The sequence below is a fragment of the Leptosomus discolor genome, chromosome 20, assembly GCF_034619465.1.
Source record: "Leptosomus discolor isolate bLepDis1 chromosome 20, bLepDis1.hap2, whole genome shotgun sequence".
NCBI classification, from domain to species: domain Eukaryota; kingdom Metazoa; phylum Chordata; class Aves; order Leptosomiformes; family Leptosomidae; genus Leptosomus; species Leptosomus discolor.
The window spans coordinates 3604815-3675216 of NC_141410.1; the positions used below are offsets into that span (position 1 = coordinate 3604815).

The following is a 70402-nucleotide window of genomic DNA, read 5'->3' on the forward strand; positions in this document are numbered from 1 at the left end:
AACTGTAAATCGACATCCGTCATCTGGTGGTGGTGGTGGCAGGAGTTGGTCAGTGACGCTGCCATTGCCACCGTGCCTGCCAGCCCTCTAAAGGCTCCTCCCCTGCCCTGGCGTTTGGGAGCAAAAAAAAAAAAAAATCATCCAAGTCTGAGTATCAGCTTCCATTTGTCCTTTCCCCTTTGCTTTCCCTCAACCACAGCCAAAAGTCATTTCACCAGAGTCGCTGGTGCTTTTTTGCTCCAGACCTGGTTGTCCTTCCCTGTCAAACAAGCAGTGCTCCAGCACGGGATGTCCCCAAGAGCTTTTAATCTCCAAAATGCCTCCCCAGGCGAATCGTGTTAGTATTGGGGGGGTGCAGGAGCAGGGGGAGAGCTGCCCACCTGTGGTGGTTGTTATTCATTGCTCACCAACGAGGAAAAGCTGCTGGGTTTTGAGGTTACAGCCTGGCAGCAAGGAGTTAAAGGAAAGGTGAACTATTAAGCGGAAGCAAAAAGGCACTGTGAGAAGGGCAGGAACCCAAGAAAGCTCTTCTGGGGATGAAAAAAAAAAAAGCTGTCACCTGGAAGGGCTCCAGCTGCCTGCCTCCTACCCAGCCAGCGCCTCTTCTGCTCCCCAGCACCCAGACTGCCATGGCAGGGATGCTGGAGGGCATGAAGCTGGGATGCTTCTGGGGATAAGAGGCTTTTGCAGGTTGCAAAGGGGCTGGGCTGCTCCAGTGAAGCAGCCAGTACCTGGGTTTTGCTGGGGGAAAAGCAGAAATGTGTTGCAGCATGCATGAGCCCATCTTGTTGAGCTTGTTGCTCTGAGCACAGGCTATGGAGGTGGCTAAATAACAAGGAGTTAAACAATAATGATAACAAAAAGGAGGTTTTTTTTACTCTTAAGGTTTACCAGCCCAAGCATCCTAGCAAAGAGAGATGCTGGGATGCAGGAAGCTGCAGGCACTGTGCATCATCAGTGGGATGGTCCTCCTGGGGTAAGAAGAGGTGTCCCAAGCACGGGTGAAAAAGGCTGGACCATGGCAGCTTTTAGCAAAGGGAGAGGGTGCATCAGCCACCTTCTATAGGCAGAAGCAGCATGCTACTGCTAACGAGGAAACCTCAGAGGCAGGGTTAATGAACACAGCCTCCCAAGGTCTCCTAACACGGGTGGATGCCACTGACCTTCATAGGAAGCCCTTGAAGGCAGAAACGCAAGGCCTCCAGGCAGTGACTGAGAGTAGTAAATACTTTTGGGAGCACTTTGAGAGAACATTAACCTAAGCTCTCCTAAACCACCATGAGCAGCAAGGTGTAAACGGTGATACCCGGGGCTGCTCCAGCACCACCTCTTATCTCCAGGCGCTTCAAGCCCATCCATGACTTCGTGCTCATGACCTGCTGCCATCAAGGAAGCAGGTACAAGAGGGTTTTGTCCATCTGGGAGCTGTTTTTGTCTGTCTGGGGCTGACAGATGACGGATGACGAGCTGTTTCTCTAATGGATAGAGGGGAAAAAATGCAATTACCCAAAGTAGGCTTTTGGCAGGACATGGAGGCAGCGGAGTAAGGTCGGTGAAACTTGAGGAGGAGGGGATGAAAGACCAGCTGCTCACATCCAGGGGCCTGCTTTGCTTTTGGTTGCCTCCTCAGAGACATTTGTGCAGTAATTAGCAATGTAAAACACGCGTCGGCCTCTTTGTTCCCATTAGGCTTAGCTACGGCTTGAAATGATGCGCAATAGTAGCCATGGTTAATTTTACCAAATGTTCACTTTAATTTCATTTAAGACCAGCTGTCTATAAATCTATAGTGCCTATTTACATCACGTGCATATAAATATATATATATATATATATTTTAGTCTGTGCTGAGGATAAGGAAACAGTTAACAAGGCACTGGTAGGAGCAGTGCACCCTCTGGTCCCCAGCCTCCAACCCTGGGGTGATATGTGTGGTCAAGCCTGAAGGCTTAATAGTAGCTTGATGCCCGTGGAGCTGACCTTTGGGTGATACCTCCTTAGGGATCAAGCCTTGCTGCTCTGTTCCTCCACCCTAAAATCCTCCAAGTGTTATGTGTCCAGGTCACTATTAAACACCCAGTGTGTAAAGCAGCTACTCATTGGGCAGCGTGCAGCTGGGAGCCTGCAGCGAGCCCTGGTTTATTTGCATCTGAGCAAGCACACCTATGTTTAAATACCTCTAAACAAACAAGTCCACCCAGCTCCTGCTTTGCTCTTCCTTGTGTCTTCAAGGCTTGGTTTATCGTTGGTATCCAAGGGCAGTTTGGTGGTTTGTCTCCTTCCTTACTCTCGGGGTGTGGGAGGATTCCTGCTTGATGGTAGTGTGGGTAACATTGCCCTGGTAGTGTTGATCCCATGCTATGTGGTCCAGTGTGGGCTGATGGCTTCTTCTACCAACTTTCACCATCGTGTCACCTCTGAGCCACCACCGCTGTTGCATGAGATCCCAGCATGGATCCCTCAAACCTGTGTGTGCACCGTCCCTCCCTCTGGCAGCACCAGGACAGCCGGGAGGAGGCTGCCACGAGGCGATGGGAAGGGCTGCAGCTCCTTGGTCCCGAAGCGTGGTGAGATGTGGTCAGCCAAGAAGCGTATGTGGAAGTGCCGGCCGACACAGTGGACCAGGCTGCCCACCACGGCGCACTGGAAGCCAGACAGGCCGGGCATGGTGTAGGTGGCACACTCGTACCACAGCTTGGCCTTGGCGCTGCAGCGATAGACGCTGATGCTGGTGCTGCGGTGGAGGTCAAAACGGTAGATGAAGCCATTGGTGCTCACCATCTCAGCTGTCCTGTCCTTGCCGCCGCCGGCCGGGCTGACCCTCCAACTGTCCGAGCGGGCGGTGTAACGCAGCAGCACGTAGCGCAAGGTGCCCCCTGTCACGTAGATCTCCCCGTCACACACCGTAGCCGTGTGGGCCACGGCGAAGGTGTCATGGGGCAGGGGTGCTGTGAAGGTCCATCGGTCCTGCCGGGGGTTGTAGCGCTCCACTGTGTAGAGGCACTCACCTCCGATGGCGTAGAGGTGGCCATCCAGGGCCACGAGCTTGCAGTGTGGCCGTGCTTGGTTCAAGGGGCAGATCTCCCTCCAGATGTTCGTCAGGGGGTCATAGCAGAAGACACGGTTGGAGGGTCTCTGCGCACGGCCTGTGCCCTCGCAGCCGGCCACCACGAAGAGGTAGTTGAACATGCTGCACATGGCACAGCCCCGGGAGACCGCCTCTGGTGGCACGTGGCAGAGGTGATGCCAGCAGTCCCCTCCATCATCATAGTAGCAGAGGCGGCTGGTGTGGAGGCCAGGCTCTTGCACACTGATGTCTGCCACGGCCATGTACATCTTCCCCTTCATCCTCCACCGCAGGATGAGCTCCCGCTCACTGGCATTGAGGCGGCTGTAGATGGAGGGTGTCCTCAGCACTTGCAGGTAGTTGTCGCTCATCACCTTGTAGGCGGCCTCCTGGAGATGGCCGAGCTTCTGAGCCTTGGCTGTGCAGAGGACCTCGTAGCAGTTCCCCAGGTCTAGGTGAGTGGGTGGTGGCATTCGGAAGAGGTCAGCACTGGCCACCAACCCTGGCTGGGGTCTTGTATGTGGTGTGCCAGCTGGCACTGTGACCCCAAACCCCTCCATGGGCAGCTGGAGGTGAGGGCTGTCTGCAATCTGGAGGATGCTGCCTTTGCGGCCAGGAGATGATGTCTCAGGCAAGATCTCCAAGCTCCCTGCAGGTGGTCGAACTATGGAGGAGGTGGTGAGATCCTGTGCTGCTGAAGTTGGGCCCACCTCCTGGGTTGCAAAGGTCTGCAGCTCTTCACTGGCCCGCTCCGAGCTGCGGTGCCGTGATGTTCCCAGAGGGATGTAGGGGAGAGACCTCTTCTTCAATACCGACTGCGAGATGGATTGGACATAGTAGTCGTAGACTTTGCCTTTGAGGCTGGGGACTGGCTGCCCATCCCCGTCCTTCACCCACCGCTCAGCGATGTAGTTCTCCTCCACCTGGATCTTTGCAACTGAGGAGAAAGAGTAGGAGGCATCCGACTCCACGTTGCTCGTCGTCATCATTAGACCCAGGTCTGAGGTGACGCTGAGGGTCTGGATCATACCCCTGCACCCCTCAGACTGCCGGCTCATGCCTCTGATGGACAAACCCTGCTCCGTGCTTTGGGTACGTCCATCACCTGCCATAGAGGCATTAGCAATCCCAGGGGGAAGCCCAGTGCTTGGGGCAAACGTGCCCTCCTCCTTGTGGCTGCTCAGTGTTTCGGCTGAGTCCCCCAGGTCATAAGAACTCGGCTCGCTTTCTGGCGTGCTTGCCAGCTGGCTTGCCAGCTTGCTTCCCAGCTCGCTTCCCAGCTCGCTTCCCAGCTCCCTTCCCAGCTCACTTCCCAGCTTGCTTCCTGGCTCACTTGACAGTTCACTTCCCAGCTCATTTCCCAGCTCGCTTCCTGGGACGCTTGCCATCTTACTTGCCAGCTCACTTCCCAGATCACTTCCCGGCTTGCTTCCTGGCTCACTTGACAGTTCACTTCCCAGCTCGCTTCCCAGCTTGCTTGCTGGCATGCTTGCCATCTTACTTTCCAGCTCACTTCCCAGCTCACTTCCCGGCTTGCTTCCTGGCTCACTTCCCGGATCACTTTCCGGATCAATTCCTGGCTCACCTCCTGACTTACTTCCCACCTCACCTCCCAGCTTCCTTCTGGGCTCGTTTCCCCTCCTAGCCATCCCTGCTCTCCTGTGAGTCAACCCTGGTTTGGAAACCATTTCCTCTCCTTCCTCCTCTTCCTCCTCCTCACCCCTTAACATACTTTGAACCCCCTGGGGAGGCATGCGCCATGTCCCAGGGGTGCTCGCTTCACCGCTCGCTCCTCCATCCCCACCGTCCCTCCTCACCCCCTCACCACACCCCCTCCTCCGTCGCAGACCCACCACCCCATCCCCATCACCATCCCGGGCAGCGTTTTCCCTTTGCCCTCCTGCCGTGTCGGCCGGCGGGATTCTGCCCCCAGCGAGCGAGCGGGACTTATAAAACCTGTACGCCAAAGTCAGGAGGAGCAGAGCGGCGGCGGAGAGGACCAGCTTGCTGGCCAGCTGCATGTCGGACTGCCAGGGCAAGGTTACCCGCTGGGGCTTTTCCATGCTGGGAATGCTGAGAAGCCGATTAATGATTGCCGAGTGAATCCGGAGCGTGGAGCTGAAGGTTTGGGGCAAGGTGACTTTGAGCTGGCAAAGCTGGCAGGAGGTTTCCGGACAAGCTTTGCATGTTTGGGCTGGGCTGGGCTCCGGGGAAAAGGTGCAGCCCAGAGCTGGCGGCACAGAGCCGGCTTTATTAACCTGGTAAACAGAGACGCTCAGTGAAAAGCAAAAGGAAGCACAAAGGGAGGAAAAGTATCTCCTCCGAGCAGCCCAACGGTGCCGCCTCCTTGCTTCTTTTGCGATTTAAAAGGGATCATGCAACAGAAAGGGAAAATAAGTTGTTTTGTCCAGGAAAGGTCCCTCATCCCTGGGTGCAAACGTGGGGAAGGGAGGGAGAAGCAGCCTGGTGCTGGGCAGACCTTTGGTCTGACACTGAGCAGCTGCTCTGTGGTTGAGGCGGGTGACTAATTCAGTAGCCTTCGTTTGTGGCACGCTAGCTAACGAAGGGTGACGGGAAATAGCCCGAAAGCTTCTGGGGTCTCTTTGAGGCCAGCTTGGAAGTGGCAGGGAAATTAAGAGCCAGTGGAAAAGGAGCTGAGGGCTTCAGGAGGGGGAAAATCCAGCACTGAAGAGCAAATAAGGGCAGGAGTGAGACTGCAGCTGGTGGCCGCTGCCTTGAGAGACCTGCATCCATGTGCACAGGGAGAGGGATGAACTAAGCGGCATAAACAGAAGCACTGGAACCAGGAAGAAATTTGGGATGGGAAGGGATGGGAGAGATGTGAGTTGTTGTTTCGAAGTAATGTGCTGCTGAGTGTGGGATGTCCACGGGGATTAAAGTCACTGTGGGGAAACTGAGGCATGGAGGATGCCAGACACTGTCACGTTTCCTTCTTTCTCCTCCTGGGAAGATGTCGGTGATGTGTCTGGTCCTGATCTGAATTTCAAAGATTTAGGGGAATTGTCGTCCCTGCCCTCCCTCAGGCAGCCGGGTCCCCACGCCTGGACCGCAGTGGGTGGGGGGGAGAGGAGGGGGCCTGGGGAATGGCATCCCTCTGCAACTACTGCTAAGCGAACTGAATTCAAAGGGATAAAATTAATTTCCTTTTCCCTGAGGGGAACATCTCGCATGCTGAGAGATGCATAAAGAAACGAGGGCCTATGAGGCGGCAAAGAAGCAGCCAAAATGTGGGTGGGGGTGAGCGGCTGCTTTTGTTTGTCTGTGGGGACTCGTTCCCCACTAGCTTGGTCCCGATCCAGTGGGATTTGCCAGAGAAATGAATCTAGGAAATGATGCTAAAACAACTCCTTGTATGAGGGGTGAGTGTAATGGGTCCCAACTGCATCGGTCATGGGTATGTGTGGGAGGAGGAGGTCTTGCCACGGGTCTTTAATGGGTGGTAGGTGCTTGCAAGCTCATACCCAGTGTCCACGGCCTCCCAAACCACCTCCTGTGCAGCAGCTGATCTTCACCAGCTGTTGAATGAGCTCAGGCGCTGCCTTTTGCGATCGGCAGGAGCATCTGAACCTTCCCTTGGGGGCACGTTCCCCATCACCACAAGCGGCTGCAAGTGCTGAGATGTCCCCCTGCCCATGCTAAGATGCTGAATTTCACCCGATGGCTTCACACGGCGGCCGTGGTGGTGCCAAAGGGGATAGAGGTCATTGTATATCTGCCACTAGACCTGCTGGGGATGCTCGTTAGGTGGAGGACCACATGCTAAATAGTATATTTTTACATATAGAGCGAAAGGATGGAAAGCAAAGGGGTAAACTCGCCATGTTGCCTTGGCAGTAGGGGACCCCTGTGCACATCCCTGCTGTGAACGGGGAGAGCCCGCCAGTGCCTTTTAGGGGGATGCTGGGGAAGTGGTCACCTTGTATGTGTGCAGCGTGGGGAAATGCCGCAGTGAAGAGGTTGGGGGAATGAGGTTATTTAGATTAAGACCTGGACTTTGAAGCAGGGCAAGCACTGGTGTGACACATCCCTTGGACGCATCTTGAACTCATGCCGGGGGTCAAAGCAGCACCAGCCAAAACCCACCCAGCCGCTCCCCTCCATCCTATTTGGCATATGGGGACCCAAAATCTATCACTGGGGCACTTGGACTGGCCAAAACCTCAGGGAAAGGGGTATCCCTCCTGCCTGCAAACACAGAGAGTCCTGGAGCCGAGGCCGCAGCTGGGGTAACAAGGATGTGCGTCGCGGCTGGGCACGTGTTTTGGGGCTTGGCTAATTGGCAAAGGGTCCGGCCAATTAGCTGTGACCCCCGGTCCGCAGCTGTGACCCCCGGGTTTCTTCATGTCTCACTGCTGCAGTTTTTAATCTGCAGGTAGATCTGCAAAGATCCTTGTGTTCGTGAGCTGGGAAGTATGAATTATGCATGTGCTTGGCAGCCCTGTGAACCTGGCCACGGCAGTAACCGTGCCAAGGTGGGGGAGGCAGGGGAAGCACTAAGGAAAGCCCACCATTGCTCCCACCAGCAGTCCCAGCCACACTGAGCCGGACAATCCCTGGATTTGTGCCCCCCACCCTAATATCCCAAAGGACTGGGGGCTTGGGTGCGCTGCATCCTTGACCAATGCAGGGCTGGGCTGCCAAAAACGCTGACTCTGGGGGCGTGCCGGGATAAGTGCGGTTATCCTCATGATCGGTGGGTTTTTATGGACCTCAGGAGGGTGAAACATGGAGTGCAGGAGGAGGCGAGGGTGTTTTCGGCCGGCAGGGTGCTCTGGGTGCTGTTGCCGTCACAAATGGCAGGATGGGGGGGACCAGAGCCTGACTGCGGAGCTTGAGCTGCGGGGGATGATGCCAGGAAGGAGGATGCCCGTGGCAAAAACGCAGGTCCGACGTATAAAAGTATATTTATATATGCTTTGCGGTAAGGAGGAGGAGCGGCAGTGTAAGGGAGCAGGGGATGCAGCCGTGGCGTCCCTGAGCAGCAGTGACGTCTCGGCACTTGTGATTCTAATTGAATGTAATTGCTTCTTCCAAATTTTGCTAAAACCTTTTCAAAGTCCCCTGAAATTAGGGAACATCGATAACACCGCTCCTTGGGGTTTTCAGCTCACGTCATCCCTAAGAAGCACGATTAATTTTTTACAAGCTAATCATATCTCTTAGGCAGGTTGTCAGCCGTGGATCTGTCATCTCTCATCAATAATAAAAGAACCTGAGGAGCTCTTTCCCCCTCCAGCCTCCTGCATTATTCACTGCCAGGTCCTCAAACAACGGGGTGTGTGGTAGCGGGGAGCCAGGGATTTAATTGATGTCCTTTGTAATTACCTGTAGGAAGGTAGATGGGGACGGGGAGGCAGGGCTGGTAGGTGGTGGGTGAAGGATGAGAGAGGGCAGGAGGTGAAGGCAGAGTCCAGCACGGCATGGATGGTTTTCTTTGGATCACTGCTTTGGTAGGATGGCATCTCTTTGTGTTCCTCACCCTGGGGACTTGGGGGGACTTTGGGAAAGCAGGCAGCATCTCTGCCCAAAATGAGGAGAGGCTCCCGTGTCCTCTTGCTCATTGCTTTGGCTGTGCAGAGAAGGTTCCAGCCTGTAGCTTGATCCATCACCATGCCAGCATCCCTGGGTAAAGAACTCAGCACCCCGAATACACATGGAGGGATGGATTTGGGATGCAGGACCACTGAGCCCACTGGTCCTCTCCCAGCTGCTGGGTGGGGAGGTCACGTCGCTCCTGAGATGGCACCAAGCAGAGCTGGATGATGGTGGCACTGCCGCTGTAATGCTCCTCATTTCCATGGTTCCAGGCTAAAACCACCACATTTGCATTTAAATGGAGGTTTGGGTGTCTGTAAATCCTCATTTTTTGAAGCGAGAAGGCCTAATGGTTGTTTAATCACGTTGGGATGAGGCCCCTGGAGCATCGCCAATCCAGCAAGGAGGGTGAGAAGCATCTGCGCCGTGGTGTGGGGCTCTCCTGCCTGCTCCGTAGGGTGGGGGGTAAACAGATTAATGCAAATTTCCCTAAAAAATAAAGGTTCCTCTAAAAAATGAAGGTTCCTGTCTCACCCAGCTGCAATGGACTGGAGCAGTGAAAGCGGTCGGGGAGGGAGCAGGGGTTCGGGCAGCTGGTCTGAAGGGATCCAGATGCTGGGCTGCTGTTGCTTCGGGATGAAAGTGGAGCTGCTGATCCTCCTCCATCCCAGCCAGCCCCAATCTGTCCCCACGTTGCTTCCAGCCCAAATTATAAACCCATGTGCTTTTACGTGTGGGAAGAAACTCCTGAGCCGCCGCGTGTTTGTTCAGCTCCTTTGAGGCTGGAAAATCGCTCGCAGCAAGGTTGGCAATGGAGCATGGTAGGGACTGAATCTGCTTAATAATAATTAATCATAATAGTAATAATAATGCTTAGCACTCGTACAGGGCTTTGGAAAGATGAAGCGCCACACGGCTGCTGGCTAATCCTCTAGGATTAAGAGTTCCCGGAGGAATAGGCAGGGGAGCGCCCCGCCCTCAGGCTCCTCTCCACCCGCTGCATCCACTCCCAAGAGATCCTGGCCTGGAGCTGGATGTTCTTGGAGCACCACAGGGAGGGAAATCAGCCGGGCAAACCACTGGCATTCCCCAGCACTGGGCAGGATTGGGGTAAAACTATGTGGTTTTCTTGCAAAGAGCCATCCTGCAGCAGGATTAATGCCGTACTGGGATGTGCCCGGCAGCACAGGGTACCATAGGAATGGCCAGGATCTGGCCGTGCTGGACCGTTATCTGTTTCCATGGTGACAATTAGCCGAGGGGGATGGGGAGAGTGGCACAGACCAAATGCTGGTGTGGAGCTTTAAACTCGGCTGGTGCCTCTGCACCGGCTCTGCCTGACGGGACGCGTGCTGCCCGCTCATGTGTGAGCGCTGACATTTTGGGTTGGGAGCTGCCTGTCACTAGAGATTGACCGTCCAGCCTGGGACAAGTGTTGTGCACAGCACCCGTCTTGCAGCAAAGCCGATGTGCACCCACCAAGGTCTGGATAAGGCCGGTGATCCACGGCTTTCGGGCTCCCAGCGCCGCTGTCCGCGTGCGTGCGGGGTGAGTAGGGCTCGTCCCCAATGTCCTTCATGCTGGGGACACGTGCAGTCCTTACCCCAGGGAGCTGGGACCTGGAGCATCTCGGTGCAGTATAAATGGATTTTTTTCAGGGGAAATCTGGTCCTTGCATCATAGACAGCTCCCCCCTGCTCCAAGACATTGCAAAGCCTCCGGGTACACCAAGGCGGTGCTGGGTATCCCAGCACAAGGCAAAACATTAAACACAGCCTTCTACCAGGGGAGATTTTTCTTTTTCCTTTTAATTAAATTGTCTGAGGAAGCCAAGACACAGACAGAAAGAGACCGAGACTGTAAATAGTATAGAAAAAAAAAAAAAAAAGAGAGCAAGAGAACCGATCGACGGGGGTGTAAATGCTGGATGGAGCCGTATAGAGGAAGAGGAGGAGGAGGAAGAGGCAGGCGAAGCTTCACGTTAGCTCCAGGATCACTGTTAGGGTGAGCGCCAAAACTAGTCTGAAGCCGCAGTGGCCGGTAAGTGAACCTAGGCAGGAGGAGAAAAGGGATGGGGAGTTTAGGGAGCCACGTCTCACCACTTCGGTTCAAAGCAGGATGGGGTCACCACCTTTTTTTGGGGGGGATTCCCCCTCCTAAACATGCTATGGAGCTTGTGCAGGGCAGGCAGCAAGTTAGGGATGCTGTGGGGAGCACCCAGGGGGCCCCTTTTGGTGCTAGAACATCCCTGCTGCCAAGGGCAAGGGCTTGGGGCGAGGCAAGGAGAGATGGCCAAGGGCTTGGGGCGAGGCAAGGAGAGGTGGCCAAGGGCTTGGGGTGAGGCAAGGAGAGATGGCCAAGGGCTTGGGGTGAGGCAAGGAGAGGTGGCCAAGGGCTTGGGGCAAGGCAAGGAGAGGTGGCCAAGGGCTTGGGGTGAGGTAAGGAGAGGTGGTCAAGGGCTTGGGGTGAGGCAAGGAGAGGTGGTCAAGGGCTTGGAGTGAGGCAAGGAGAGGTGGCCAAGGGCTTGGGGCAAGGCAAGGGGAGGTGGCCAAGGGCTTGGGGTGAGGTAAGGAGAGGTGGCCAAGGGCTTGGGGCAAGGCAAGGAAAGGTGGCCAAGGGCTTGGGGCGAGGCAAGGAGAGATGGTTTCTTGATAGTCCTTCCCTCCCTGAGGGGTGGTTTCAGATCAAAATACCAGTGCCACCATGACTCACCGTTGGAGTCCTCTGTTCCTCTGGGAATATTTGGGTTTTCTAATGGGGAGGAAATAGCAGAGAGACAGTTTTATTGGGGGGGGAGACGAGTGAAGATTTGTGGAGGGAGGGGTGACCCCCGCAGTGCCACCGTACCGAAAACGATGAGCCGGGTGTGAGTGTCGGTGGAGCCCAGGGGGTTCTGGGCAGTGCAGCGGTACATGGAGCCGTTGAGCTCAGCCGGCACCCGCTCCAGCACCAGCTCCTTGCCATCATGCTCGGTGCTGCCGTCGAGGAGCCGGCTTCCCACCCGCGTCCAGGTGAAGAGGGGCTCAGGGAAGACTTCGTTCTGCGGGGAGATGGGGGGGTTGTGAGATGAACATAGGGGGTGAGCAAACCCTGTCTCATGCCCGGAGCAAGGACAGGGTACAACCAAAATGCCCAGGGGTACACCAATGCAGGGTCCATGATGCAACCCAAGGCCACCAAGCCAACCCCATAAAGTGCTGGCACGGCTGCAAGGCTGTCCGTTGGCACGGCATCGCCCCACGGCGATGGGGATGGATGGGGATGCTGACCTGGAAGCCCTGCACCAAGATCCGCACGGTGTCTCCGACGCGGGCTCTCGTCGGGGTCATCGTGATCTTCGGGCCCTTGGGAGCAACTGCAAGGGAAGGGAATGAGAAGGGATGTCAGCTGAGCAAGGGGTTCCTGGTGCCAGTGGGTGCCCTTGGCTGGGGTTGATGATGGTTTGATGAACCATTGTAGCGAGGGGGTGGCACAGCAAGTGCCAGCCTGGGGGAGGATATGCAGGGCTGACAGCTGGGTGACTGATGGACAGGCGGATGGATATCAGCTGTGCTGGGTGAAAAACTGGTTGGATGGGCGAGTCCACAGAGTTGTGGTCAACAGAGATAAATCCAGTTGAGGGCCAGTCATGAGCGGTGTCCCCCAGGCCTCGGTACTGGGGCCATTCCTTTTAACATCTTTATCAATGCTTTGGATGAGGGGGTGGAGTGCACCCTTAGTAAGTTTGCAGATGACACCAAGCTGGGTGGAAGCGTCCATCTGCTTGAGGGCAGAGAAGCTCTACAGAGGGATCTAGACAGGCTGGATCGCTGGGCCAAGGCCAATTCCATGAGTTTCAACAAGGTCAAGTGCTGGGTCCTGCATTTCGGCCACAACAACCCCCAGCAGCGTTACAGGCCTGGGGAGGAGCTGCTGGAGAGCTGCGCGGCAGAGAGGGACCTGGGGCTGTTGACTGACAGCCAGCTGAACATGAGCCAGCAGTGTGCCCAGGTGGCCAAGAAGGCCAATAGCATCCTGGCCTGTGCCAGCAGGTGTTGTCAGAGGGAGCAGGGAGGTTATTGTGCCCCTGTACTTGGCTTTGGTGAGGCTGCGCCTCGAGTACTGTGTCCAGTTTTGGGCCCCTCTCTACAAGAAGGACATCGGGGCGTTGGAGAGGGTACAGAGGCGGGCTGCCAAGCTAGTAGAGGATTTGGAGCATGTCTCATATGAGGAATGGCTGAGGGATCTGGGCTGTTTAGCCTAGAGAAGAGAAGGCTGAGGGGAGACCTTATCTGAAAGGAGGTTGTAGCGAGGCGGGGGTCAGTCTCTTCTCCCTAGTAACAAGCAATAGAACAAGGGGAAATGGCCTTAAGCAGCACCAGGGGAGGTTCAGGCTGGATATTAGGAGGAATTTCTTTACTGGAAGGGTTGTCAGGCATTGGAATGGCCTGCCCAGGGAGCTGGTGGAGTCACGATCCCTGGAGGTGTTTAAGAGACGGGTAGGTGTTGTACTTAGGGACATGGTTCAGTGGTGTTGGTAGAGCTAGGACAAAGGTTGGACTTAATGATCTTGAAGGTCTCTTCCAGGCGAAACTGTTCTATGATTCTATATCCAAATGACTGACAGACAGGTAGGTAAGGACCCCGCAGGCAGATGAATGGGAAGACTGCGAGATTGACAGACAACTGTAATGGGATGCACTGGTGGTGAAGGTTATATTTCCTAATCAAGCCCCTCTCTGCTCAGAAATAGGGATCAAGAGAGGTCAGGGTGGTTTGAAGCCATGGAGATGGGCACCTCAGAAAAGCACCCCCAGGACAAGGCGGCCTCGGCAGGTCTGTTAGCATGGAAGACAGCCACAAAGCCTTGCTGGCCCAAAACGCTAAGCACAGTGCTGTAAAGGGGAGCGGACCCCTTTTCCCATGCCAGACTTGGGGGTGCCCTTGCCTGTGCGGTGATGGGGGGAGAAGCAGTGATGCAGTCAGTCCTGACAGGGTGACACCATGCTGGGTTTACTCCTTGCTCCCAGCTGCATCAGGGTTGTGTGGATGTCCCTCCTGGGCCATGGGTGGCGTGGGACAGCCCAAGGAGCTGCCTGGTCTTTGCATGGAAGGGGCCTTTTGTGAGCTCGAAGGGAAAATGTGCAGGAGGGACGTTGTGCTTTGCCAAAAGCGGGTGTGTCACCCTTTGTATATTCAAGCTCAGGTGTGGATGGGACAGGATGAGCCTGGATGGCACCACACAAAGGGACAAACAGCCACCAGAGAGCACATCGGCCTGCGGTGATGGATGTTTGCCCTTGGAAAGTCCATCCAGGCCCAAGGATGTTCTGCACGGACACGCATCAGAGACCATGGTTGTGCACCTGGACTGCAATATCCGTGATGGATCTGGCCCTCCGGTATTGGAGCAGGGGTGATGGGCTGCAGATGATTACACCACGCTATGGTTTCTGTACAGAAGCAAGCAGTTTGTTTTGGTTTCAATGTGGCTTTTTTTGAGAGTGTATCTATAGCGTACATATACTATTTATATATAGGAAGGGGGTTAATGGGGGAGCTGCTGTGATGGTGCCAAAAAACTGGGTGTGGATGGTGGCGGTGGGGTGCCCAGTGAGGTGTGTAGACTGGAGGCATCTTAGGGGATGAGGAGGGCTGTGGATTTGGGGGGGCAGTGTGGGGTGAGTTTTGCCATTACAGGTATTGGGGCTACTGGGGAAGAAGTAGAAGCCATCAAGGTCTTGGCCTCATGTGGAGTCCCAGAGAGTGGACATCTAAGTCTGATGAGCTGCAGAAGGTGTGAAAACGCAGGGCTTAGGTTATTTTTTGGCTGGTTGTATGCTGGGAGAGAGCTTTAATGCTCAGTGGGGAGGAACAGATAACGGAGGGCCTTCTATTAGCAAGAGAGCTGTTGCCCTCCTTGTTGACTGCCAACCTCCCATTGACCTCCTCATTGCTGCCAACCCCGCACTAATTGAGGTGGTTGATGAGCTGAAGAGACAGAGCACCAGCACTGAGAGGCTTGTGCACACTGAAGCTCGCGCCAAAGACGGGTGGAAAGCCAACGAGGCCAAGCTCTCCAGGAGATGGTGCATCATTGCTGCTGCAGCGAGCCAAGTGCCCTACTTGGCCAGGACCAAAGCCCACTCTTCTCCACCCGGCTCGAGGGGAGGAAGGATTCAGAAGTCTGCCCAGGAGGGTGCCCTGAAGCTGGGGCAGCCCCAGTGGAGAGCTCAGCCTCTTCTGATGGGGAGCCACGAGAAGGTAGGGGAGACCCAGCCTTACCTGAGGACAAGTTGCCCAGTCAGGGTGGGAGATTGGGTGGGGCAAAAGTGAGCGGCCCCCACTAACCTGTTCACCGGCTCCCATGGTCACTTAGGGAGCTTCTGCTCTTCTAGGGTCCCAGGCATGCTGGGAGCCAACGGAGACCCTGGCTTCAATCCCACCACCCTATCACAGCTGGGGCCTCACCAGCCCCACAGGTTGCCCTGTGCAGGGGCCAGCCTGGTCCCTCCCCAGAAATCCCCACTGGGATGAGGTGGGTGGTGATGGCCAACAAGGGTCCTGGCATGCCCTTGGGTCTTCTGGGACTGGTTATGGATGGATGGAGGTGAGATCGCTATGGGGTGAAGGTGTGCCCCCTCCCAACACGACCCCAGTTCAGAGGAGCTCCTCCATCCCACCCCTTCCCAAAGTTACACCCCACAGGAGGTAACATTAAGGGGCTACAAACTTCCCCACCTGCTCTACAGGCAATGATCCACCAAACACCACGGCCCCTAACAGAGCTCTCATCCCCAGCTTTAAGACCCCCCTCCCTGCTCATCTCTACACCCAGCACAGCCCTGGATCCCCCACAAACCAGCCCCTCATTGTCCCCCACTGCCCTTGTCCTGTGCCTCCCCCCTATATGCAAACACCCATCCCCTTCTCACCAAGGCAGCTTCTCCCATCACATCCCCCCTCCCAAAATGTAGGTCTGTGCCCACATTACCCCACACCACTGACATCACTGCCTTGCTCGATACCCCAGGAACCTCAGTTTCCCCCTACCAGCCTCACACATCACCCCAAACCCCCATTGTCTGAGTCTACAGCCCCCTCCCAACCCCAGCTCTAGATCAACCCAGCAAGCCCCACCCTATAGCATCCCCTGTGGTTGGGGGGCCCCCTGCACCCCCTTCTGCAGGGCCAGGGCTTGCTCCCCTTTATGGGGCACCCTGAGGCTGTGATGTCTGGGGGGGCAGCAGCCCTACAGCCTCTTTACTTATGTATCCCATGCACAAGGGTTTCTGCACCCCATGGACCCCATGGCACCCCCCTAACAAGCACCCCTATTGCTAGCACCTGGCCCAGGCTCCCCTCCCCAAATTGCACATGTCCTCGTCCTCCCTGCACCCCCTCCCATCCCGCTCCTCACCACCCTCCTCCACAGCTCCCCCCCATGCTCTGCCTCCCCTACAACACACAGCAAACCCCTTTTCTTCCCTGATGGACCCCCCCACCTCAAAACCTACTGCCCTCACCCCTACTTTTGGGGAGCCCTGACATTGCCTCCTCCTGTCATCATGCAGCCCTACGCGGCACCCTGCTTTGACGCAAGTGCCTGAAAACCCCCAAAAGAAAAGCAAAAGTGCAAAAAAAGTATTAAAAAATGAAAAAAAAAAAAAGGCAAAAAATTTGCAAATTGCCAAGAAACGTAAAAAAAAAATTAGGGAAAAAAAAAGGCAAGAAGTGAAAAAAAGAGCCAAGAACCCCCCCCAAACCCAGCCATGGAGGCTGCGCTTACCGAGCGTCACCTCGGACTGCATGGGCATGGAGAGCGCCGGGTGCTTCACCTCGCAGCTGAAGAGCGCCTCGTTGTCGATTTGGGGGTTCAGGGTCCAGGTGAGGGTGGCCCGCGCCTCCACCGTCCCATCGCTGACGGGCGCGTGCGTGTGGCGGAAATAGTAGATGGGCTCCGCCACGTGCACCCATCGTGGGAATTCGCGGCTCACCACCGTTTCGGGGATGGTTTCGGTGACAGGACCTCGCTCGGCCGCCAGCCCCCGCGGGGGGTCCAGCGTGGCCGAGGGTTGCCCACCTCCCACCTCTCCTTCGGCTGCCAGCGATTTCGGCACCTTGGTGTCATCCAGGTCGCGGTGAAGGAGGTTACGGGGTGCCCAGCTCCCGGCGCCGGCCGGCGGCTCCGGCAGCGGGGTGGCCTCGATGGGCTCCCCGTCCCGCTTGAAGTACACCTGCATGGGGACAAAAGAGGTTAGTGACCCTGGGGACAGCCAGCACCCCAGACATCCCCAGAATCCCTTGGGTAGCTTTGGATGGAGCTCTTTCCCAAGGTCCCCATGGAAAGATGCTGAGGGGCTAGATTTGAGTAGCAGGGAGTTATTTGCCTTATTTTGCCTCCAAAAGCGGCACGTACATATTACATATATATATTTATGTTTGCCTGATATATATGAAAGATAAAACCCCCTGGGGGCTCACCAGCGGGGCAGGCTTGCCACCGGAGACCACGCACACCAGGGTGAAGTTCTGCGCCTGGTAGCGGCTGAAGGGCGCAGGTGTATCGGCAGCGAGCACAGAGATGGATGTGGGAGGAGCTGCCAGGGAGCAGAGCCAGGGCATTAGCATGGTGTCCTCGATACCCACCCATCTCCATCACCATCCTCATCCCCATCTCCATCACCATCCTCGTCCCCATCCCTGGCTCTATTCCCGTTCTTATCTTCATCCCCATCCCCATCTCCATCCCTGTCCCCATCCCCATCCCCATCCTCAGCCCCGTCCCCATCCCCATCCTCAGCCCCATCCTCATTCCCATCCTCATGCCCATCCCTAGCTCCATCCTCGCCCCTATCTCCATCCACATCCCCAGGGATGGGCAAATGAGCCAAATCCCTGCTGTTCCCCCACCCAGAGACCCCACAGTCCCACCCAGCCGGGGGCTACACTCACCCATCACATTGAGGAATATGTTCCCGGAGGCCAGGACCACTTTTTCCCGCGTGGCTCGGTCGTAAATCCCCACGTGACACTCGTAGGGACCGTTGTCTGAAATGCGAACCTCGGGGAGGCTGGGGAGGAGAGACAGGGCTCACCACTTGCTCCCCGCCTCCATCCCGACCCCATTTTCCCAGGGGATGCAGTGGTCGGCATCCGGACATCAAGGCGTCGGAAGGGGTTGCTTTTTGCCAGCGACGAGGATCAATAAACTATTAATAACTGCAAAGGCTGCAAGAGAGAGCTGTGTAATGCGGTTTAGCAGCTGGAGTTTACTGGCACTGACAGCTCCTCGGGAGGGTAAGTAACTGCATTATTGAAAGGAGACACGTATGGGAGGTAAAGGCACTGCCGAGAGCAAAATCCCGCGAAGCGTGGACATTAAACGCCTGCGAAACGCCGATGTTAAAGGCTCGGCACCGGACGTTACAGACCGCGTGGGCCATGCAAAGGCTGTAGCAAGGCGTGGTGGTGGATAAAAAGCATTTTATCCAAGCAAACCCAGAGCACGCTTCGATCGATGCCTTATCTAGGTTCTTTATATAGGCGTAAAAAAACCAGGAGAGGAAGAGACACGCAAAAGGATCGGTGCTGCTGGAGGTGCAACCGCTCCTGCCAGCTTCGAAGGAGCCCCTTCGCTGACCAGCGGCATCATCTCCCCTTGCCAGTTGGCAGCATCCCGCCTTGCCGGTCTGCAGCATCATCCCACTTCACCGACAGCATCATCCCGCCTCGTTGGCCAGCAGCATCCCACCACGGCAAGAAGGATGGGGGCAATTCCCGCACGGAGCACCCAGTAAGCTGCCCCCAGCTTAAACCCAGGTGTGCACCTCACACAGCTTCCCCAGACTGGGGGTGAGGGTGGAAATCCAGCGCTGGTTTGCCAGATCCTTTCCGAAAGCCCCTGACTGCCTTCCCACACCTCCTCCTTGCCGCACGAGCCCCCTGCCAGCACAAACAAGCCCCCGTCAAAGCGAACTATCACTTGGCAGCTCCTTTTAATGGCCCCAACGCTTTCAACTAAGCCTCCTCCATCTGTTCCAGCCTCTAACTACCCACGCATGGAGCGGGAAATCATCCACACCCTTCGTTAGCAGCACACAGGAACGGTTTCGGTCCCTGCCAAGCTGGGGACCCTCTCCATCCTCGCCGCGAAGGACAAGGCCTTTGGGTTTGCACGCAGGCTTGGGTGTAAAATAGTCCTAATTGGGTCGGTTTGATATTGCTGCAATTGATAGGCACCAGAGAGAGGGGACACCCAGCCCTGCAAAACCAAAATGCTGCCCGTTGTGTCCTTTGTGTCCTCTAAGCATGCTGGAAATAAGGAAAAAAAAAATTATGTAGATATTCATAAAGCAGTGCCTTACTCAACGAGGGTGGGTTTTTAATCAGAGGAGGGGAAAAAGAATCCAGGGTTGGATATCTCCCGGCTTTGCTCTTCACATCTGAGCGGGCGGCGTTCAAAGCCAGTATGAAAAGAGGCAGCCCCGGCAGCCCTCTGCGCCGTGCAGATAAGAGCCACGCCGCCCGGGCTAACGCTCCGTGGGACAGCACCGATGTGCCATTACAAAGATTCAAAAAAAAAAAAAAAAAAAAAGAAAAGATGAAAATACAGAAGGGTAAAATGAAAGGGAGAGAAAATGTGAGCGGAAACAGCTGGGAAGCGACTGACCCATCACCAAACCCTTCCCAATATTGCTCCTCTTCTTCCCCAGAGCCCAAAATAAGGCAGGACTCCCCCTAAAAAAAAGCATCAAACCAATAATTCAGAAAACAAGCTCTTTCCACACCCTCCAAGAAATATCTCCTTTCTCCCCAGGCAAGTTGCTGTTCTCCTCTGAAAAAAGGCAACCGTGTGAAAAGACTTTTACCGCCAACATCCCCGGCTCCACGGACGATTTGCCCGTGCCGTGCCGATGATTACCGATGCTTTTAAGTACTCGGTCCTAGGGCGGTGAAATTTTCTGCTCACAAATTCTATTAGTTCTACAATATCTGGTGAAAGGGAGAAAACCGGAGGTTTTGGAGCCAAAATAAGCAGCTGCTTTGCCTCGCCGGGACGGTGTAATGGGCCATAACTGGGTGAACATGGCATGTCCTTGTCCCTTGCTCAAGGGATGCTCGTGATCTCTCACACCATGCACAGGGGACGTTTTACTCTGGTTTAATTCCTCGGCTTTCCCGGTGCTCCCTGCTAGAGGAGAGCAGTGGCCAAATCCACCACGGAGCGAAACCGCTGGATTTATGGCAGGAAAGCAAGGCTGTTGAGTTAGGGAATGCATAATCCCTTTGTGAAGTTGCCAAAACGTCCTCCAAACAATAATTAGTCGTGTCAGAAATTTGTACAACAAGCGAGTGGCTGAGCGGAGCCTGCGCTACGTGGGGAAGCACAGCTTGAGGAGCGGAGCAGCCCCTGAGCATCTCCTGAACATCTCTCTGAGTAACCTCTGATTGCTGCCTGAGTGTCCCCTGCGCATCCCCTTGAGCATCCTGAGCATCTCCTGACCTTCCTGAGCATCATCTGAGCACCCTCTGAGCAACCCCTGAGAATCTGCTGACCCTCCGGAGCATCCCCTGAGCATCCTCTGAACATCCCCTGAGCAGCCCCTGGGCAACGTCTGAGCATCCCCTGAACATCCTGAGCACCTCCTGACCTTCCTGACCATCATCTGGGCACCCTCTGAGCAACCCCTGAGCATCTGCTGACCCTCTGGAGCATCCTCTGAGCATCTTCGGAACACCCTCTGAGGCTCTCCTGAGCAAACCCTGTGCATCCACCTGAGCAACCCTTGAGCATCCTGAGCAACCCCTGAGCATCCCAAGCATCTCCTGACCCTCCTGAGCATCCTCGGAGCATTCCCCTGAGCAACCCCTGAGCATCCAAAGCATCTCCTGACCCTCCCGAGCATCCTCGGAGCATTCCCCTGAGCAGCCCAAGCATGTCCTGAGCCTCCCCTGAGCAAGCTCTGCACATCCTCTGAGCAACCTTTGAGCATCCTCTGAGCATCTCCTGATCATCTCCTCTCCAGCCCCGCTTTCCTCCTCCTTCTCTGCTCTATATCCACTTTTATTCCCATGCAGCCACTACAATTGCTTTTGCTTATAATAAAAAATAGCTCTGAACGTATCAGAAAAAAAAAAAAGGCAACAGAAAACAAACCCCAAAAATTCAAATTGTAAAGAATTAGAAAGAATTTCACACTCACGCATGTGCTCATCGACAGGATGCCGAGCCCTTCCCAACCCGTACGCAGATATTTGCATGGGCAAAGCATCACATCACACTGAGGAAACGCCTGTATTCTCCCCACCATACACAGAATTTTTATTACCCCACGCTGGGAAAAACGAGCTTTGAAATCCGATTAGCAAATTCTAATTTTAAAAGGAAACAAAGAAAATAAAAATTGCGAAAAATAAATACTTCATCCCAGCCTCTTTGCCTTGAATTAAGTCTCCCCCTGACATTTTTTTTCAGGCTCTCGTTTTGTTTTTATAACACTGGCAATAAAGCAAGTGTGTAATTAGTAATAAAGCTGACACTCCTGCAAGTGATTTCGCACTTGGAAGAAAAGCCAAGACAAGCTTCCACGCCACCTGTTTTTATATATCTATATTTTTTATTTTTAATTTTTTTTCCCCAAACCTTGTTTTTCTCTGCCCTTTTTCACCCCTGGAAATCTCCACCGATGTCACCTTTTCCCTAAGGACAAGCAGGACCATGGGGACAGACCTCAAATATTTGGTGACAACACATTAAGGGCCAATAATCTCTTTGCAGCGCAATGAAGCCCCACCGACAGCCAAAGAGGACACGTTGAATATCACCATAATGCCCTCAACGGCCCTCAAATGGGGAAAAATTCCTAAAAATAGACATTAAGAAGCAGCTGGCACGCCGAAGGAGGGAATATCAGGGTGTCTTACCGCACGGTGGACTGGTAGACGAGATCCTCCCTCTTCCGATAATTCTCCATGTGTGAGAAATTGGTGGAGAACATGGCATCGAAGGTGAAGATCTTCTGCTTGATGGTGCCACCGTCGGTGACCTGCAAAAAAACCCAACCCCATATATGAGACGCCCGTGGTCACTTTTGCCAAGGCGCGAGCAGCTTTGCACTCGCTTTTGAATTTTTAAAATATTAATTTTTTTAAAAAAATATTTTTGTTTGCAATATTGTAATTCAGATGTAAAAATTATTATTTCTTTATCATGGGCCTGCTGAGATTAAAAGCAAAACCCGCTCGTTTCTGTCTGGTTATTGCGTCGCCAACTCCTGTCTCCAGCCGCTCGCTGGGGTTGTAATTTTTGAGTGGAAAAAAGCTCTTTTTAGGATTGAGGAGGACTCATTCATTCCCTGTGTCCCCCAGAGCCTTCACATTTATCTCCCCCTCTCACGAGGAGCAAGGTTTAGTACAAAATTAAGGAGGAAATGGCAGAGGAAAAGGCAGAGGAAAGCAACGCAGAGGGGAGATGGGCATTTTGGGGCTAGAACAGCTCAGATTGATCCATCAGAGGGTTAGAAGAGTCATTTTTAAAAGGCCAGGCGCAGGAGAAGGGGATTTTGGGGATTCACCCCTCAAACCCAGCTTCTCTTGAGGAGGAGACCCCACTCTCCCCATCCAGCACTTCTCTCCCTGCCTGGGCAAACCTCAACTTTCACTCCAAATTTTCTTTTCCCCCTGTTTTTTATGGCAAAAACGAAAGCGGGGGGGGGGGGACACGGAAAGAAAAAGCTGTCGCTAAAACCACCTCTTCAAATTTATTTGCCGAGGCTTTTATTGCAAAGAAAATACACGCTGGCACGGACGCGGGATAAAGAACTGCAAGAAGAATTATTGGCGTTGTAAATCTCCGGCCTGGGGAACGAGGAGAAGTTTTCAAGGACGCGAACGATTTTTCCCAACTTATTTACGCCCTGGGGTGGTTTTTTGGGGAGAAACCTTGGAGCTGCTCCCACCTTGAGCAGTTCTTCCTCTGCCCGCTCCAAGGGTTTTCTCGGGAGTTTTTGGAGGATGCAGCAGAGCGGTCGCTGCAAGGAGGGATGCTCAGGGGATGGTGAGCGGCGGAGGTGATGCCCGTGGACTGGGAGGCTGCAGCCCCAGGAGTTCCCCAGCACATCTGGACAGATGTGGGCAAAGCAGGAAAGCACCAAATTGGATGGGAAGGGGAAAATCACGGCTCAAAGCAGCCCTCACGCTGCCGCTCGGGACCCCTCGCATCCCCCCGAGGATGCGCAGCAAGGGAAGATGCCACCCGGTCGCATCCTCGGGGGGATTACAGGCAGTTAATAGGCTCCCATGAAAAGGCATAGAGAAAATAGTCTCTCTCCAGGGATTAGACCTACTTTCAGCCTTTTATCTGCACCCTGGGGTCAATTTTTTTGGAGAGGAGCTACATTTAAAATTGCTGGTGAACTCACAGGGGTGCGGGAGCGGCTAAACCCAACACTTCTTGCTGGGAAGAAAAAGGAGGATAATTCAGCAGCATCTGATGGCGACTGCCCCAGATTATGTGGCTGCGCCGAGGAGCAGGAGGAAAAGGGGCACGGGGAGAGAAAAAGGTACATTTAAAGCACCGGAGCTGAGCTCAGGCAGTCCAAAGCTGCCTGCTACATTATTTATAAACCCCAGTAAAAACCTTCTTCCTGACAAAAACCCAGTGATTGCCACCACGCAGGGAGACATTAACCTCCTGCTCCTTCCCGCTGGTGCAGAGGCAGCCCCCTCCTGCCTCTCCCCCCTCCCCACCGCTCTCACCTCGCCGGTGACCTGGCGGTTTGCTGTCCCCAAAATACGCTGGCACCATTAATATTGCCGGAGCCTCGCGCCGGGATGCTCGATGAGTTAGATAAGCATCGGGGAGTGATGGATGGGGGGAGCAAGGGGATGGGAGGGGGAGGGATTTTGGAGGACAAAGTGGGTTGTAAAGGGACAGGAGGTCTCCAGAGCACCTTGGGACATGGGCTCTGGTCCAGACTCCTTCACCCACCCTCATCCTGGGGCTGATTTTACACCCTTTCTCCAAGCAAATGCAACAAGCACTTCCTATGGCAAGAAGGAAAATACCCTAAAGGGGCTGCAAGGGCTGACTGCAAGGCTGGTGGGGTGGCACCGGGGTTTGCAGCATCCCATGTTGCAGCTGCTGGGAAAAAAGCATCGCGCTGGAAACCCTGTTTTTTAGCTTTATTTCTGCCTCCCTCCCCAGCTCGCTCGAGGGCTCTGCGTTTAGCTCAGCTGGCTGAAATCCCTCCTCCCACCCTGAGCATGTTGGACTGTTTGGTCCTACCTTGCTCAGAGCAGCCCAAAATGCCACCGGTGGTAAATTTGGCTTCCAAAAAATACAGCGTAGTTGATGTATTTGCCCAAACCTGGATGGTTTGATCCTGGAATGAGCACCATGACCCATCTCCATCCCCCAAAGGGCAGCACCCATGCTGGTACCCCTGTCTGGCATCGCTAAACCACAATGAAATCAATATTGCAAGAGGGTCATGCAATTTTGGGAGGCACAGCCTGGGTTCCCCGCTGCCTCTCCAGAGCCAGAGCGATGCCCTCGCCCAGCAATAATAGAGAGCTCAATAAACTGTGCTGATGCTTGTGACCTTCTCTCCCCTCCTGAGCATGAGGAATTAAGAGAGTTCCCCACACTGACATTTAAATTAGCATCTCCGAGGCACAGAGACAACCCAGCCGGCGTGCAGATGAATGGCACCAGCCAGACCTCTCGCAGTTACCAGCCCAAGATCTCTCCATCAGCGGCTTTGCTCAGATTTTAGAGAATTTCTCTGCAGCTCTAAAACTCAAGATTTTTCCCTAAGGGGGAGCAGGTTTATCGATCAGAGGCGGAATGCACAGTGTATTGGGCTAGCTTGAAAATTTGGAGGGGGCTTGAAAATTTCTGGGAGATGCTTTCTGGGACTGAGAGGTAAAAAGCAGCATCCTGGGACCTCCAGCTGGGCTCCTCTTGAGCATCCCCAAATCAGCATCGCCAAATTTGCCAAGGCTCTGGGCTTTCCCAGCAGCACCGTACAGCGTAGGAAGGGCTTGCAACAGCCTCAGCACATCAGCTGCCCTTCGCTTGGCTCCTCCACCCTGTCTTCCCCCTCCCCTGGAGCGGATGCTGCTGTGAGCAGTGACTTTATCACTGTCACCAGCAACATTTCCCGCTCGGAGCCACCTCGGGAGCCGCTGGCTGGAGCTGTAACGTCTCATTGCTCCTAATGGGCAGTGGCAGAGGAAGCCCCCACAGGGACCGTGCTTTGTCACCATCGATCAGGTGGCTTCGAGCGGCACCGCCAGCGCCTGTAATGCATCGGCCTCCGCGTGCCCTGGCTGAGGGTTTTGGAGTCCCCGGGGCATTTGCCGGGCAGCGACTGGCCCAACGAGCCTCTTGATGGAGCAAAAGGCTTTGCAAGCCCTGTGCGCTGACCCGGGAAGCTCACCAGCAAGTGCTGGATGGGGAGAACGGCCGGCTGATGGGATGAGGGTGACCCAGGGGGCCATGGTGTACGTCCCCTCACCTGCAAAAGTTCATGGGTGCTACAGAGAGCACTGCCCGTGCAGCATGGGTGCTACAATGACACTGCCTGCACACCACGGGTGCTATGGAGCAATGCCCATGTGCCATGGGTGCTGTGGAGAGCAATGCCCATGTGCCATGGGTGCTACGGAGAGCAATGCCCATGTGCCATGGGTGCTAAGGAGAGCAATGCCCATGTGCCATGGGTGCTACGGAGAGCAATGCCCATGTGCCATGGGTGCTATGGAGAGCAATGCCCCTGAGCCATGGGTGCTGTGGAGAGCAATGCCCATGTGCCATGGGTGCTGTGGAGAGCAATGACCATGTGCCATGGGTGCTGTGGAGAGCAATGACCATGTGCCATGGGTGCTACGGAGAGCAATGCCCATGTGCCATGGGTGCTATGGAGAGCAATGCCCATGTGCCATGGGTGCTGTGGAGAGCAATGCCCGTGTGCCATGGGCGCTATGGAGAGCAAAGCCTGCATATGGAGGGTGCTACAGAGAGCACTACCTGGGCACCACAGGTGCTATGGGGAGCAATGCCCATGCAAGGGCGCTGCAGACAGCAACACCAGCCCCGGCTCTGAGTTATTCTCCTTCTTGCTAATTAGAATGAGCACCAAACTCTAATTAATCAAGGCAGAGGGATTCCCCCCGGACCTGAGGGCTCCCCTCCATCCCCAGCTCTCACTGCTGTACAGCCCCAGGCCAAACCCTCAGTCCCTGCCGGGCAGAGGGACGGCAAGCGGGGGAGCATCGCTCTCCGCCGGGGAATCATGCCTGGCCCTTGCCTGCCACCAAAAATCTGCAAAACACTTTTTTTGCAATTACCATCATCTCATCCGAGCCCCCGGCTGTGTGTACAGGCTGGCTGCTGCCGGCTGCCTGCGTCCCCCGTCGCTGCCAGATGTCTGCACAGAGCCAGAACACAGACTCAGAGGATTTTCCCTCACTCTCCCTCTTCTGTATTCTTTTTTTTAAGAGCTCTGCACTGCTGCAAAAAGTAATTTTCTCCCTCCCCAGCCCTTGCTGCGGCGTGACAGTGACCATACTAATCAGGTCTCGAGCGCGACCCCCGAGATGCCTGCGATGGGAGAACAGCTTGACAGCTCCGTGTCTTCCCTGACTCATTACAAGCTCGTTTGCAGGGATGCCACCACCTTCATCTCCTGCATGGGGTTTTGGGCACTTGCCTAATGTGCAAGGGTCCGAACCCATGTTTGCACGTATTCTCAGGCAAATCACACCTTCTGGAGATGAATTTACCGCGGAGGAGGGTGGTTGGATATTAATTAACAGCTCTGCAGATGGTGCGTGTTCCTGTTTACACCGTGAAAAAGCCCCTTTGCTCATCACAGGTCTCTTCGAGTTTCCTGCAGTTCAAGCTACCCAGAGCAGAGGCTCATGCTGAAGGGTTTTCTGACCTGAGCAAAGCGTTGTCCCCTGCTGCCACCCCTGCTCGCTGTCCCTCAGCCATGGGGAGTCGCTGGAGAGGTGGTCTGGGGGATGCTGGTTTGCAGCGTGGTGCTTCTCAACGGGGTTTTACCTGCCTCACCCGTGGTAAGAAGACCCTTTACAACTCGCAGCCTTCAGCCTCAGTGTGCACGCACCTTAAGGGGTTATGCACCCACCTCATGGCTTATGCACCCACCCCATGGGTTATGCACCCACCCCATGGGTTATGCACCCACCCCATGGGTTATGCACCCACCTCATGGCTTATGCACCCACCCCATGGGTTATGCACCCACCCCATGGGTTATGCAGGCCCCCCATGGGTTATACAGGCCCCCCATGGGTTATGCACCCACCCCATGGGTTATGCAGGCCCCCCATGGGTTATACAGGCCCCCCATGGGTTATGCACCCACCCCATGGGTTATGCAGACCCCCCATGGGTTATGCACCCACTCCATGGGTTATGCAGACCCCCCACGGGCTATGCACCCACCCTGATGGGTTATGCAGGCCCCCCATGGGTTATGCACCCACCCCATGGGTTATGCAGGCCCCCCATGGGCTATGCACCCACCCCATGGGTTATGCAGACCCCCCACGGGCTATGCACCCACCCCATGGGTTATGCAGGCCCCCCATGGGTTATGCAGGCCCCCCATGGGTTATGCACCCACCCCATGCGTTATGCAGACCCCCCCATGGGTTATGCACCCACCCCATGCGTTATGCAGACCCCCCATGGGTTATGCACCCACCCCATGGGTTATGCACCCACCCCATGCGTTATGCAGACCCCCCATGGGTTATGCACCCACCCCATGGGTTATGCAGGCACCCCATGGGTTATGCACCCACCCTATGGGTTATGCAGACCCCCCATGGGTTATGTACCCACCCCATGGGTTACGCAGGCCCCCCATGGGTTATGCACCCACCCCATGGGTTATGCAGACCCCCCATGGGCTATGCACCCACTGTGATGGGTTATGCACACTCTTGACAAGTTATGCAGCACACCAGTGGGTTACACATGCATCCCGTACCCCGATGGGTTACGCACGCACCCTGACGGGTTATGCACGCGCTCTGATGGGTTATGCATGCACCTCCTGGGTTATGCATGCTTCTGATGGGTTATGCATGCTCCCGATGCATTATGCACACACCCCATGGGTTATGCATGCTCTCCAGTGGGTTAAGCGCCTACCCCATGGTTTTGCATGCTCCCAACAGGTTTGCATGCTCCCAACAGGTTATGCACACACCTTGATGGGTTACATATACTCCTGACGAGTTACACACTCACCCCATGGGTTATGCACCCACTCTGCACCCTGACAGGTTACGCATGCTCTGAAAGAATCATGCATGCACCCCACAGGTTATGGATGCACCCCATGGGTTATGCACCCACCCTATGCCCTACAGTAAACCATTGCTATTGAATTTGCTGCTGCACTCCCCTTCTTCTGCCTTTCCCCGCTGCAACCCGACATGCGCTCCTGGAGCAGCTCTGCATCCTTCAACTCAACGAGCTCGCTCTGCTCCCTGTGAAATAAACCACGGGAAACGGGAGCCCCAGCGAGTCCCCGTACCACCCCGCTCCACTGCTCCAGCGCCGCACACAGAGATGCTGTTAGAATGATTTACAAATGGTGTAAATATAACTCTGCAGCCCCAGCATCTCCATCCCAGCTTGCTCGAGACCATCCATCACCTCCTGCACAGGGGGTTTGGGCAGCTGCAAAAGTCCGTGAGTGAGACAAGATGGGTGAAAACCCCCTAAAATTAGGAGGGAATTTAGGAAATTTGAGATGCTCTACAAAATCCCCAACTTCCGGAATGTGGGAAGCTCCCTGGGAAAGAAGAAAAAGGGAAGGAGGGGGTAAAAAACCTGGAAGGAAGGGGGATTTGCAGCAATAAAAATAAAAGCTGGGTTATTTTTCCCCCTCCCACTCTCTCTGTGGTTTCTCAGAGCGTAATTTTCTCGGCTGCCCCGGCGCGTCATCCCCTCGCCGAGGGCTCCAGCATCCCTCCGTGCAGGGGGGATTATGCAAATCCAGCCCCAGCTTGCGAGAAAGTGGGTTAATCCAATATTACCGAGTGGGAAAGGGAAGGAAAAACCTGGTGGAGATGGCAGCGCCGGTGGAAGGAGCATGGTGCAAGGAGCCTCCTCCCCAAAATAAGGGGGAAACGAAGACAATTGCAAGCTGCAATTTAGAGTTTGTGACAGCTTTTGGTTTATATTTTGATATTTCTCTGCTTGCACCCCCTACACACCTAAACACACATATTTATAGCAAACAAGAGACAGGACTCCATAGAAATACTCCTGTGCATGCACCACGCTCCAGCAACTGTATATATATCAGTCCAGAGAGCACCTTTTCCTATTTATAAACCTGCCTGGATGCGAAGAAGAGCTTTAAGGCAGACATGCTCATTGTTTGGGAAGCAGAAACAAGATGGTAAGACCAAGAAAAAAATATCCTTTGGTGAAGCGTCCAACACCACCAGCCCAATTAGCTCTTTCTTCGCCTCCTCCGTGAGCAAACGTGCAAGGAAAGAGTTGAGCTTTTTCCTCATCCTGTAAAACTTGTACGTTTTCTCTGATCAAACCACTGGGGGAGGTTTATTCGTGTTTGGCAGCTTATCCTGAAATTCCCCAGAGAAAGACAGAAAAATACAGTTCTGGACTGTTATAGCTGAGGCTGGACCCATGCTCGGTGCAGATGGGACTGATGGTGGTAAGGGAGAAAGCTACAGCCTCCAAATCCCCGCTCCCCAAAGAAACCCCAGTGCTCTAAGTCTTGCTTTGCTCCAGATCAGCATCCCGCATCCCTGAGTATTTTGGGGGCAGGGAAAGATTTTTGGGGGAGGTTTGAAGACCCCAGATTGAAGAGCTCAGCACTGCTCCCCAAGCCTTGAACGCCCTCAATTTGGTACGATTTCCCATGCAGCATGAGAACCACCCTCTTCTTTGCATCATTTCACATCTGACACACAAATCCTCTTCATGTAGCGGTGCCGACCCAAGCCCGTGCCTCCCAAACCCCAACCGGCACCAACCCTCGGTGCAAAGCCCCAGGACCGAATCAAGCCTGCCAACCCTAAATCCACCCAGAAAACCTGGGGAAAGCCTCGTGGAGGCCTCGGGATGATTGCCAAACCATTTTACATCTCTTTTCCCCCAGGTTTTCAAAGGCCAGACTGCCTGCCTGCTTCACCGAATCGATATTCCCATCAGCAAGAGCGCCGTCTGCCTTTCTCTCCGCCATCCAGCCTTGACCTTCTGTTGTACAGGAGCAAAGCAGCCGGGTGGCTTCATGTCCCTGTCCCTAAGGGCAGGGAAGAGGCACCGGCGTCGCTTACCCGGTACCAGACGATCTCCCGCATCTTCCCATCCGTCTTGAAGTTGCATTTCAGGGTGACAGCATCTCCCACCACCACGGGTGGCAGCGGCTCGATGCTGACCGTCAGGTAGGCTGGAAAAGTTTGAAAAAAAAGGAGAAAAAGAGATGTGAGCTGCCAGGGAAGGATGGGGCAGGGGGTTAAAACACTGTTGTCAAGAGGGTTTATGGTATTAATAGCTCTGCCGCAGGGAGCAAACGCTGGCTGCATCCCACATAAGGTTAACGTGTGGGCAAGCCCACCAGCGTGGCATCTTGCCCCCTTGCAGGGATGAATTTTGCCTGCTCCCAGCCCGCCAAAAAAGCACAAACTGGGGAAAATCCTCCCTGACCTTATTTACCAGCTTACAGCACCGAAGCGCATGGACTGAGCGTTTTGCCGATCCTCTCCCCAGCTTTGCGAAACCACCTGCATTTGCCCAAGCAAACCCTGGGCGCCCAGATTTTAAGGTCCACGCCCAAAGCCCCAATCCCACCAGACACCTTTCCCACCTGCAAACTCCAGCCCATCCTTCCCATGAAGATACGGGTTTCGACTTTGTCTCCACCATCATCCACCCCACATTGGTTCTCTCCCCATTGCAGACCAAGCTCCTCCACCCTGTGCTTGCTTTAAAACCCTCCAAATTACTCATTTCGTACGGGAACGGGTCCAACAGATTAATCAGAGGATGTGCAAAGCCCAGCCTGTGGTTTTACAGCCCAGCCTTAGCCAACAGCCTGCTTCTTCCCCATCTGCCCCATAGCTGGATGCAGGATTTGTCCTCATAGCAGAGGGAAAATCAGAGCATGGGTGGCTCCGTCTGGCCATTTTCCCCCTGTTATCCCCTCAATTTGCTGCAAAATTATTGCAGGAGCATGGAACAGCCGGGGTCAGGAGGGCAGACAATTGCATTTCTATTTTATTTTCCTCTATTTCCTCTGGCTGCTGGAAGATATCAGATTGACAGTTTGGCAGATCTGAGCCTTTCTGCTGCATCCTTACCCTGACCACACCCGTTTGACACCGTCTGCAACCAGGGCACCCCAAAACAGCTCTTAAAACACTGCAAAAATCCATTTAAAAAAAAAAAATATTCCTTGCATCAGGTGGAAAAGCAATGCTGAAAACCCCCAGAACGCCTCGAAAACAGGAGCAGGTTTGGAAATGGGGCTGCAGAAACTGAGACTCCTTTGCAGAAGATCGCCCAGAAGAGGGGAGGGTGATTTTGTCCGCCCCAGAGCCGGCGACTCGAGGCTCACATCACTTGTTTTACAAGTTGCTGGTGTTTTTGCAATAAATCTCAACCACGACCTGTGGGAGAGCACGCTGCACACACACGTGCCTGCTGCAACAGCAAGGCAGCGTGGCCCAGCATATTGAACATGGGGCTCTAAAATTCAAGAAACCCTCTTGGAGCTGCTTTTTGGGGGGTGCTGCAAAAGCCACTTTGCTGTTGCAACCAGGAAATTTGGAAAAAAAAATGGATTTCGGTGATGGCGGAGAGCGCTTTGCAGCATCGCACGGTGGGTGCAATGGGAGACAGCGGCTCTGAGCGGGGATCGGGGCTAAATTAAGGGTTGTTTGCAGCCCTGAGATGGTGCACAGCGAGATGGGGTTTAATACTGCACCACTGCAACCCCAGCCAGACGCCTCTCTCCTCGCGGAGGGCAGCCATGCTCGTTCGGGGCCGGCTTCTTTCCAGCCTCTCTCCTCGCCTGGACGGGGTTTATTTTAGCACGCTTAAAGCGGGGATTAATTCCTTGCGGTTGCCAACGCAGCATGCGGTCCCCTCGCATTCAGGGCTTTGCAGATGTAGAGAGGCAGCGATGGGAGAGGGAGGAGGAGGAGGAGGAGGAGGAGGGGATGCGAGGAAGGTCAGGCGAGGTCTCGCAGCGGATGCCCCGATTCTCCCCGCTTCGCTTTTGACATTTCCAAAAGCGAGATGAGCAACAGGCACGAAAGCAAAGGGAGGGGGATGAGCAAATGTTTTGCAGCACAGTGGCATCTGCCCAAAGGAAATCGGGGACAGATTCGCACCGGGGACGGAGCCGGCACGCGTGCGGAAAGGCTCTGCCCCTTCATCAACCAGCGCTGGGAGCCTCCAGGCAAGATTACATCTCCCTCCAGCCCCCAGCGTGGATCAACAGGGCGATTAAATAAAGCTGGCGGCAGAAACGATGGGTGACAAAGACAGAGTTAAGATTGCATTTTCCCTCGTGCCTGCGAATTATTGAGATACAGGAGTTCCCAGCTCGTAACTGCAGCATCTCTGGATGGTTTTCCATCCCTCTTCCCGTGTTTCAGACTTCGTGCACGGAAATGGGAAGCTGGAGCAGCCCCAGCCCAGCCCAGCCAGGCATTTTGGTGGTGTTTAGACCATCTCCTGATGGTTGGTGGCTTTTTAAAATGAAAAATGGCCAAGCTTGGGGAGGCCCCAGTCACCCACCTCTGCTCACGTACAGCAAAAGCCTTGGCCCAGGCATTTACCTGAGCAAATCCCCCTGCAAACAATTCCCCAACCTGCATCTTCTAGATGGCTCAAAAAAACCCTAAATGGACTTTCTATTTTTTTGGCTCTGCTCCTTCCACATGCTGCAAAACCACTTTGAGATGGCAACGGGACTGCAGCCCACCAGTTCCCACCTCTACACCCAGTAATTTGGGCTTGGTTGTGCTGGGAGGATATCTGGTCCTTAAAAATACCAGCGTGTAAGCACGGGCTGCTCCTGCACTTCTCCCTAGCAGGTCCTCCATGACAAAGACAAAGCTCTGGACCTCCACAATTCATTGCACTGGTGCCAAAGGGGGACAGAGACCCCCCAGAGGGCTGATACTGGAGCCCCAGTGACGCCTGGAAGGGGAGGGAAGGTGAAACCCCACCCTCTTGGAGAGCATTAACTGCCAAATTCAGCACAAAATCACCCCAGAAGACGGGGAAAAGGAGGAGGGAAAGAGCACAAGCAAGAGCAGAGAGAAACAGATGCACGGTCCCCGGAGGAGCCAGCCCCCAAAATGCTAAGGATGTGTGTAGGGGAGGAGAAAAAGCAGGGAAAATAAAGCCAGACACTGAAAAAAAGCAGGAATCCAGATGGAGCCGTCCAAAACCTGCTGTTCTGCTGTGGTTGACATGCGAATCTCATCCCTCACCCCCCTCTTCCCTCTGCTTTCCGACAGTGGAGGATGGTGAAGTGTTACCGGTCCTCAAAATCCCCAGTTTGGTCCCTTTTTTCGGATTTGCTGGGGAGAAGAAACCAGCAGTGACAGGTATTGCTGAATTTTAAGGACTGTTTAAACAGGGCTGGGCATCAGATTTGCACCTCCAGAGGAGGAGCCCAGCCCAACATCTCCGTCATCCTCCGCATTATCAGCATCCCAAAGGCAGCTCTGAACCCCGAGGCGCCTCTCCTTCCCCTTTGCTCTTTTTAAATAAAACATATTTCATAGTAAAAGCTGTGCCGGGCCACCCTCTGATTAGATTCTCACCTATGGAAATTCAGCCCTCTGATTAGATCGCATCCCTGGGGAGAAAAGAGTATTTTCGCTCGTGAGCAGTGGGAATTCTTGTGACATCCAGTTTAAGGGGGAAAAAAAAAAGCGGGGGGAGGGGGAAGGGAGAGATAAATGAAATGTCCTTTTAAATCAGGAGTGACACATTAATAAAAGGAGCACATTGTAACATGCTCGGCGCTTTCAATTACAAAATAGCTGCAAGGGAGGAGGCAGGTTTCACCCCGGCCGTGGCAGCGGAGGATGCGGCCGGATGCTTCCACCGAGACGCTGGCCGAAAGCCCCGTTTCTGCCCTGTTTGAGCCTCCCGTCGGGGATTTTTCCATGCGAGAGCAGCCAGTCACCCCATGGAAATCTCTTGGAATGCAGCACGTGTGGCTGAATGCCCCCAAATAGGCTGAGGTCCCCCCCTGTCCTGTTAAGGAGGGGGAGCAAGAGAGCGGCTGGGTGGGCGGCTGGCAGCCACCCAAGAGCAACGCACCCCGGCGCCCCTGGGTGCCCTTGAAAACCTCGGGGTGATGGAGCCTTTCGGCGTGTCCCAGCACCACAAAGCAACTCCTCCACGCCTTACCCACGCGCTTGGTGGTTTTTAACCTACATCTAAATTAAATATTAATTTATTCGTATCAACCAGCGCTCCCGTTCCCTGATTTCTCACCTCCCAGAGCTTTCGAAAAAAACCCTAACTTCAAACTCCCTTTGGGACATGTCCCCGAGGTTCGACCTGTCCCCATCCTTGCAGTTGGGCATGGTCATTTGGAGCAGCTACAACATTTCTAGGGATCAGAGCGGAGCGATGGAGCCGGAGAAGAGGACACGTGGGGATGCAGCTGCCCCATCTGCCCCCGCCGAGTCCCCCTCAGCCTTCAGGTGCCGACACGTCCCCCTCAGCGGAGGCGACGGGGAGAGATAATATTAACACACCATCATTTTAATCAGCCTGTGATTAGCGGGGCTTATACATAATTCACACCAATTCCTCCACCCCCTTCCGGCACTCAAGTCGAGGCCGGGATGGTATTTTGGGGTGCAAGTATGAGGAGGGAGGGGGAAAAAAGGACAAGGACCACCCTAATCAGCTCTGGGCTGATTTTCATCATTTTCCAGGATTCAAGGCATTTGCTGCTCAAGGAGGCGCTTTGCAAAAGAGCTGGTTGGGATGGCAAAAGATTGCAAAGAACCCCCCCCAAAAAAGCAGGGAGTGATCCCGCTCCCCATTCTCAACCAGAAGAAGATGACGGCCGGTACCGTGGGAGGTGCAAGGGTTCAAGGCTGTGCGTGAAGCCCCGGGAACAGGGATGTCACCCGCAGCGCGCCGGGGCTGAGGAGCATTAAGCAAACGCGCTTTGACTTGCAGCACTTTGCAACATCTTGTTCATTAAAGATTAAACACCAGCAGTTGCTCCCATTCCTGTGAGCACAGCAAATACCTTCTCCCTCCCTCCCCGGCTCCGGCGATGCCTTATTTATGATATTCCAGGACGATTTACAATTATAATGTGTTGCTGCCTCTTCTCGCTGACCCAGGAGGGCTGCAAGGGGCAAGAACTGGCGAAGGATTCACATCTGTCCCAGTCCAGAGTGGCCAATTTTTGCTGAATCTTGAGCTTTTCCTCCTAGAAAGCTTCTGCATGGATTTTTAATTTTTTTTTTTTTTAAAATGGAGGAGTAAGTGTTTTACACTTACAAGGGTTTGACATGAGCGGGTGGAATGGGATGTGACAGATGGACTCAGCATCGCGTTTCCGAAGGAGATGGTCCTTTTGCAAAGGGAAAAAAGGGGTTGGGGGGGAGCCCGTTTGCGTTTCTAACGGCATGAACTGCTTGAGTTTTCGCTGAATTTTCAGCTTTTCCTTCAAGAAAACCAAAAGCCAAGCACCAGCGGGGCTGAGCATGCCCGAACCCACTGCTGCCCACCCAAAAATTGGGCCGGTTTTTGCAAAATGAGGCTGTTTTGTGAAATAAAGCCACGAAACCCGGCATCACCTGCCGCGAGGAAGAAGCCCTGCTGGCAGAGAGCAAATTGTATTAATACTGTGTAAATAGGATATTAACAGGCCGACCAAACAATTAAGAGCCCGTAATTAAAATTCATCTTCCTTCACACCACGGTGTATTAAAGTACAAACATTTAATTAGATGCCTCTTACCTCATCCATTTGCATAAGTGGGAGGAAACACTTTGCAGCTGTACCATTAATTATTCTTTATGGGGGTTGTGGGACCAAATCAGCCCCTAAATCCTTAGGTATTGCACAGCCAGGGAGAAGATGTATAGGATATGTAGGGAGTATGTACAGAATATGCTTTGGTCCGTTTTTCTCTAACTAAATAGGATGCAAGAGGTGCGCTGAACCCGGCAGATCCTATGGATGTGTCTTGTTAGCTCTTTGTAATGTAAATCAATAACTTTAATCAATACATTGACTGAGCGTGGTCTGTTTGGCCTTTCGACCCCTTTTAAATCAAGATTAACTGAGAAAACCACTTCACTGGGGCTGCTGGGGACAGATAGACTGGAAGGGGTCTGCTTCAGTCAGGATTTCACGACCCAAATGTGTCAAAACTACAACATGATGAAGCTTTACTGGTCAAATTTTATTACCATATCCCAATCCAAAGCTTTTTATAGCACAAAGGTATAATGCAAAAACCAAAACCTACTCCCACCGATTTCAATGCTGGTGCCAAAACCCAGTTAGGATGGGACTTTTGACCGCTGTCCACAGATCTCTTTTTTTCCTTAAATCCTAGATGTCTCCTAGAAAATATATCCCAGTCAAAAGGAAAAAGAAATAATGCCGAATTTTGTGTCGTGCCGTGGTACCCGACATCACTTGCGTGCAGTCATCTTAGCATCGCCAACACTGAGCAGTCACGTAGGGGCTTCCCAAACAGTGACGTCAATATATCTTAAGAAAAATCAATTTTTAGACCACTTTTGTCCTCATGTGTGTCATTTTCACATTCTTAAGGGCAGAGATTGGCTCTTTTATACCAGTGCCTATAGCAAAGCCCTGGTATGGTGCAGCAACACCGTGGGCGGCAGAGAAATGAAGAGCGAGGCTCAGAATGGATCATGCTGGGCTACAAACATGTTCCAAATGCTTCAGCTCTGTGGGGTTTTCATGCACATCAGCACAACCTGGGCGCAGTAAATGGTCTCGGACACAGAAAGGGACACTTTGGGCCACTTTGGGAATGCAAATACCATGGGCGATTTGGGTCATGAGAGCCTTGGGATGCCACAGTGCCTCCTTCTCCCTCTTCAATGCTCAATTCCTGCCTGTTCTCCACCTCCTCCTTCCAGCATTTCCACCTTTCCCTCTTCCATTTCCTTCTATCACTACTCAAGCTCTATCCATCACCACGCGCCAGCTAATAAAATAGATGTAAACACCAGGTTTTTACAAGCCCGTTGCCACCTTTGGTGCGTGTCTCCCGACAAACAAATCCGCGGCAGACAGAGCCATCCGTATCAGCTACACGGCTTGGGCACAGACTGAAACAAAACCCGCTTTAACGTCTTCATCGCGCCTTTTCTAAGTGAAGGCTCATCGGCAAGGCTGTTCCAGCTCACCGGAGCACAAGATGAGAAAGCCCATGTCTAGCTCAGCTTCTTTTACTCGTGGCGCCAAGTTAGTGCTTGTACTACATCTCCTTCAAGGCATTTGACTGAAATCCTTGGGAAATCTGTCGTTCCAGTAAAAAAGATGGAAGTTTTGAGGCAAAACGGCCAGAGCATTTGGCTGGAGCGAGTCCATGCCCTGCTACAAACACCCGGGATGACCTTGGATGCACCATTTGGATCATCAGTGGTTCCCTCAATCTAAAAATCAGGCAATTTCCCAGACAGAAACTCAGAGCTGCAACGTTGGTGGTGTAAATCCTGAAGTCACGAAGCCAAGCTCTGCATCCTGCCCCCCGCAAGAGATGTGAGCCACTGCAAAGCCAAACCCGACTACAAAATAAGAGGTGGTGGGGAAGTGCCGACTTGGGGCTTAATGCAAGAAAAAGGAGGGAAGCAACAGGCACTGGACAACTGCGAGCAGTAGGATTTTGGCAGTACCTTACTGGGATGAATGGGAAATATCTTCCATTTGGGTAATATGTCAACACCCCCAAGGCTGAAGACTGAGGTTACACCTAGATGAGCATTTCTCTACACGCACACTCACGAAGAAAGACCAGAGACCCAACCAAAACCAACAGCCACTTGGGAAACACCCACCCAACCCCAAAACCCCATCAATCAACCCCCCAAAAGAGCAGTCAACGTGAAGAAGATGGGTCTCACCACCCCACGCAGATTATCAGCAGGGTTGTGCTTGCTGCATTGATAAGTCTTCCTGATAGATCGTGTTTTATTAGCTGCTACCAAACCCGCCCTGCACCGGCTGGGAAGCCGCGTACATAAATTATAGATTGAATATTTATCTCCCGCTGCCGCGCAGACGTGAAGTGTGTTTAGCAGCATTTACTCCAGTGCAGTAAAGTTTTATTTATAATTTCTGCCCCCCTCCCCGCTGCCGGCGTGCTCGGCGCATCACCGTAAAGCCAACGGCTTACGACGCACACCTCCAGCTCCCAACAATGCTGGGGGTGGTGGAGGGAGGATATTTTACTACCTCATCGTCACACTACTGATATTGCCATTAAAACATAATGCTTTAGTGCAGCACTGAAGCACCTGGCTGCAGTTTACAGCTGCTAAAATTGGTGGCCGTGACCTGTGATGGGTCATTTGGTTTGGTTTTTTGGAAGGAGAAGGTGTTTGTCATCATTACGTTGCTCATTGGCTGTGTTTCTTTATCTCTATTTATGGGTTATTTAAAATTTAGCCATTCTGGGTGCTTTTTTTTTCGGTTTTCAGAGTCCTAAGTGATGTCTTGTCCCAGGAGAGGAGGGAAACAGTGCGGCAGAGCCGAATTCCCCCCAAACCCAGTGGCATCACTGATTCAGAGCAACGGCTTTGCCGGCACCTCTTGGCCTCTCCCCAGCTGCGTGAGCAGCAGCTGATGCCAAAAGGAAGCCCAAAACACCACCAGGTCAACTAGGGCCTCAGATGCCTCGTTTTATAAATGGAGATTGTGCTCTTCATTTGCATGTATGCATACACGCAAATAGGGGCTGATTCCCTGCAGCACAGCCTGCCGCTTGTGCTGTTCGAAACCCTGCACCAGCTATTTAAGGCAGAGGCCTCTAAACCAATCGCACCCCAATTTTATTCCCATCCCATGAGCTAAAGCCAACAGATTTTGGCAAAACGAGGAGCAACGGGTGGGAGATGCCACCCATCCCCGTGCACGCTGCATTGCACCGGCTCTAAGCACTCATCCCTCCCCTCTCGCCCCAAATTTTCCCTTCCCCAATTAAGCAAACGCAGTTCTTGCAAGATTTTTCACTCCCCTGTGGATTTCCTCCGCAGCAGCTGGATTCTCCTTAAAGCTTTCCACCCAACACTGCTGCCACCCCCAGCCTCAACTGCAGGGCAGTTCCACCCTCCCGCGTGCCACTTCTGCTAATAACTCCCAGGAGAGATTCGCTTTCTCCTTTTTCTAGTAGCGCCTCATCGCAGATCCTAATTAACCCTGAGACCTGCTTAAAAAAAACCCAATTCTTTCTCATTTTACTCCGTTATCGCTTTACCAGCTCTCCCCCTTGCTGCACTGTGGACCCCTTCTCCAAGCCCAGTAATCACGCGTATTTCCACAGACACTTGCAGCGGGGTCTTGTCTTTCCCCAGCAAATCCCAAGCTCCCCGGACAAGGAATTTTCCTACAACCCCACTTTTGCAGAGCAGGAGGGATTGCCAGCCACCTAATTCAATGCAAAGCCTCCGCGGCGGTGCAGTATCCCCCCCGAAACCCTGCAATAGAGCACGATACCGCCCCGACACCTGGGCATGATGTGGGTTAGTGCTCGGGGCCGGGATGCCCAGGTACTCTGCAACCTTAGCAGCCTCCTCGGGGCTTGTGCGTGCTAAAACTTTGCACCCCCTCTGCTTTTTTATTATTTTGAATCAAATGGCATCACGGCAAGAGTGTCGGGATATGCTAATCTCCAGCAACCCACCTCCGCCTGGGGAAGATGTGGGGTTTAATCTGGAATTAAGTGTGGCAGGAGAAGGAGATACCATATTGTAATCCTGCTCTGCAGAGGACTGGAAATGATTTTTTTTCCCCCCACCAGTAAATGACCAAAGCCCCTTTACCAGCAACAGGCTCAACTTTCCATCCCAACACAGAAGAAATTCCCCATCAACCGGATCCCTGCTGGCATCTCTCCCCACGCTGGCAGCAGGAAGGTGAAACATCAGGATGCTGCTCCCAAGCAGAGGGGATTATGGAAAACCTCACCTGGGATCAAAGGTCTCATCTCCAGACACCGCCGAAAGCACCACTGAGCAAAAAACCATCCCGGAGATGCAATTCAGGAGAAAAAAAGTGAATTATTTGTATCCAGCCTGGTTTGTTAAAGCCCCAAACCAAAGCCAATGGATTAGATACAGATGTTGAAACTTGCGGAAAAAGGGTGCCGGTCCCCAGCAGAGCCCAATTCACTTCTTGAGCAAACTGGGGAGGGACAGGCTGGCAGCAGGTGGCGGTTTTGCCGCTGCTTTGCCTTCCATCGGGGTGAGGATTACGGCACCGCCAGCTAATTATTTGAAACCACGGCTCGTGGCGTTAATCTAGGCTGGAGCATAATCCCGGCCAGGGCTAATTAGCAGAGCTGGAAGCAGCAGGGAGCTGCTCGAAAGATGCCTTTTGGAGCGAGTCCCGCTCTGTGCCTCAGTTTCCCCACTTGCAAGAAGGAAAGCAAGACCCTTTACAAACCCACCTGAGATCCAGCAAAAATCCCACCCCGGAGTAACAGCAAGGGGTTCTTAGAGATGTTACTTGTCCAAAAAATAAGCACAGTTTTGAATTTTCCCATCTGAAATCCTACAATCCTCCCTAAACCTTCTCTTCTTCCAGCTTTAGCAGGAGATACACAGGCCTGGGGTGGGCAGAAGGGGGAAAAATAATTAATTTCACTTAAGAACAAGTATGAGGATTTAGGTTTAGATGCTGCTGGGGAGGTGCCAGTGGGGTTTTGCTGTGCCAAGGTGGCCAAGGTGGGCCAGGAGAAGCAGGTGACCATGACCCAGATGATGAATTTGCTTATTTATTTCTCTATTTGCAGGAAATCCAATTATCTCATATTTTTGATTTGTGACAAACGAGGCAGCCATCGATTCTCCCTCTCCCTCCTCGGGTGTCTGCCATGAGCGATCTCTGCCCGCACTATCGATTCCTGCGCTGTGTAACTGGAAAGGGATTATTATTATTAATTTTTCTCTTTTTGCCCATTTTCCTTCTGAACATCTTCTCCAAAGGCACAACCTTGGGCAGAGGAAGGAGGAAAATAAAGCCTGGTGCCAGTGAGAAGTCCCAAGTGCTACAAAACCCACAATTTTTTTGTACTTAGGGTGTGATGTGCAGCTTTTTACCTCAAAAATGACCTTGGGGGAGCCTGGTGCAGCAGATTGGCACTGTTGTTAGCCGAGTTGGGTGCTAAAAAGCAGCCAAACCCACCCTGCTCCTTTCATCCCCCGCTGCAAAACCCTCTGAGAGCTCACACGGTGAGCACTTCGGAGGCAGCCGGTGTCTTCTACTGGTTGTAGATGGGGGTAGGAGATGGAGGGAGGGGTGGAGAGAGGGATGGAAGGAGCGACAGAGGGAGGGATGAAGAAAGGGAGGGATGGAAGGATGGAAGTATGAAGGGAGGGATGAAAGGATGAAGGGAGGGAGGGATGGAGGGAGGGATGGAGGGATGAAGGAAGTGACGGAAGGAGGAATAGAGGGAGGGATGGAGGGAAGGATGGAGGAACGGAAGGACAGACAGACAGTTTGGTTGACAGCACAGGTACCTGCACACCCTATATTATAACAGCCACAGCCTACAGGGATTTCCAGCTCCGGGCTTTGGCCCTGGCCCAGAGACGCCTCTCCCGGGCACCAGTTTGGCCGAGGCGAGGGGCAGCCACATCCCAACCTCATCCCCTGGCACGGACTTTCTGCCTTTTCCCTTAGTACCTGCCCCCTGACTCAGCCCCCACCCGCTGCCTTTTCTCCTCCCTCTCCGCTACCCCTCACGCTGCACGAAGCAGGGTTGCTAATTTGAAGCTACCCTCTTCTCCCCGATTTACGCTCTGTGATTAATAATCCCTTTGCTCTCTCCGTAATGCCGTGCTGCTAATAAGATTAAAAAATATCTCCCTCTTACAGCACTGATTCATAACACTGATTTACCGTTACTTCGCCGCTCTTACAGAGAGGATGCACATGGCTGTTACCTTAATCCCTCTCCATCTCTGCACCATTGAGAAATAACTGCTAATTAATACCTTTCTGTCTCTCAACTGCTTCCAGATATGCCCAGCTATCAATATTTGTCTCAATTTTTGCCACTGATCTCAAAGGCTGATATAGCAAACTCCCAGCCCTGCTTGCTACTTTACCTCTGCAGAGGGGATGTTGGCATTTTTGGGTGTCTTTTCCCCCAAAATGGAGACATCCTGGAGGTCCTCCCCACCCCGGGCTTCAGAGCCCTGAGGTGGAGCAAAGCTGAAAAATGGGGGGAGGCTCTTCTGATCATCTTTTCATGGGGATGTGCTCATCTCCATCCATGACTCAAATCCCTCCATGGGGTGACATCTCCCTGTGACTCCACTTGCCCGCATCCATCCCTATTCCAGCATCCCTCTGCAGCACGACTCCACATCCCCAAACCTGTTTGGAAATGGAGCATCCTTAGATAAACAAAGCAGCCACATTTTTCACCCCGTTCATATTTGCCTCCTCTTCCAGGAGCCCCCGGACCAAACCCTACGGCCAACCCAAGCAGTTGGATACTTTGGGAACAACAGCGACAGCAGCAAGAGCTTGGGAAGGAAAAAAAAAAACCCACACCAGCAGAGCCTCTGCTCTGATGAATGTGGCAGGGGAGGCCAATGCTCTGCTTTTAATAAAACATAACGAAGCGTAGGATCATAAAATATTTCCTTTAATTCAGTGTTCCCGCGAGGGTGGGTAATAGAGGCTGGGTAATGCGGTAGGCTTTCCTCGCAGCTCACCGGGGGGGAGAGCACTGCTGGGGTTGTTAAACAGCCCATTTGCAAGCCTGTAAGTGCTCTCCTTCCCGTCTCCATCCCATTTTCTGGGGCAGAAAGATGGAGGGGGAAGGCGGTGCTGTGCACACCCCCACAGAGCCAAAGCGCATCCCTCCAGCTCCCAGAGCTGCATTGCTTCACCCCACCAGGATGGACTTTCCAGGGTGGAAAAAGGTCAAAAAGCAACTCAGGGAGGGATGTTCCACTCCCATCCTTATCCTCAGCGAGTACACAGGTGCCTGAGCACGTGCATGTTGCATATATATAAAAATATATATATACACATCTCTTAGGCAGTGTGGCATAAGTGATTAACATTCCCGCGTTAAAAATCTCTCTGCATCTGCTTTGCCCTACACCCAGCACTAAATATAACCATTCAATATGCTCTCTCCCTTCACCAGAGAGATAACATTGTTTAAATAAGCCTTTTCAATTTTAAAGAGTTGGGTTGTTTTATCGTGGCGGGGAGCTTTTAGCAGATCAGGAGGCGGAGGAGGGTGGTCCATGCAAACAAACAGAGGCATGAGCATCCCTAACATCCAAGTGCCCAAATCCTGCCTCCTCCAAATCGTTTCCCACCACGAAGTTGCCCAGATATGTTTCCCTTCTCCAAAAAACAAAATTTAAAAAAAAATACAGACACATTTCTAGGAGCAGAAGGGTTTAATTTGGAAACCAGGCTCGCCTCCGCTTCCTCGAGCATCTCTCCGCTCCCACGCCACTGCTATAATTACAGCGGTGTAAATTCACTCTCCGTCAGGAGGAAACCCAACCATCTCCAGCCAGTTTGCATACATCAACTGCTTGCAAAGAACTTCCCTAGAGAAGCAAAAAAACCCACCTCGCTGTAATAACGCAGCAAGACCCAAATACTGCTTAAAAAGAGCCACCTCGGCCAGCACTTATGGAAAACATCTCATTATCAAGTTGCAAGGGCAAGATGGCCCAAGCAGAGATGAAGCATTGGAGGTTCTTGTCCATGAATGATGGTCTGTCTGGAAGCTGAACCATCAGCGTTATCACCCAGCCTTATTCCTGGTGGTGATACATCTTTGGCATCCCTTCTGGAGCAATGTCTACCCGCTATATGGTGCTTCTCCATCACGAGATCTACTTTCTTATTCATCCCACATGGAAAAAGCCCCGCTCCCCAGCAGCTTGCTGTATATATTTTGGGGTGCCGAGCGAGGCAAAGTTGCCCAAATCCTCCCACCCCTCTCTGAGTCACCACATCCTTCTGTGATACAACTTGGCAGGTATATCTTTAGGAGAAAAGCAAGAAAACCAGCCAAATTCCACCACTGGGTCTTGGGATGCTCTTGGTTCTGCAAGCAGGGCATGGGGGTGGGATGGCAAAGCCTGTGTGTGTGGTCCCCCCCTTTTAATAGCTTGTGCAAAAGCTAAATCTTTAGGGAATGGAGCTTTTCTAGACTTAAAAATACAAGAAAGGTTCTTGATGGAGCAGAAAAAGTGTCTCAGATCATGGTACATCAATAGACTGCCTGAATTCAGGCTGGAAATCTTCCTAAGCACAACCTAGAGCCAAGCTTTGAACCGTCTCTCTGGAGGTGCAAAGCTGGCATGGAAACCTAAATCACTTGGCCATTAAAATCCCCTTTCAGACCATTTCCAATCAAATCAGGTTTGTTTTTATGGTTTTTCTCAGAAAGAAAAACGCAGCCAACTACTTGTGATGAAGAAGGTGCTCATCTCTACAAGAAGGCTCACCAGGGTACAGGGAGCTCAGCTCGTCCACATCCCCACCATCTCAAAATCGGTGTGGTTCTGGTGCTTTTGGTGATACCTGCTGAGCCAGAGCCTTTTTCTTGCCATTATGGTCCATCTCAGCCCCCCAGCAAGGAGACACTGGCTCCCAAAGCCATCACTTGGCACCCGTGATGATGACAACTGCCGGCCAAAATCACCCCTTCCATCATCATTCTCTTTTCAACTATTATCAGCATCAAGAGCAAAACACACCTTGGGGACCAGCCTGGTGTCCTCCCAAGCAGGAGCACCATCAAAAGCAACGTTGCTATCAGCAAATCCAGGGTGATCCATGAAACCCGTCCCCCAAAAAAGCCTTTCCACAGGTGGCAGTCCAGCTAGAGCAAACCCAAGTGTCACCCACCATGTACCCCCTCCCACCCATCGCTTTGCTCCCTCGGGGAGAAGCAAACCCCCATCACGGAGCATCTCTGCGTCTCTCCGGCCCCACCGCGCTGCTGCAGATCCCTTTGCAAAGAAATAAATAGGTATAAATACACGTGCAAAGCAGGCGTATCCCAACGGAGGGTTCTCCAGCTCCCGTTTTCTCTGTCCTGGCCAGATAGGATGCAGCATCAGGATTTATCTACAAGCACAGGGAGGCGGAGCAGGGCTGGAATAACCGCTGCTAATCCCCTTTGCCCTCCCCTCCGAAGTATATTGTTGAAGGCATTATATAAACGGGAAATTATACAGAGGTTTGGGCAGGCGATGAACTAAATCCCTGCCTCCCCTGCTCCGTTTTGCAATGCCTCCGAGACATCCAGTCTTCCAGCCAGGAAGGATTTTGCAGATGGAGATGTGCTCCCGGCACCAGAAGAGACAAAATGTGTGGTCCAGAGGCTGGGAAGGGCTCGGTGATGCCGTGTTTCCACCTCCACAGTCCCTTTCCGTGGGGTTGTAACATCCTTCCGTTGGGAAATGTGGTTTTTCCTGATGTTCCCCAAACCTCCTTGGAGGTCTCTGGCAGGCAGGATTTCGCTGTGGGTTCAGCCCAGTGCTGGAAAAAATTCCTTCCCTGCTTCAAACCTCCCTTGCCGGAGCTGGCAGGACCTTATTAATGATCGTTTTGCTTTTAGCTAATAGGAGAGCTAATTGCATTCGAAAGGAGTGGCTCCAGCACTGGCTGGAGCAAACACACGCCTCCCTCAGGTGATCACCCTGTGAGATGACAGGGTCCCAGCAAGAAGAGTTACCCCAAAAGGGCTTGAGGCCACCCCACTGGACAAGCACATCGGAGAAGGCTCTGACTTAGCGTTTAGGGGGGGATGAACCCTGTTTCTCAGCCAGCCGAGAGTAGAAACAAGCAGGACATGCGCCTTCCCTGGTCCAAATGGCTTTGCAGACCCTAAAACCATAATTTTATATAATAACTCCATAGAAGGAACCACAGTGGTGGGTTATTGTCGCTGCACTTTGCTATGAGCCCGCCTGCCCTTGGCACTCACGGTGAATCCAGGCCCAAAAGCGTTGAAAACAAGCCCGTGATTGACGGTTTATTTTAGGAAGGAGACAGGAAAAGTGGGAAGGAGATAATGCCGGGGAGAGATAATGTGAGCGCCAGTCATTAGTTAAAAACAAGCCCATCAGTACTCCAAGTGCCTCGGCAGAAAGCAAACAAAAGGGCAAAGAGAGCAGCTTGGCAAGGGAACAAAACCAGCCACATCAGCTGCATCCTCCCCGCTTGGCTCTTTGCAGCGGGATTTACGATTCGGGAAGTTTGCAAGGCAAGAGCTGCGCCTCCTGCCTCTGAAAAATGGGGATCTGGGGGCTCCTTCCCTGGATTTTCCTCTTCGCCGGTGTCTGAGCGAAGAGACTGGCTCGGCATCACTGAAATCAAGGTTTTCTCTTAGAAAATAGGGGAAAAACCCCAAAGCACAGTGGAAATCCCGTCACTGGTGGGTTCCAAGTGGGGTGATGCTCCTTCCTCCCCCTCTGTGGTCCCAGGCAGGTCCTGGCTGTCTCCATCCTTGCCAGGGTGAGGTTTCGGCTCTATCCCCACCTCCCTGGAAGGCTTTTCCCTTGGCAAGAGCTGCAGGAGCCTTAGCAGGATCCTTGCCCCCACTTCAGCCTCATTCCGAAGCCATTGCACATCTGGATTAAATAAAACCTGCTCTTATCCTGACACCGTGGAGAGCTTTTCATCAGCAGATCTTAAAGCGCTTGGTGAAAGGAGCAAAGCAAGAGCCAGTCAAGCGTTTCCAGTCAAGGATTTTCTGACAGAAAAGACCATTTCTACAATGACAACCAGAAAAAAAAAAAAAGAAAAGAAAAAAAAAAGGCAGGTGGGGCCTGTGAAGGCCTGAAACATCTCCACGGGGAGGGGAGGCTTGTGAGAGCATGGTTAAGGTCACGTCTGGGTGCTCCACAAGAACCCACCGATGCAGGAGCTGAGCTGCTCTTCCAAGGTGCTCAAGCCTGGATGCAACACCAGGGTAGACCTTGCCTGGAAGGGCTTGGAGGTATCAGAGCAACCACGGGGCATATACGAGGGCTCTGATGTCTATATAGCTTTTAACATACTGCATATAGCGCTTCACAGACTGCACGTAGCACCTTGCATTTAGCACATTGCACGTAGCACGTAGCATATAGCATGCAGCACCTTCGCATTTAGCCCATTGCATATGGCATTTAGCACACAGCACGTAGCACATTGCATGTAACACACTGCACATGGCACGTAGCACGCTGCACAGAGCAGGGGCTGCTTAGCTCAAGGCTCTTCGGAGCAAACCCAGGGCCTGTAACACAAATCCTTATTTCAGCAGAGAGGGGAGCAACATCCCCAACCCAAACCCTACGGCATCCACAGGCTTTTTTGGGGGGAGGTTGCTAATAATATCAAGGGATAATTGTTGCAGCAAGGGAATTATCGGGGGGAAATACCCCGAAACTGAGCTCTGGCACATGGGGGAACTTCAGAAACGCTCAGGGACAGCCACAATTTAGTACATGAGGTTCTCCATGGAGAAATAAAGCCCGGAGTGTCTCTGTACCCCAAAGATGCTTATTAGCTTGGGAAGGTAGAAGGCGAGGGGAAGATCCTTGCCGGTGTTAAAGCTTTTTCTAAAGAGCTCTGGATTCAAACTGGCAGCTCTAAACTGCTACAAAATGCAGCTGGTGGGAAGAGAAAAATTGGGCTAATTGGGGAAGGGCAATTAGCGCGGTTAGGAGGATTTTTCGGAAGGGGCTTCGCCTGCCTGCGTGGATTTACCAGGAGAGCAAAGCTTCATGGAAATGAAGAATTTATGGAAATAGTAGAAAGGATTAAAGAAGAAGAGGTGACCCTAAGCTGAAGGCAAGATTTGCCGGGGAAAAAGCACAAGTAGAAAAGGACGGAGGGAGCACGGGATGGCTTTCCAGGTCAGCGCCGTGCGTTTGCAGGTGAATTAGAGCAGGTTTTGCTCCCACGTGGCGCAGAGGATGCTCCTCCTTTCTCCTCGCTCCCCCCCACCCCCAGCACACAAACTCCTACCAAAACCCTCTTTTCTTTAAATGAGCTCAGCAGAGACACAAGCAGGTGGTTCCCATCACCCCAGTAAAAGTCGTACGCCGTTATTTTCCGACGGAAAGGAGAAAAAAATGAGCTTTTCCAGGCTTGCAATGGTGGTGCATGCAAGCAGGGAAAATCCCTTCAAGGAAAAGCCTCAGGGCATCCCTGGGAATGGAGAGGGGGTAGAAATTGAGCTTGCTGATAAAAATGATAACTGTAGAGAGATTTTTTCCGAGCTGGTTTTTTAGCTTGGAGAAGCAACACAGGGATACCCCTAAGGGCAGGTCCTTGCAAAGCCCAGCCCCAGCAAACCTGCCCTTTTGGGGCAAAGCCTAGAAAACCCATAAGCAGCTTTAAATAAGGAGCTAAACTTGGAATTTTCCTTTTTTTTTTCCCCCATCGCAGAAGGTGCCGGGATGGGATGGGGGGGAAATACAGAAGCTAAAGCCAACAGCTCAGATAAAGACAACAGAAATATCTCGCCGAGATCAAAACTTGACATATTTAGCCCTCCCTTTCATGTTTGCAAAACACGGCTCTGATTTTACACGGCTGTAAAACAAACCCCGATGAACATTTCGTAAGAACATATTTCAGGCGACAAGCTGAGCGCCGGGCTAATCAGCCAGCCCTGATTTCGGCGATGCCAAGAAGCCATCGCCCTGCTCGCAGATGGGGCTTCCCAGCTTTCCAAAACCCGCCCTGGGGCTACGGTTCCATCATTACCCGTGGTCCAGCCGCTCGCCTCCTCCGCACGCCCTCATTTTTTCATCTTGACGGCTCCTTAACCCACTTAGCCCTGCCCTAGGCAGCTTTTTCCGGCCAAGGGGAGAGATTGAGCTTGTTATAAGGAGAAAAAAAGCTGTATTACAAGGGGTGATGCTCCCCAGAGGGATGTATAACACATCGGGAAGGATCCAGCCGACCCACCGTGCAGTGAGGGAGCGAGCGGCTTCGTTCAGGTAAATAAAAGGGCTTTTCATTACGAGGTGATGGATGGAAACCCCCAAAACGCTCCCACGAAGGCGTAGGTGCTCTGCAGGATGGGAAGAGCTTCTGACGGATCCCCTGTGCTCTCCTCTGTGCCGGCAGCGGGACTTTGTTGCTCCTGGATGCGGCAGCGATGGGCGCAGCTGCCTGCCAAGCCATGCAGTATATAAGGTGACAATAAAAATAGGCAAGATTCCCAAAAAAATGGCTTTGGAGACCTATGGCAGACACCGAGGGCAAATGCACTTGTAGGGATGAGCAGTGGGAGTTCGGGTGTTGGGCACGTGTCCCCTTGCATCTTCCCCGGCAACGCGGCCGGATCCTGCTCGATCCCTTGCAAGCAAAGCGCTGGGATGGGGAGGGGATGGACCTCCACGGGCACGTCCTCCCTCACCACCCCAGCGCCAGCAGCTCCAGCCAAGGATGCCGTCAGCCATGGAAAAGCCATCTGCCCACCGAATTTCGGGAGCGGCGCTCGGCCTCTGCAGCCTCCTGCTGCCCGGAGCCAAGGGAGGCATCAGGATGGGCGAGTCCACCCCAAAACCAGGCTTTTTGCAAGGATTTTTAGGTGTTTGCTGAAAAAACAGAGTGCAAACTGGCTTTTTTGGGACAGCATTTCTCTGCTGAGGGCTGGGAGGTATTTAAAGCGGCTGATCCTCAGGATATGGGAAAGCAGCAAAGTCCCAGCACGGTTTTAAGAGCCAAACCTCAGCTTGCGGATGTCCAAACTCAAGCGTTGCCCATTGAACCTGCCCGCGAGACCCAGCCAAACACTGGGATCCTCCTCCCGTACCGCTTTATAACCCACAGCCCCCCCTCTGGGGCCACCGGCTTCTTCCAGACCCACTGCAAACCAACTTTTACCTCTTTTTTTTCCCTTCCAAATACACATTTCAAACACAGATTTAACAATACCCGCTCGCCCACTCTCACAAATCAGCAGCAGAAGAGCAATCGCCTGATTTGCAGCGATAAAAAACAGGAGGAAGGGAGGAAAAATGATCCACACGCTGGTAACAGACAGCTTACCACTGGGGAAAAGCCGGGGGGACGCGTTGTTCTTTGGAAATTATCTACCCATGACCTTAAAACCGTGGTGGAGGTGGAGAGGAGATCCAGGTGGGAGGCAGGATTGGATTTGGCACAAGTTCCCCCCACCCCAAACCGCACAGGTTTTATTGTGGAGCGCGTGTTTGGCAGCGCGATGCCGGTGGGATGCTCGGGATGCACGGAGCAAATCGGGGAAGGGGGAAAAAGAGCAGCAGCCGCAGCCCGGCAGCACATAAAACCCACCAGGGAGATGGCAAGGAGGGATGCAGGGGGTGCACGATGCCTTCCCACCCCTGGTTCAGCCCAATCGAAGCTGGGCTCTGGCTAACCTCAGCGGTCCGTGGTCCCCCAGGGATGATTTTGGAGCTGCTCGCGATGCCGGGGAAGAATTGGCTCCTTTGTGTCAACCTCTCCCCGCTCAACCCCGCAGAGCACACGGCCATCGCTCCCCCTCCCCGCACCCTGCAGCAGCTGATGGCAGCTTTCCGGAGAGGAAAAAGTGCATTATAAATAAATAAAAAAAACACTAAAAAAAAAAAAAAAAAAAAAAAGGAGATGTGAAGCAAGCTCTGCTCATCCCTCCGTCGCCCAGCGCTCGGCAAAGCCTCTCAGCCTCCGGACAGCCCCTGGGTCTCGCTGTGCTCATTAAAGAGCGGCCACCTGAGACCCCACAGCGGGTGATTTGGGGGGGGTGCGGGGAGCAGGGACGCATGGGGGAAAAAGAGGAGGGAGATTGCCTTCAAATGCACAAGAAATTAAATTGTATGGGCTACCCCTCAGCCTCCACGATGTGAGGAGGGGAAAGTTTCCTGCTCCGTTAATTTTCCCCTCCTGGGAGCCTCGCTTTTTGGGCGCAGGGTGGGGGCTTTTAATAAAACCTCTGTGGAGCAGAGTCAAAATATTCATTTAGGAGCTCAGGCAGCTGCAGACCCCCGGGATGACGGGGATTTGGGGGGCTGCTTCTCCCTGCTGGGTATGCATCCTTCCCATCCGTAGGGTTTGGGGCACCCCCTGCATGCCCAAGGGGCAGGGTAGGCTGGGGTATCTCCGGGTGCTGTGAACCTCCCAAAATAGCTCTAGTTCGTGGGGGTCCCCAGAGCACAGACCCCTCTGCAGGACCCCCTGTACGGACTGGGACTCGCAGCCAGAGCCCCAGTACGGAGCGGCAGAGACGGGGAATATCAGTGCCCCCCCCTGTGATACTGGGTTAGGGGTGAGGGATGAGCATCCCCCCGACTTCTCACTCTGTCCCCCAGCACCGGCACCCAATTACCGGGTCCAAAGCAGGTGCCCTGTTAATGGCTGCCCCATGAAGGGGTCCTACACCAGCACCCTGGTAATGGGTTTAAAACCAGTTCCCTGTCAGTCCCATGAACGGCTGCAGACTGGGTGCTCCATTAGCAAGTACCCTATTACCAGCTCCAAACCCAAGTGTCCTACTAACGGGTGCCCTATTACCGGCTCCAAACTGAGTGCCTGCCCCCCACCCTGCACCCTCCAGTGCCCCCACCCCATCACCCCAAGACCCTCGGGGAGGGGGGGGGGGATGCAGAGCCCCGAGTCGCCGCACGCTTACCGGGGTGCAAGTGGGCACCCCATTATTTCAGAGACCGGGGGAGGGGGATGTCCCTTATCCCCTGGGGGGGGGGTGGGGGGGTGGGGGTGACACTCACCCAGCGCCAGGTCGAGGAGGTCCCAGAGCAGCAGGCAGAGGGGCAGGGGGCTCATCGTCCGCATGATGCCCGCGGGGGGGGCAGCCCCATGGAGCTCACCGGCCCCCCAGCCCCCTGCCCGGGGGGCAGGTGGGCATCACGGTGGGGGGGCTCAGCCCAGGTCCGTGTCCCCCCCCCACCCACCCCCACCCCGCCCCGCAGCTCCTCGGCCCGCACCCGCCGCTGATCCCGCCGCGTTAAGCCGATTTATTGCAGCGGGAGCGGAGCGAACTGGCGACCGCCCCCCGTCCCCCGTCCCCCCCCGCCCCCGCCCCCCTCCCCGCGGCTGAGCCCGCCCCGGCCCGGCCCCCGGGAGGTGCTGGAAGGGGGCGGGAGCGCTGGACGGGGGGGGGGGGCAGGAAGGGAGTGCGCGGTATAGGGGGGGAGGGATGCAGGGGCGGGGTGGAGAAAGGGATGCACGGTCGGGGGTGGGGGTGGGGTGGGGGGTGCAGGAACGCGGTATATCGAGGGGGTGCGCGGTGTATGGGGGGGCAGGGTGGGGATGCAGGGTCCAGGAGAGGGTTGCAGAGCCGTGTGGGGCGGGGTTAACGCGGTATATAGAGGGGGCGCGGGGTGGAGAAAGGCATGTACGGTCCGGGAGCGGGGCGGGGGGCGACGCAGGACGGGTTGTGCGGTGTCTGGGGCGGGGGTGGCGCGGTGTATGGAGGGGAGGGGGGGCGCGGGGTGCAGGAGGAGGTGTGCGGCTGAAGGAGGGGGTGCAGGAAGGGGTTCGAGGCGTTTTGCGGGGTGCCGGAGGGGCAGGGCGATTTAGGGAGGGGGCTCACGGGGGGTGCGCAGTGGGGGGGGAGGCAGGAGGGGGTGTGAGATCCAGGCAGGGGGCACGGTCCCGGGGGGAGCGGGGGTGGCATAGGAAGGATGCTGGGTGCAGGCAGGGGGGGCTGGGGTGCAGGTGCAGCTATGTGGGGTGCAGGATGGGGAGGGGTGCAGGCAGGGACATGGGGTGCAGGTGCAAGTGGGTGAGTTGCAGGCAGGGCTGTGGGGTGCAGGCAGGGGGTGCGGGGTGCAGGTGCAGTGATGTGGGGTGCAGGATGGGGAGTGCAGGCAGGGCTGTGGGGTGCAGGATGGGGAGGGATGCAGGCAGGTCTGTGGGGTGCAGGCACAGGGATGTGGGGTGCAGGATGGGGAGGGATGCAGGCAGGGCTGTGGGGTGCAGGCATGGCTGTGGGGTGCAGGATGGGGAGGGATGCAGGCAGGGCTGTGGGGTGCAGGCACAGGGCTGTGGGGTGCAGGCAGGGCTGTGGGGTGCAGGATGGGAAGGGATGCAGGCAGGGCTGTGGGGTGCAGGCACAGGGCTGTGGGGTGCAGGCACAGGGATGCGGGGTGGAGGGAGACAGAGGGAGCCCTGGGGCTGCAGTTTCCTTCTGCCCCCTCTTCCCTCCGCCATCCCCCGCTCCCCGCAGCCCCCCATCAGCAGGATCCAGCCCTAGAGCCGTTCAGCCCCTCCCCAATATCGCACGCAACCGGGGATGCACATCTCTCCATGGCCCTGCTTCACAGATGACCTTGTTTTCCTCCAACTCCCCAGACTTAATTAGTTCCTGGACGTAGGGGAAGATGCAAGTATTATTTATGAAGAGCCCAGGTAGGAGCAGGATGGCCTGGGGCTTGCAGAGAGCCACAGCAGAAGAGATTAGGGGGCTGGAGGAAGCTTTTCCTCGAGGTTGGGGGCCTCTTTCTGTTGCTATTCCGCCTTAGACGCACCACTTCCCACAACCAAACCTATTTTCTTTGCAAAAAATCAGCTTTTTTTTCGCAACTGCTTTTGATTTTTTTCCCCGTCCCTCAGGGTCGCTCTGTCTCCCCAACACCTTTTGTGACAGCCCTCAAGACCAGCTTAACCCCACTGCTTCCCAAAATCACACAAATGCCCCTCATTTCCAGCTGCCCGAAACCAGCCCCATGCAGAAAAACCAAACCAACCCCACCCCAGAATCCTCTTTCGGGGCTTATATTTGCAAAAAAAAAACATCACGGCAAAAGGTTTCCCTGGGATGGGGATGAGGAACAGCCCCTGTGCTGAGACTTTGGCACAACCAGCGACACCAGTCTAATGAAAACTGCTGGGTTCTGGCTTGTTTCTTAAATAACTACGCTGAAAGAAACCAGGCTCTGCGTAGATCGGCGCAAAAAAAAATTAAATAAAACCAATTAGTTGCTGAAATTCCTTTGAGCGAGCTGGATTTTCTCTCCCTTCTCCCTCTGCCTTTCATCCTCCGGGAAAAGGCACGGCTCGTTCTTGCATGGAGATGTCTGGAAATCAAATCTCGCTTTATTTGATCACGGATTTGATAGACCTCCCCCCTGAGAGACATCGCCTTTTCTTTCCTCTCCTGGGGATACGATTGATGGGGTAAGAAAGAACCAGCGCTCGCGGGGCTGTATCCCAGCAGACCCTAAAAAAGCTCCAGCCGAACTAGCCGGCCCTGAGATAAAACCGGGTTTAGCCAGGCCGAGCACGCCGCTGCAGTTTCCAAGCCGCTCTGCGGGGTTAACAGCCTGCGCTCGACCCAAATGGTGCTGTCAGCTTCTGTAAGAGCCGCTGCTCCGAGATGCCTCCGCTGAGATGGGGGTTTTTTTCCTCTCCTTGCTTTGCTCCGTCACTCACCACCCCCTTTTTCACTCCCACCCCACGCAAGTTGGAATATTCCTATTTTCCTTTGGAGCAATTTTTTTTCAACCCTTGGATGCAGCAACCCGTAGGTGAGGTGCATAAAGAGCTAAAGATTTTAGGCTGGGAAGTAGAGAAGGGTTGTCCAGAGGTGAAGGAGGTTTAATAGCTCTGAGATATCTCCTTGCAAAATAAAAATAAATTTTAAAAAATAATAATCCTGTACCTTTCCAACCTGAGCTTTAGCCCCTTGCAGCTCCGGTTCTGCCTTTTGGCTGCACAACCTTCCCCCAGAGCAAAAACAAATGACCTGGTGGGAGAAGCATAAACTAAATATCCCCAAACATTTAGAGCAGGACCTGTTTTCCTGTGGCAAAGCGTCTTTGGCAGCCTCCAGATTTAGTATTTGAAGTGCAGGGAAACCCAGAGAGAAGCATGCAGGCCATCAGCCGCATCCCAGGACATTGAAGGAGACAGTAAGTGATGTAAATTGTTGGATAAAAATATTGCCGTTTGTATTGGGTGTCTGGCTCGGTTGGGTTTCGCCTGGGTTTTAATTTCATGTGAATACAGTGGCTGGTAAAAGCTACTTGGTTGACAGCCCCAGGGGCTTCGGTCCCCTGGAAAGGCATGAAATGAGCCGAGCCCATGGGGAGCGATGCTCTTTTCCTGGCTAAATGCAGCCATCTGGACTGTGAGGGTGGTTATTCTGTATTTTTTCAATAAATGAGGGTTTTCCTGCAGCCCCATCCCACTGCCAAAGGCTGGATTCACTTCTTCCGGGCATCACACCCTGAATATAAAAATCACGATTTTGGGATGGAGCTGTCGTCCTCCTGTCCTTCCCATCCTCATGAGGGATGGGTCCAGTCTGGAAAACTAGGTCCAAAGCCTCGTCCCTGACATCCTTTGGGAACAGCTTAAACCCAGAGCAGAGTATTGCGGGCGAGTCTCCTCCATCTGTCCTCGGTGACCCCAATTTGGCACAAAAAAAAGGCTCCAAAAGGCAAAATTTCTCAGCTCCTCTCCCCTGACCTTTCCAGAAGAAGCCCATGTACTAATTAGCCGGGTAATAATGTGGCGAGGATGTGATTCCTCATTAGCTTTTGAGAGATTCCCAGCTACATGACTGATATGCATCTACAAGAAAATTAACTTGGGCGCGAGGGCTCCGTAATCAAGATTAATGAGGAAACAGGCAAAGAGCAGCACGTGGCTCCCCCCTGCCCTTCGCGGGGAGCCGAGCGCCTCTCCAAATGGGGCGAATCCCCAACTGGGGGGGGATACTCCTCAGTAAAGGAGTCGGTGGAGAAAGCCCCCATCAAGCCTGGAGTGATCCCCATTTTCCCCCTAAGTGGGAAATCCCTATGTAACGCGTTCAGGATCCTAACGCCCGGATCCTGCACCACCCCTAGTGCTGGGAAGGGCTTGCTCAGAGCTAAAAGAAGAAGTTAACTTGTGCGATGAAGGGGGGTATGGAGCGTGCTCCTCTCTGGGCCTCCGTCTGCAAAACTCCGTCGCTTATGAGCTAAACCGACGGCGATTCACCCCAAGAGCATCGGCATCCCTTGGCAGCCCAGCACCCGGTCTCGGCTGCATCCCGCGGTCCCTGTTGCAAAGCCATTGGGAGGGGGAGGAGCAAAACCTTCTCCCATTGGCTTTCCCATCACCAAAGCCACGATGGGAAGGGGTAATTAGCTGCAGATCATTCCCGTTAATGTTATCCTCGGCTAATTACCCCAGAGAAAAACGTGTTTTTCCCGCTACAGTGTTCCCAAACCCCAGTTCATCCTTCTTTGCATCCCTTGATGGCTTGAAACCTGGGGCAAAATTAAATCAAGTCACAGGTGCCCGACTTCAAATAATCCATTTTGCTCCTCGCAAGCAGTTTTCCGTCAAAAATAGAAACGCCAGCAGTCAAAAAGCAAAAAAAAACCCAAACATCGTCATGGGATGACCCAACACGCCACGTTTAACCCAAAACATTTTCCTGTGCCGCAGTAGCCCAAGGTCTGGCTTTTCCCACCCACAACATCCATTTTTTCAACAATAAAACCCCATTGTAAAATGAAACAATCTTGTTTCCAAAGGGCGGCTTTTCTGGCATTCCTGCCAGAAGTTTTTCTTAGCAAAGCAGCTGGAGCCAAAGCGCCGTTTCCCTGGTTAGAAAATCTCATTGCATTTATTTTTAGTGTATCATTGAGTGCTGAACGCCCTCGACCAAGCCTGCTCCAGCCAGGTAACGTGAGGCACCCGAGCCCTGCGGTGCAGGAGGGAATTAAAGCGATTTTTTTCAATGTTTTTCTCCTCCCTTGACAAGCCGAGTGGTGGAAAACCATGAGGAGCAAAAGAGCACCATCATGTTAGCAAGGGGCTTTTCAGAGCATGCACGTTGTAACTAATAAACTATAATTAATACACTCCAGCATCGACACAGAAGGGCAGGAGCAAACCCCAGAGCCCCCGGACCCACAGCCTAAAAGTGCATAAATGTGCTTTTATCCCCAAATCTCTCCAAATGAAGGTGTTATTCAACCCAGCCTCTTGCTTCAGCTCCACCATGTGTTGACTAATTCCCAGAGCTGGTGTTTGAGGCCATTATTTATAGTAATTCCATTATTATTTATAGTAATTAATATAAATCCGTGCTGGTGGCTAATGCATTTTAAAAGTCCTTATTTCGTTCATCTACACACCAAAATGGGATCCTATAGCTAAATATGTGGTCACACGAGAGGGAGAAACCTCCCTTCTATGTGGGTAAAATTCAGAGAATAAGTCCCCATATGTTCAGCCCTGTCCTTCCCCCAAGGCCATGAGTCAATATTAAGATTGGATTTGCTGTTTTCCCCCAAAATGAAGATGTGGGGGAGTGAAAAAAAACGTCATTTTTAAAAAACACTGAAGTATTTCACTCCTGTAAGTCATTCAGGGAGGGTTTTTGGGCTTGAATGTCACGGTTTTAGAAAAATTGGGAGTATTTTGGCCTTACTCTCCCTCCCTGCAAATGGAGGGTTTCAGTTTTTCAGCTGGAAAGAACATTTTGTTACAGAAATCCCTTCACTTCTGCCTTAAAGAAAACAAAATTGAAACATTTCGTCCGCCTTTGAGACCAAACATCTCAGCTGCTCCTATTTTTCCCCCAAACCCATAATTTGTCAGAAACCTTCCTATTTTCTTTCCATCCTAGAATAACCCTTCTCCCCCGAATTTGGCCCCCAAATGATTTGCTCTATTTTGGGGCTGTGCTTTGCCCAGTGTACCCAATGCCCCTGCAGCATCTTCAGGTTGGAAGGGGAAAAAAAATGGCTTTAACACCAGCCACCGTCGGAAATATTTTGCCTTTTTAATAGAATGCTCATCCCCAAAACACCTCAATCAGCCCACAACCCTAAATTCCCTGTAAACACCTCCAAAAACCATCTCCCTTCACTAAATGAATCCTCCTAGGAGCTATATAAATATAAGAGTGCACATGCACAGATATATATACATATAAGACGTTCAAGAGGACATCTTCGCAGCTGTATAAATAGGCTGATGACAGCCACGGGGCGGATATAAATAAGATTAAAAGTCACAGGCACCCTTTCCCCAGTGTTTTCCCACCTCCATCCCCACACATCTTGCAGAGGGGATGGAAAATACCATTCTCCAGACTCCCCCAAACCTCTTTTTTGAGCTAAAATAGTGCTGTTTGCACAGAGATGGGTTAAATGGTCTCAAAACCAGCTCAGGACCAGCCTCACGGCTTTTTTTTTCTCCTTAACCCCCTGATGGGGGTTACATCCATCCTCATCTTCACGAAACTAATTGCCACAGAATAATGCTACAAAATGACAAAAGGCAAAAATGCTCCTTTTTTCTCCATTCCCCCGGACTCCCAGTTCCAAAAAAAACCCAGTAACGCCCAATCAGGGCCCCTCGGCCTTGAAAATGGGTTAAAAAATATCAAGTAACAGTTTTAGGGTCTTTTTCAGACGCTGGCAGCCATGCAGAACGCTCACTTCTGCTTTTTGCCCCTGTGGGATGCCTAGAAAAAAAGAAAATCACTGTAAAAATGAGCAAGTGGAGATATAAGAGCAAAGCGTGGCCGTCGCCTGCCTCCCTCATCGTCCCTCTACGTTTGGGACGAGGGGACAGGGGACCACGCCATGGGTTTGCAACGGAGCATCCCTCCTTGAACAAGTAACGGGGGGTTTGCAACGGGGCATCACCTTGGTGAGCAAATAACGGGGAGTTTGAAACAGAGCATCTCTCTTTGAGCAAATAACGGGGGGTTTGCAGCAGAGCATCACCTTGGCGAACAAATAATGGGGGGTTTGCAACAGAGCATCCCCTAGTAAAAAATAATAAGGGGGTGTTTGCAAGGAAGCACCCCTCTGCTGAAGAAATAACGGGGGGTTTGCAGCGGAGCATCACCTCGGCGAACAAATAATTAGGAGTTTGCAACGAAGCACCCCTCCTTGAACAAATAACGGGGAGGCTGCGATGGAGCATCCTCCCAGCAAACAAGCAATGGGGGATTTGCAAAGAAGCATCCCCCTATTGAACAAATAACGGGGGGCTGGCACAGGAGCACCACCTCGGCGAACAAATAATAGGGAGTTCGCAGCGAAGCATCCCTCCCTTGAGCAAGTAACGGGGAGGTGGCAACAGAGCTTCCCCCTGGAGAACAAATAGCAGGGAGGTTTGCAAGCAATATCCGACGCAAGGGGTGAGGAGAGGGTGGGAATACCCACCCCCCCACCCCCCGAGCCGAGCTTGTCACCATCTTTAGCAACTGGAACAAATCCGAAGTGTCGACCGAGACCATGTTAAGCATTCAGGGAGACAAATGCCAGGCCTGGGAATAAAGATCGGCTGCTCCCGTTTATTTCCATAAGGCAATAATAACCCGTGCCTCCGCTTTATGAAGTCGAATTTGTTACGGCGGATGAGCTGTAAAAAAAAAAATTGTGGCGGGGGGGGGGAGGGAGGAAGGAAAAAATAGAGGCTATAAATAAATTTGTAATTTTAACATGCATTACCATGTAATTGAGAGGGTAAAGGATGGAGCCAGTGCTGGGTCGGAGCTACCTACAGCCTCCTGTGGGGTTTTTTGGCCGAGCTATGAGGCCCTGGGGACAGATTCTGTTTGAGGCTGATGGTGGCTCTGGCAGGGCATGGAGGAGCCCAGAAAAGAGCAGGAAAAGGGGTAAATAATATTTCGCGGTTGCAACAAGACGTGGTAAGTGATCAGCAAGAAAGAAGAGCCGAACGGCCAAGCCTCAAAGCTCCTGCACTGATGAGGAAGGTGGATTTGGGCTTTAAACAGAAACATGTATCATTTGGGGGGCTGAGGAATAATTGCTGATTAATTCTCGACGTGCATTGAGGGCTCCAGGAGAGCAGTCTGCCCTCGGATGGGTGCTGGGGGATTGATTTCTGCTTAGGGAGAAGGGCTTGAAGTGCTGGCGGGGGGATGTTGGGGGTAAAACGAGAGCAGTGCATGGATGCAGCATCCTTTGGGATGGAGGCATCGCAGGGGGGGGGTACGGTGGGTCCGAAGCGTTTGCAAAGCCCCAGCCTGGTTCTGCAGAGCTGGCACTTGGCAGCTGTTAAACGAAAATAAATCTCCTCATCTTAATGGTCAGCGGCATTTTCACTGGGGAAATTTTCAGTGCAAAGCCCCAAAAACCCAGCTGCTGCCCCATGCAGTGGGCAAAAGTCCTCAAAGCATCTTGCCAGCCCCAAATCCAACCCATGCAACGCGCTCCCAACCTCGAGCAGCAGCAGACGACGGGCAGACGTTCGGCCAACCTCCTTTTAAAAGCAGAGGGCAGCTCCCCACCAGCCCAGGGCTGCTGCAGGTGGCCATAAACCATTGGGAAGTTCATATATTTTGCTCAAATACATTTTGGAGGCTTCTCCACTGGTGCAGCTTTGCTCACACGGCTGCACATTGGGGCTGTTCACTCTGCAAACGGAGCAAGCGTTGACTTGAGGAGCGCAAGGAGCTCCTTCCCATCACGCTGTCCACCTTCCTCTTACTTCTTTTTTCCAATATTTTATACAGCTTTTTTCCCCTTCAGGTAGCAATGATGCCAGGGTCAGCAGAGCCCAGCCCCGCTGCCATCTCAGGCACAGAGATCTCTGTTATTTATTTACCGATGCCCATCGTTATCGCTCGCTCGCAAAAGGCTGTCAGGTCTTTTTTGCGTCTGGTGCCTTGCTCCGCTGTGCCTGAGGTTCCTTCTATTGTGGGGGGCTGATCTGAGGCTTATCCAACACAGGTTGGGGCTTTATGGGACGTTAATAGGACAATACATATATTTTTGCACAGAAAAGTCACAATGAAAGGGCTGTGCCTTGGGAAATAAGGTGGGTTCATACCCTGAGCAGTGTTTCCACCCCAAACGGGGACCAAGGAGGGAAGCTGATGGCAGCGGGAGCCTTTCCAGCTCTGCCTCCATCCCCTTTCGACCTCAGCTCCTCTGTGGATGCCCTAAACCCTGGGAAAAGCCAAGGCTGGGAAGGCAGGGCTCACCGGGACCCAGCCAAATGCGATGAGACAGGTCCCCTCCAGCTTTCGTCCGTCTCCCAGGCATGGTAGGAGCAAGGGGGATGGCTGGCTCCTACCTCCTCCCTGCCCATAGCTAGGCAAATACAGCCCCGATATATTTGCAGAGGGAATTCCACGGCGGAGGGGCTCGTCTCGGGGCAATCCTGGCTGGCACTCAGGGCGAGCAGCTTTTCAACGTGTCTCATCGCCCAACTCCACGGGAGCAAACAGCAGCCAACGTCTGTTTAAACAGAGACGCCGTCGGGTGCGTCGCCTGGCTGTTTACACTCCTGCAGAAGCAATCTCACCCAAACCTCTCCCAGCTGTCATCTCGTTTCACATCTCACCCCTGCCTCCTCAACTCGCTTTGCATCCCCAGTTCCGAGGTTTGCTTCCCTTTGCAGGACACCTCCTAATATCCATAGCCTGAAGGGATTGTCCCAGTCACCCAGCCACCCAGCCTGACCTTTGCCAGGGGGAAAATCGCTTTTTTTCTTTTTTTTTTTTCCCCAACAGATTCACTCCAACTCCTGTGCAACTCTGCTCCAAGCCACCCTCTGTATTAACACCACCCAGACAGACCTACACCAACTGCACCATCCAGACCTTCCTCCTCCTCACTCACTTCCAGCATCCCTATACCTACTTTGCTTTCACGCAGCTTTACCTCCCCAGCCCATAAATCTGCGGGCTTGAAGCAAACATAAATTTTTTACGTGTTGTCAAGGGAGCTCTTACAATGTCTGTATCACCTTGGGCACATAAGATGCTTCGTGGAGCGGGGAACATCCATCCATCTCAGAAGAGAGCGTGTGTTTCCTGCTCTAGATGCTGACTTTAAGCATCACCCAGCAAGAAATACAGATATTAGGCAATACACACTGACACAAACAGGTGAAATTCGGGCACCGGGGAAGTTTTCAGCTGAGTTTTCCATTTATTTCCACACGTTTGAGGCTCCTTCCCAAAGGTGTAAATGGGATTTGCTTGTTTGCACGCTTTTTTTCCCCCAGCAGCAAGGTGTTTGCTTTCTGCCTTGGAAGAAAGGTGAATTATGCAAGCTCTCCCAGCAGCTGGGTTAGCAAGCACTACTGCAAGGAGGAGAGCTAAAAACCCCTCTGTTTTGACCTAAATTGAAGACATGTAGGTCAATCCCTCGACATTCAGGTAAGCAAGACGAGCCCACAATGGGGCTTGCAGCATCACATCAGTGCATGGCCTTCCCAGGGGTGTGGGATGGGTGAGGGAAGGGGAAAGGCTGCTTTTGGGCTCAAAAATCTCAAAATGAGGCTTTTGAAACGACCGACCAAGCTGATCCCAAATTTCAGGTTTTGGGCCCGAGGAGGGACAAGGAGCGGTCACACAAGATGGGTTTTCTTTGGGGGAAGTAGATTAAAGCTGTCCAACAGCCCTGCTCTGGACCTGCTAAACACCTTACGGGGTGGCTCATCGCTTACTGAGACCAAAGCAAAACCAAAGACAAATCCAAGGTTTTTTGGGCCCAAGGGGGCTCAGTGGTTCATTGCTGCTGCACCAGAATACAAGAATTGCTGCCAAATTCGGGAAGAAACACCACCCCATCCTCCCCCCCTGGGGGCTGCCCTTCGCCTTCGCCCGCGGCAGACGCAAAAGCAGCCGGAGGATGAGCTCAGATGCGAAGCATCCGTGTGGCAGGCGTCAAAAATTCAGCGAGATGAAGCAAGCGCCGATCTCCAAGAGCCCCCCATCACCGCAGGTGCTCTCCTTCTTCATTAAGGGCACGTTAAGCAACGCATTTTGAGCACAACACAGGTCTTCCGAGCTTAACACCACCACCCCGAGTGCTTCCTGCACCGTCCGTCTACGCCTGCTCTGACTCCAGACAGCTCCTTCAGGAGCACCGGGATGCTTTCGCTGCTCGAGGTTTAGCAAAAAGCGGGAAATAACAGAGGAAAACCAAGATCCCGACTCCTCCAGCACCCCTGCCTGTTTTACCTTTGGTATTTTTTAACGTGCTCTTCTGTAGTGGGTTTCCCCCTCCTCCCGTTGCTGTTTCACCTCCCAGCAGCACGAGCGAGATGTAGCAATGCGGCTTGTGTATCCTACTAAAAGATATTTAATAAATATGCAAATCACTCCCTGCATCTCCTCAGGCAGGTGAGGTGCGCGAATAGGCTGTAGTTAAGTATTAAATCCATCCACCGCCAAGTACCTGGAGAAGAGCAGAATAAACCAGAGCTGAAGTTTGCATGGAAACAGAGTAAAGAAATGCATCTGATGGCGGCAGGGAAGCTCTTCTCATTGAAAAACCAATCCAATACACCGAATCATAGCACCCACTGGTCCAAATTTAAGTGAGCTGGAAGAGAAAACAGCTAAAACCACAGCATACGGTCTTATTACGGACCAGACGTGTGAAATTTTCTTTTTGTCAAGTCAAGTTTTCCCCACCGGGTTTTTGCAGCATTTCTCAGCCCCTGACTCCTCTTCCTGGACCACCAGCACTTGATTTCTCATCTTTACCCTATTCTGTATTTCCCAGGCCCATAATACCCTTCCTACCAGGCTCTCCCCTTGGATAAATAAGTCCAATCTTCATGATCACTCTTCAGAGAAGACTTTTTTCCAAGGCAGGCAGACTTTACGAATGCTTCCCCCAAGGAATAAATCACTATTTTTTCCTCCAGGCTAGCCAAAATAAATACAACGCTGAGCAAACCTTGAGATGAGAACAAGCAGGCAAGTATCTGTTGGTGTCTTATCACTCCATACTCTTGAGCACACTATGGTTTTCCCCTATTTTTCACCCAGAAACTCCTAAACCCAAGGAAAATTGTAATCCATATAGAGGGCAGGAATGGGAGCACAGCTCAGGTTGAAGCCAGACCATCAGTTTACAGGGTTATCCCATGCCACGTTGCCGTGCTCGGTACTTTTGCCCTCTAGATCACCAGATTTGTGCAAGGGTTGTAAGAAAATGCTTCCACCAAGCCAATGTCAATGCTGGACTTTCCAGCCTGTGCACTTCGCAAGCATGAGCCAAATGCCTTTTTATTCCCCCTTTCTTTGAAAGCACAGAGTGTTCCCCTTGCCAGCTACCTGTCTGCATGCAAACCCCTGCCAGATGGCCCATCGCTGCCTGCAGCCAGCTCCTGCCCATCCCTGCCGGCGCTGGAGAGCAGACCCGTGTGGCCGTGCTCCTGCCAGATTGCTTTTATGGGAGCAAACCCTAAAAAAAAACCCAAATCCCCTAGAAAATCATAGATACAGCGATGCTTCGCGTGGGGATGGAAACACGTCCGCCCATCAGAGCCAGCAGCAATTTGGGCGAAGGGACATTTTGCATCAGACAGGGCAAGGAGCCTAAAAATGACCCCAGAAAAGAGCCAGACCTTTCAAGAGAGAAAGAACAACTATGCCAAGACAGGAGGGGTTTGGTTGATTGGATGCACACCTCGGCATCAGCTCAAGCTGTGGTGCTGTCAGCCAAATATTGCAAGTGAAAATGTATAGAGCTGACCTTAAACGATGCAGAAGAGCAGCCAGGTCCCGTGCATCTCCCCCACTAACGAGAGGAACAAGCAGTTTTGGTTTTTTTTTTCAGAGCAAAGGAAAAAAAAGAAGTTATTTTTCGTAAAAATCGTTCCCCCCCAAATAATGAATAATAATCTTGGCGCTGCTTGGAGCTTTCACTCCTCTGCTGGCCCCAGTGAAACAGGAGCAGGAGCACCACATTCCCTGGTGCTTTTGAGCAAACCCAGCAATAATAAATCAAAGCCAACCGCTGCAACCTGCCGTGAAGAAACGAGGAGGCAAAAGGGAAAGAGCACGACCCAGCACACGTGGGGAAAAAGCCAAGAGAGGATGGGAACCAGTTGCTTTGCTTGAGCTTGAGGTGATAACCAAGAGAGAATTCTGCTTTTTAAGGGTTTTTTTGAGCCTTTCAGAGGAGACCTTGCCGTCCTTGAGCAGTTTTACAGCGAGCATCGTGCTCGGTGCCTGTCTCAATTCTGGGCACATCCACAACCCTGCCTGGCACACGACTCTTTTCTTTGGAGACCTGACCTTGGTCTGTAATGGGCAGTTTTACAAGGAGGAAAAGCACCTTGAGGAATTTGCAGAAAACTGACTTTTAGCAAGGAGGTATCTTGCTTTCCTTTTGCTTTCTCTATTTATGAGCTCTTCAGAGATTCGCCTAGACATCTGCTCGCAAAGGGGCAGCTTTCAGGGATGTCACAACATGATGGCAACCAAAGAGTCACCGGCAACGTCTGACCCAGACCCTTTCCGCTCCTTTACACCAGCAATGGGATCCCTTCAAAATAAATATACTCCCAAGAGGGTTTTCAGCTAAAGAAGTTGGAGCGGGGAATGTTATTTCGGCTGGAAGAGGCAAGGATGAAAGACGGAGCAAAAAGCAAGAGAGAAGCAGTTGAATTTTAATGATATTTACTTTATTTAAAAGGAAAAAAAACCCAAACCAAACCCAAAACCTTGGGCATTTGCATCAAAGTGCCTGGCTGTAACACTGCCAGGAGAAGGCGGTTGGAAAAAGGCCACAAAAGGAGCTGCCCCTTTGCATTTCGGCTCCGTGCATGAGTTACGGTGCGATTCCCGAGGACGCTGGGCTTATCGCTCCCGATAAGCCTCTTTTTATAGGTCTGGCAGCGAGATGCGAGAAAGCAGTAATTAAATTTTCACACGGAAGAAGGTTTCTGCTTTGTGCCCGTGTTGGGAGAAGTCAGCATAAAATGTCAGGGTGGGCCAACGACAGGGGGATTGCCATTGTATTTAGGGCAAGGCAAGAATACTCATAAATATAATACTACTCAGCTTAAAAAGCAAGTGCAAACCTGGGAGCACCTTCTCCCCCTCCCAGTATTAATCCAGCTGCCACCTTTTTACCCATTAAACATGCACAGGCACCCCAAGAAGTTCACGCGTGGTGCAAACTCAACCTACATATGCTGAGCAGAGAGACTCGTAGCTAGGTAGTAAAGCCAATGCATGCCTGGAAATCGGCTTGGAGATGTGGGTAGACCCAAAATGATCTTGAAAGTGGGTCTGTTTAAGATTTTGAACCCCTCTAGAGAAGCTCAAGTCCATTGAGGACTTGGGCAAGCAACTGGACACGGTGGCCTAGAGGCTCCAAGAAGCTCTCCCTGTAGGCAACCCACCAAAGCCACTACTTGAATAAGCCTCTACCAATACGTGACGCTGCCAAATGTCGTGGGTGACCTCCACTGAGTTCCTGTCACGGTTGGTCCAGGTCCAGCCACCCCACATCCTGGAGGAAACTTCTTTTCCCAAAGCACGAAGATGAAAAAGAGGTTGCCAAACACAGGGAGGCAACATGAGAAGAGCAGCATCTCCTCCCAGGATGAAACCCAACCTTGACAAATGCCCGTTAGCTCCAAAGAGGTGAAAAACAGGGGAGGAAAAGGGCCGACAAGCTATTTTCATATGGTAGATGCAATATGATGCCCTACTTAGGCAAGTGCTTCATCAACCAGAGGAAAGGACTTGACTCATGTCTATTTTATGAGGACTTTTTCTCCATTCTGCTGAGTGCTTGGCTGTCTTGAGGCTCCAGACTTCCAGTCGTTAGAGGCAGTTATCTCTATGCAATTTAATTAAAGTCTAGTGTTTAATGACACAATGTACTGCTAATTATTTTTCAGTGGTTGTCAGGAGACTTTTTTTTTTTTTGGTGGTTGCAAAGCAAAATTTAATTACGGAAAAGAAAGCGCGGGGGTACTATCTTGAGGGCTTTTGAAAACAAAGAGCCTTGGGTGGGCGAGTGGCGCATCCAGCTCTGCTCAACAAGGATGATGAACAAGAAATATGGTCTGGAGCAAATCAGGACAAGAAGTGGAGACCTGAGGTCCACCTCTGGGTTGGTCTACTCTTCCTTGGCCAACACGGTCATGGAGAGCCATGAACAAGCCAGCACGTGGATGCATCCTACATTTCCATGTCATCTTGGAGACACGGTCTATGGAGGTGCCATACCATGGCAGCAAGCAGGAGTTTTGGGGTAAGACAGAGCTTACAGGATGCAACCAGGTTGGGTCACCCCAACTCATAGCATGAAAAATGGAGACAGATTGAGTTTGTTCATGCAGGATGGGGTTGCTTGGATCAACACGGTAAACTACTGACTTTTCTCCTTAAAACAACTTCCCACGTGGCAAGTCAAGTCTCTCTTTCAAACTGTCATTTTTTGGGGGACAATCTGTTTGCATCTCAATCTGTTTCTTCTTTCAAGCCAAATTATTCCCCCGTTGGAGCCTTCATCGTTTGTAGGCTACCAAACACGTTCACCGGCAATTTTAGCGCTCCGCAGTTTCGCCTCGTCAGCAGAAGAAGGATTTGGGAATCTGGTTTTCCCCTCCCTGCCTCCAAGCCTTTGTCTGCTGGGAGATTTCCCCTCTCTAAGCCTCAGTTTCCCTGTAAAGTCGAGATAATGACGCATATTTATTTTGCAAATTGCTTTGATCTCTACTGTTGAAGGGTGTTCTGCAAGACTTAATTACATGTGTCACCACCAGCCTTTGCTGCACACATTAAAGTATCTTAAGCCGCCTAGCAATGCAGAGGAGATCTGTGCAGAGAGAATTAAATGTGCAACATGCTCATCGGAGAGCAGAGTTGTGCAGTTTTGAAGAGGGCTGGTGAAGTTTTGCAGCTGATAAGTAGCTTTGAGAAACTCCCCAGCATTTTTGTGTACGTTATTATGGTTTTTCCCTTCGATATGAAAACATATCTGCTCGGCACCGCACTTAAGAGCTGGCAGTGGGTCTAGAAGGAAAAGTCTCTTAGCAAAACGCAAGCAGATCCCGTTTTGCTGCAAATAAGCCCAACTTTTGAAAGTTACACCCCCACTGGAAATTGTTATTTTCTCGAGATCTTTGAAACGCCTACACGCTCGAACGGCACAAGCAGCACATGGTGACACCCAGTAATTACAGCCGGTCAAAACATGGGATTTCAATCCCAGGAGAAATTCTGACATCCTGAAATTTGCAGGTTTGTTCCAGCTGATGGAGGAGATACCATTGCGAAACTGCCCACAGACACGGGGTGGGGTTCTGTTTTGGAGCTGCATCTCCAGAACAGTCTGGGTGATGTTACAAACCACTGTTTGCAGAGCTTTAGCATTTTGTTATCGCACGATGTGAGAGAGGTCGAGACATTAGAATTGTTGCAAAAGCATAAAATATTCATTAGATACCCCGAAACCTGGGTGATTGAGGGGAAGAAACAGCAAGAAGCCAAGCTGGGTGATGCATTTCCCCAGCAGCACGGCCTTGACGAGATGAATACTGCAAAGACATCCAAGATCATTTGCATCCTTCTGCCCACGACTTTCCTCCTCATCAGCCATCTGCTACCCTTGAAGGGCTCGTGCTCTTTGGGGAGAGGTTTAGTTTCCAAGGCTGGAAACAGCGAGAAGAGTTGGAATGAGAGCAGCAAAAAAGTCCAGGAAGAATTTGGAGGTCAAGGATGGAGCCAACCCAACGTGCTCCAAACACCCTTTTCCTAAGTGCTTGCCGCAGCCTTTGCATGCACAATAGCAAAGACAAAGAGAAAAAGAGGAAAAAGGCCCAAACTGAAAAAAAAAAAGGAAAATGAGGAAGGGAAGAGAAGAGCAAAAGGCTTCCCAGGGAAAAGCATCCCATCCCCAGTTCCCACCAGCATGGCAGTGGGCAGGTTAGTGAGCGGCGGCAGCAAAGCCTGGGCAAGAGCCGCCGGTGCAATTATTTTGGGGAGAGGAGCGTGGCTTGAGAAACTCGTTGCCATCCTTTGTGGATCTTTAATGAACCTTTAAACACGCCAAAAGAAAAAAATAAAACAAAGAGGAAGGGAAGTGAAAAGCTCTCATTAAGGCTTTTGGCAGATCTGATTAGTGGTTTTAGAGCCCTAAACAACCGTTTAATTGGTAAATCCTCCGGCAGCCAAGGAAAAGAAAGGGCTGGGCACAAAAGCGGACTGTTTTCCTTGTTGTTGGAGAACTGCTCCCTTCCTCCCCGGGGAGAGGGCAGGACTGGGTGACGGCATTGCCAAGAAAAAAATCAAATATCCAGCAGAAACTCCCCTCTTTTGCCTTTAATCCTGCTCTCTCCGTAAGTGCTGCCTCAAACTTTGCTTTTCTCCATCTCACCCAGCTGAAACATTTCATATTGCGATAATAAAAAGGGCATCAAGCCGCGAGCAGGGACCTCACAGGTTTTTAGCTCTTGAGGGTAATTTGGGCTGATGCTGAATGTTGTGGCTGCGACCCCGGCCACTTCTGCAAATGGCCGATCGTGGCTTGTTTCGGGTCTTGTTTCCAGCTCTGAGAAACTTCCCAATAAAGTAAAATCATAAAAAAACCCTACAAATGGAAGCGACCAACCCACAGCCGTGCAGGCTGGAAGCGCGGCCAGCTCAAAGGCATCCTTCTGCACATCTCTATTTGGAGATTGCCGGTGCCTTTCTCCTCTTAAGCTTCGGTAAGCCGGAGCAAGCAAACTTCTCCAAGGCAGCTGAACAAATCCCTCGTGCTGTGACTCATCCAGCAGCCTGATTTAGCTGCTCTCCCCCACACACACCGTGTACCCCAGAACACCACGAGCTCGCCCCGTTTCCCCGTGACTCAGGGTCCCTCCAAGTTTTGAATCTCCTTTTGCAACTCCACTCTCTGCAGCCCCGCGCTGGCAGCAAAAGCTGTTCGAGGTGCCTACGAGCAACAGTGTGAAAGCTGGGGGGGGGGGTGGGGGGGTGGGTGTGTTCCCTGGAAAAATGGGGTTTGTGAGGGTGCTCCCCATCTCCCTCTGCATCCCCCCAAAGTCACTGTGAGGCTGTGACAGCATCCCGTGCAGGGGGATCCCTTGCAGCGGGGCTTTCACACCACCTCCCGCACAGTGCAAGCACCGGCGGCTTTGACCTTTTATTTCCCCAATTCATCATCCTCTTTGCTATTTCAGCTTTGTTTCGCTGTCTCCATCCTTCACATCCCTGTCCCCAGCTCGGGCTGTGCCTCCTTGCGAGAGAGATGCCATCACCGTGATTAACACCATCTGTAGATCAGATGCTGCTTGCACCAGCATCACCAAAACCCGGTACCCACAGGTTTGGTGCTGGACCGCAGCCGAAGGGAGCAGCAGCAAAGCACCGTGGTGGAGCATCGCTCCTTGTTTCTACTCCTCTACTTGCCCTGGAAATATTTCCATGTAACCTGTGCTCCAAGGAGTGTGAGAACCCCATCTCCTCCTTGCCTCCTGCGACTTCAGTGTCTTGCTGCCTGCCTTTGCTGGAGTCTGTAACGTTGCGCCAGGGATTAATTTGGCCCCGTGCCTTCATTTCCATCCTTGGCCTTGAGTGTCCTTTGAGCTCCTCTTAAAAAGAGATTGATTAATATGAAATTACTCAAAGTCCTTTTAGCCAGCGCCAGTTTTGACACCGAGAAGGAAAGGGTAAGATGACAGTGCCCAAGTCAAACATTTGCCAAATTAATTCCTCTGCTAGAAATTGTTTCAGATTTTGAGTAATTTTTTTTTTTTTTAAATCCATCATGCAGTAATTCTCTAATTAGCTCAGCGTTGCTTGGGT

The 70402-nt window shown here is 52.7% G+C and overlaps 2 protein-coding genes across 2 annotated transcripts; both read right to left on the bottom strand.

Annotated features, from left to right (window-relative positions):
- Positions 1 to 2460: 2460 nt before the first annotated feature.
- On the bottom strand, positions 2461 to 5130 carry KLHDC7A (kelch domain containing 7A). Its single transcript, XM_086476325.1, has one exon. It carries the CDS (start codon positions 5128 to 5130, stop codon positions 2461 to 2463), a length of 2670 nt encoding a protein of 889 aa, XP_086332451.1.
- A 5469-nt stretch (positions 5131 to 10599) lies between these two features.
- IGSF21 (immunoglobin superfamily member 21) lies at positions 10600 to 51672 on the bottom strand. Its single transcript, XM_086476326.1, has 12 exons — positions 51618 to 51672; positions 48891 to 49041; positions 42603 to 42685; positions 29957 to 30069; positions 21530 to 21651; positions 17558 to 17676; positions 17087 to 17202; positions 16392 to 16839; positions 11893 to 11978; positions 11471 to 11663; positions 11336 to 11374; positions 10600 to 10673 (listed from the first exon to the last, which is right to left on the bottom strand). Exons 1-12 carry the CDS (start codon positions 51670 to 51672, stop codon positions 10600 to 10602), a joined length of 1599 nt encoding a protein of 532 aa, XP_086332452.1.
- Between the last annotated feature and the right edge of the window lie 18730 nt (positions 51673 to 70402).

Coding starts and splice junctions, on each gene's coding strand:
- IGSF21 (XM_086476326.1), bottom strand. CDS start 51,672: ATGAGCCCCCTGCCCCTCTGCCTGCTGCTCTGGGACCTCCTCGACCTG. Junction 17,677..21,529: donor GTCTACCAGTCCACCGTGCG/GTAAGACACCCT, acceptor TCTCCTCCCCAG/CCTCCCCGAGGTTCGCATTT. Junction 11,979..16,391: donor GCAGTCCGAGGTGACGCTCG/GTAAGCGCAGCC, acceptor CTTCCCTTGCAG/TTGCTCCCAAGGGCCCGAAG.
- KLHDC7A (XM_086476325.1), bottom strand. CDS start 5,130: ATGGAAAAGCCCCAGCGGGTAACCTTGCCCTGGCAGTCCGACATGCAG.